Source organism: Bicyclus anynana (assembly GCF_947172395.1).
Source record: "Bicyclus anynana chromosome 26 unlocalized genomic scaffold, ilBicAnyn1.1 SUPER_26_unloc_1, whole genome shotgun sequence".
In the NCBI taxonomy this organism is placed as follows: Eukaryota; Metazoa; Arthropoda; class Insecta; order Lepidoptera; family Nymphalidae; genus Bicyclus; species Bicyclus anynana.
The window spans coordinates 1-70,335 of NW_026441250.1; the positions used below are offsets into that span (position 1 = coordinate 1).

The 70,335-nt window shown below is 36.9% G+C and overlaps 5 protein-coding genes across 6 annotated transcripts; 4 read left to right on the forward strand and 1 right to left on the reverse strand.

The window, feature by feature from the left end:
- Positions 1 to 10,657: 10,657 nt before the first annotated feature.
- Positions 10,658 to 24,261, forward strand: LOC128199766 (homeobox protein GBX-1-like). The gene is made up of 4 exons (XM_052890933.1): positions 10,658 to 11,293; positions 20,014 to 20,089; positions 22,187 to 22,328; positions 24,000 to 24,261. The coding sequence occupies exons 1-4, from the start codon at positions 10,888 to 10,890 to the stop codon at positions 24,111 to 24,113; spliced, it is 738 nt and encodes a 245-aa protein (XP_052746893.1). The 5' UTR covers positions 10,658 to 10,887; the 3' UTR covers positions 24,114 to 24,261.
- An 8,070-nt stretch (positions 24,262 to 32,331) lies between these two features.
- On the forward strand, positions 32,332 to 40,586 carry LOC128199769 (uncharacterized). Its single transcript, XM_052890937.1, has 3 exons — positions 32,332 to 32,469; positions 38,611 to 38,713; positions 40,262 to 40,586. The coding sequence occupies exons 1-3, from the start codon at positions 32,457 to 32,459 to the stop codon at positions 40,569 to 40,571; spliced, it is 426 nt and encodes a 141-aa protein (XP_052746897.1). The 5' UTR covers positions 32,332 to 32,456; the 3' UTR covers positions 40,572 to 40,586.
- Positions 40,587 to 42,249: 1,663 nt separating this feature from the next.
- Positions 42,250 to 45,438, forward strand: LOC128199768 (serine hydrolase-like protein). Its single transcript, XM_052890935.1, has 6 exons — positions 42,250 to 42,389; positions 43,195 to 43,326; positions 43,656 to 43,793; positions 44,599 to 44,752; positions 44,883 to 45,020; positions 45,114 to 45,438. The coding sequence occupies exons 1-6, from the start codon at positions 42,332 to 42,334 to the stop codon at positions 45,418 to 45,420; spliced, it is 927 nt and encodes a 308-aa protein (XP_052746895.1). The 5' UTR covers positions 42,250 to 42,331; the 3' UTR covers positions 45,421 to 45,438.
- A 421-nt stretch (positions 45,439 to 45,859) lies between these two features.
- On the forward strand, positions 45,860 to 51,872 carry LOC128199770 (serine hydrolase-like protein). 2 transcript variants are annotated; one of them, XM_052890939.1, is made up of 5 exons: positions 45,860 to 46,184; positions 46,669 to 46,846; positions 47,575 to 47,682; positions 48,737 to 49,010; positions 51,349 to 51,872. In XM_052890939.1, the coding sequence occupies exons 2-5, from the start codon at positions 46,675 to 46,677 to the stop codon at positions 51,650 to 51,652; spliced, it is 858 nt and encodes a 285-aa protein (XP_052746899.1). In that variant the 5' UTR covers positions 45,860 to 46,184; positions 46,669 to 46,674; the 3' UTR covers positions 51,653 to 51,872. The 2 variants fall into 2 exon arrangements, with proteins under 2 accessions (XP_052746899.1, XP_052746898.1); XM_052890938.1 differs by having other exon boundaries at positions 45,861 to 46,184; positions 46,685 to 46,846.
- A 4,121-nt stretch (positions 51,873 to 55,993) lies between these two features.
- LOC128199767 (serine hydrolase-like protein) lies at positions 55,994 to 69,066 on the reverse strand. Its single transcript, XM_052890934.1, has 5 exons — positions 68,988 to 69,066; positions 66,692 to 66,961; positions 58,483 to 58,679; positions 57,667 to 57,764; positions 55,994 to 56,305 (listed from the first exon to the last, which is right to left on the reverse strand). The coding sequence occupies exons 1-5, from the start codon at positions 69,046 to 69,048 to the stop codon at positions 56,005 to 56,007; spliced, it is 927 nt and encodes a 308-aa protein (XP_052746894.1). The 5' UTR covers positions 69,049 to 69,066; the 3' UTR covers positions 55,994 to 56,004.
- Between the last annotated feature and the right edge of the window lie 1,269 nt (positions 69,067 to 70,335).

Here is a 70,335-nt window from a genome sequence, read left to right on the forward strand (position 1 = left end):
TGAGAAGATACCGGCAAGAAACTCAACAGTTGCTCTTTTTAAAAATTCATACAGTATTATAATTTACAATTGATTATACATTACAATTTCTTATAGTTTTACTTTTTGTGTGAAGGTGGAAGCTGATCCAACGGCCTCCAAGAATCTTATCATTAAGGAACTCATCAATGTTGTAGTACCCTCGACTAAATGTTTTTTAATACATTGCTTAAAGCTATGCATTGGCATTGATTGCTCCTGGGGATCTTGTTATAGAAGAGTACACCCAAACCTACAAACGATATTTTTACTCTTTGATATGCAGAAATAACTAACTTATGCCTGTGTCTAGTAAGGACGTGGGTTTTAAATCTCCTTTTTGTTTGTACAAATTAATATTTTGTTTGTTGTTGTTGTTTTCCTCCGATCATTGCCTCTTAATACAAACCGGATGAATAGAAATTAAAAAAAAAAACACCAATCCGCATTGATCACCCCTCGTTCCAAATTCAAATGAATGTCACTCGCGCCATAGATAAAAGATAAATATTTAATTGTTTTCCGCGGCGCGTGGCGGCACTCGAGGAACAACATGTTTTGAGACTCGCGACTGACAAAATGGCGGACACAATAGATGACAAATTGGCCGTTCACAAAGGATTCAGGTTTATTGGCAACGTTATGAGGGTACCAGCGAGATTGTCGGATAGAGACGGGCGTGGAGTGGACGCTAACTATAATTTTTATATTTCAAGTCATAGACACAGAGAAACCAGAGAGAGTCTTTAACAAACAGCGCGCTGATTGCCGGTGCAATCCACAAAAAAAAACAAAAGTCACGCGTCTCCTTGACATCTGTATATAATTTTTTTTTTATAATTTGTATTTCAAAAACTCTAACAACAATTACGTATATTAATATAATAATCACCAAAAAAAACCCTATCTTATCTTTAGTTTTTGAGGACAGTTTTAAAATGTCTAAAAACTTATGACGCCATTTTTCTTGATTTTTATTAAATATTACTGATGCGGTTGATGCGACGGTCGTATCGTACTGACAAGAGAACGTATTCGTTTTTGAATTTCGTATCCGTGACGGGGTACGATATGCCAAATATTCTTTTTAAAAAAATCAGATTTTTTCAGGAAAATTTAAGAAAAACGAAGGTGCGGGCGACCACTAGTACTAATTACTGGTAGTATTGTAGAGCGCTGTTACGCTTATTAACTCTATATATCTATATTGTAATGTTTAGTTAAGCGAGCGGTCTCCACGACCGGCTGTGTTACTAGTGAGCTATGAGTACGGATGGTAATATTGCCGAGCGCTGTTACGCTTATTATCTCTATATATCTATATTGTAATGTTTAGTTACGCGAGCGGTCTCCACGACCGGCTGTGTTACTAGTGAGCTATGAGTACGGGCTGGTAATATTGCCGAGCGCTGTTACGCTTATTATCTCTATATATCTATATTGTAATGTTTAGATAAGCGAGCGGTCTCCACGACCGGCTGTGTTACTAGTGAGCTATGAGTACGGCTGGTAATATTGCCGAGCGCTGTTACGCTTATTATCTCTATATATCTATATTGTAATGTTTAGATAAGCGAGCGGTCTCCACGACCGGCTGTGTTACTAGTGAGCTATGAGTACGGGCTGGTAATATTGCCGAGCGCTGTTACGCTTATTATCTCTATATATCTATATATAATGTTTAGTTAAGCGAGCGCTCTCTACGACCGGCTGTGTTACTAGTAAGAGTTGGAGCTGGTTATATTGTCAATCGTTATTACGCTTATTATCTCTATATATCTATATTGTAATGTTTAGTTAAGCGAGCGGTCTCCACGACCGGCTGTGTTACTAGTGAGCTATGAATACGGACTGGTAATATTGCCGAGCGCTGTTACGCTTATTATCTCTCATTATCTCTCATATTATACACCGCACACCATTACTTAAGTAGGTATTATCTCTCATTACATAACTGCCTCTTTAGTTTTGTGGTGAGCTAGTTTAATGTCCATGGTTCGAATCCAAAATTTTCATTTTGAGAATGAAGAATTCAGGCCAAAAAAATATAATATGTAGACAGTATTTTTGTAAGTAATCTCTCATTTAATTATTTGTCCTTTGTAAAATTTTAACAATGTTAATAAAATACAAATTATAGTACAAAACACTATTAAAAATTTATAATAAAGTAAAAGCTCCTTATTCACGCTTCCTTTATTCACGTTTTCACTATTCGCGGATTAATAATCTCTGAATAGAATAATAATGCAATAGAAGCTTTTAAAAAATGTCAAGCAAAAAATTCTTCAAACCATTGTCTAAGACTGAAGATAAAATTAATCAATAACTTCAAGTACCTAATTGATTTTTTGACGTGACAACGTCTTATAAATTGGTTTGCCGGGAGACACTTCAAGAAACTGCGTTACGCTCCGCTCACGTTATGCGCTCACAATGAGAGCGAGTGAGAGGCACGCGTCCCTTTCACTCGAGCACAGTTAGCCCGCCTAAGAGCGAGAGAGACAGACATAAAAAGTGAAAGGCACGCGGCCCTTCCACTCGAGCACAGTTAGCCCGCCTAAGAGCGAGAGAGACAGAGCGAGAGAGAGAGAGTGAGAGAGATAGGCATACACACCGGTTCAAATTATGAATATTCACATTAAAATTATTTTACCACTCAAAGTCGTTGTCACGTAAAACTTTCGCCCGTATACCGACTTTACAGGCAACCAATTTTGTTTTTTATATATTTGTTTTTTATTTTCTCACTATATAAATATGTATCAGCTGCGCTGCGCTTTCTTGTGGGGGCGTGTATAAAATAAAAAAAAATAAAAAAAAATACTTAAATATGCCAAATTTCCAATACAAGTCCATAGAGTCCTCAGCGAAATTCGGCATTTGTGTATTGCATACTGTCGTCAAAAATGATGTTTTTTCCAATTTTCATCAAGAATTTGTATCTTGTACCGTCGGCACCGTGTAACATGGGGTCAGGGGACACAAACTGTAACTCGGGGGGCCGCAAACCCGTGATGCGCTTTTTGACTCAAGCACCGGCGCACCCTCCGACAGGGCTGGCAAACTGTTGGTATATACTTTCTACGAGTTAGCTATTGACTACAATCTCACCTGATGGTAAGTGATGATGCAATCTAAGATGGAAGGATATTAGGAGTAGGATTAAAGCTATGCTAGAGCTAAGAGCTACTTGCCTCTTCTATAACCAGTGTTTAAATTGAATTATGGAAGTATTATAAGCTATATTTTATTTTGCCCCGTCAATAATAACCAGTAAAAAAATTAATATAAATGAAAAAATATCTACGTAAAATTTTGCCGCCGAAACACAACAATTAGCAAGTGACGTCATTCATAGAGATAACAGCGTGATTGGCGTTTTCAGTAATGTGATATATCACGTCACCGCAAGCGCCAATCACAAACCGATGCCTTGTAGCGAATGACGTCTCAGTTTATGATTGGCGTTTGCGGTGACGTGATAAAAATACAATTTTGTTTTATAAAAATATTACAATTACGAGATTATTTTCACATAAATGTGATTAGAGTTTCTAGGCATCTAAACTGTTTTTAAGCAAAAAATCTTCTTTGTTTTGTACAGCAGGCGAGTAGCCTATTGAAGCTTTTATGTCGAGTGACAACCCTACATCGTCCCGTAGGTTAGGGTCGTCTGTGCGTAGTGATTAAAATTCCTCGATTTAATATCGGCTCATATATTAAGTGGGTAATCGGTGCAGTGCGATTTGTTCTGCCTGTTACAGTCATTTTATTGTTCCTCCCCTTCGCTTTATTAAAAGCTCCAGCTTATGTTTTCTTGTACTTTGAATGATAGTGCAATAATCTGTAACTACAAGAGAAGGGCAAGAAACGGCCTAGTAAGAAGGTATAAATAAAATATAATATCTAGGTGTAATATAATACCTAGATATTGGTACCTAGCTACCTACCTTGGTATATATATGTCGCCGAGTGAGTTATTTGATCGGTTAGCAAAATCTACTTTAATTATTGTGATAATATTAGAATCAGGTTTTCATGGGTTTTAGTTATTTACTGTTTAAATAAATAAGACTGTGAAAGATTTATCACGTGTCTCTCGTCCAATTTTCAGTGTAATCAAGTTCTTGGAATGGATACTCGTCTTCCATTTGTTAAATAGTAATGGTGCAGTGTTAAAATAGTGATAGTTTTTCCGAACTCCAGTGGGTGAGTTAATAGAAGTAAGGCCATTACATTGTTAATTAATTAGCTGAGAGCCAACACCAGCTGAGAATGGGGAGTGTTGGTTAACTGTAGAAGACGTCTTTAAAGGTGGGTACAGATTGGTGCAATGCAACATGCAATGCAAGAATTTGACGTCCACATTGCTGCAATGTATCACAAATGCTCGTGGTTTGGACGCCTCGCGCGCACGAACTGCGCCTGGGTCGCGCACGCTCCGTGCGTTACAACTCGTGCGCGGTTCGATCCGAGATTTGTCTGTTTTTGGTACGAACACAAAGTTACGCGCAGTGTGCGCAGGACTGAGCCGACTGATTCGTAGTCAATGCGCGTACCGCGCGCGCCACACGTCCAAGGCAGCAGGGAACATGCAATGTAAGGCAGAATATTACATTACATGTTGCATTGCACCAATCTGTACCCACCTTAACCCAACTGGATCAGTTACAAGTCTGACATCAGCTGGTGGGCGACTCCTAACCATACGATAGTTTAATCTTGGTTTACATGTGATGGTATCAGCGCTGTACTTGATCAAGTGTAACTAGAGGGTAGACCTGTAGTTGTAAATTAAGTGATCGATTCGGTGATGATTGATAGTGTTACTTTGTGTATCTGCCATCCTTGACATGTAAAGCTTAGAACCTGCTCTGAGGCTACGGCTCTGCCGATATCAGAAGTGGAATATAGTCGATACCCCGATATATATATAATATAATACCTATATATTGGTACCTAGATATTAGGTATCTAGGTACCTAGATAGTAGGTAGGTTCACCTATATCTAGGTACCTATATCTAGGTACCTATATCTAGGTACCTATACCTAGATATAGGTGGATATGACCTCTGCCTCCGATTCCGGAGGGTGTGGGTTCGAATCCGGTCCGGGGCATGCACGTCCAACTTTTCAGTTGTGTACATTTTAAGAAATTAAATATCACGTGTCTCAAACGGTGAAGGAAAAACATCGTGAGGAAACCTGCACACCAGAGAATTTTCTTAATTCTCTGCGTGTGTAAAGTCAGCCAATCCGCATTGGGCCAGCGTGGTGGACTATTGGCCTAACCCCTCTCATTCTGAGAGGAGACTCCAGCTCAGCAGTGAGCCGAATATGGGTTGATAATGATGAGGTACTTACATAAAATGTACACTACTTCAAAAAAAAATATCTTTGGTTATGGCAATCTAAAGCTACGAAAACAAAAACAGACAAACAAACTCACTTTTGGCTTTAATATGGGTATAATAGACAAAGACACGTGTCCTGCCAAGTGTTACACCCCGTCCCGTGTCACCCCATGGGGTCGATCCCTCGCCCTTCTAATGCCGCGACAATATTGTATGAATATTAAAAAAGTTTATTTTGTTTGTTTTTAAATTAAAATCTAAGTGCGGGTGTTATTTTTTATTGAATGAGATGGTTTTCGACTGCGGTCTCATTTCGGTATATACGCAGTTGCGTGCATAAGATTGTCGATCAGGGTGTGCTCTAGTAATATAATTAAGCAAACTGGAAAAATCTGTATTTAATATGCACTAAGAAGACAACTCTTAGGGTATCGTCGTCATCAACCCATATTCGGCTCACTGCTGAGCTCGAGTCTCCTCTCAGAATGAGAGGGATTAGGCCAATAGTCCACCACGCTGGCCCAATGCGGATTAGCAGACTTCACACACGCAGAGAATTAAGATAATTCTCTGGTGTGCAGGTTTCCTCACGATGTTTTCCTTCACCGTTTGAGACACGTGATATTTAATTTCTTAAAATGCACACAACTGAAAAGTTGGAGGTGCATACCCCGGACTGGATTCGAACTCACACCCTGCGGAATCGGAGGCAGAGGTCATATCCACTGGGCTATCTCGTTTGTTGCCATAATTCAAGGATTTTATTAAAAATTTTACTCTTTGAAATTGTCACTAGAGTACTAAAATTGACACTTACTATAAAAGTGTCGCTTACAATTTTAATTTTTATGTCGAACTAGCGGACGCCCGCGTCTTCGTCCGCCCTTAGACCTCTTTAATCCAACCCTTACAGTAGTATCGCTGTAAAAATGGACTGCTCTGCTCCTATTGATCGTAGCGTGATGAAAAGTATACCATAACCTGCCCAGGAGTATGAAGAATAATTGTACAAAGTTTCGTTAAATTCCGCCGAGTAGTTTTTGTTTCTATAACGAACATACAGACAGACAGACAAACAAAAATTTTACTGATTGCATTTTTGGCATCAGTATCGATCACTAATCACCCCCTGATAGTTATTTTGGAAATATATTTCATGTACAGAATTGACCTCTCTACAGATTTATTATAAGTATAGATTGTATATCCCGTCGGATGCTGTTGCTAGCGCTCTTGGAAGAAATAGACTTATCAGACAATTTGGCTATGTTTCTCTTGATCTATCTATACAGTTTTTTTCCTGTTGAGTAAATGCCGATGAAAGCCCACTGAAAGGGGGGGGGGGGGAAGGACTCTCTAAGGGCGTCTCCTATGAGACTCAGACCTCGGCTTAGAGGGCCATTCGGGAGGGTGTAACCGTGACCTGAGTGAATCAGTCCGGACGTCCCCGAGATCGTGAGTTAGAAAACCCACGTTCGGATGACGTTAGATATCGGGGACCTCGTCGTCGCCGGCGAAGACGCTGTGTAGCTTGTGTTTGTGTTGCCCGGGAAGCATTGTCGGTCGTCATGTCATCGTCTGGATCGTAAAGGACGTTTTTGGGACGCCTCTGCTTAAAGTTACCGTTAAGATTGGGTGTGTAGTTGCAAGCCTCAACCACTAGTTGGTTGGGATGGATGGCAGCTCTGACAAAATAGTTTTGAGTGAGCTGTTTCATGTCTTTAGTCTCCAGGCTCCATTTACTTAGTCGAGGTTACTACAACATAGATGAGTTCCTTAAAGATAAAAGCGCTTAGAGGCCATTGGATCAGCTTCCACCTTCACACAGGAAATAAAACTATAAGAAATTGTAATTGTTATCAATTGTAAATTATAATACTGTATGACTTTTTCAAAAGAGCAACTGTTGAGTTTCTTGCCGGTATCTTCTCAGCAGAACCTGCCTTCCGAACCGGTGGTAGAATCTTTACAAATAGTCAACTGACGTGTAAACTGAGCCTACTTGAAATAAATGATTTTTGATTGATTGATTGATTGATTGATTGATTGAGGCTTGAACTCCATAAAGTAGCACAGAGAAAACGTAACATCGCTCTCTCTTACTCTCTCTCGCTACTCTCATCCACAGGGATATTTTTAAATTGCGGTCTCTACAATAGGTAAACCTAACGGCGGTCCGCAACCGACGGCAAGTCCTCTAATGTCGTGATCCCATATACGGCTCACTGCTGAGCTTAAGTCTCCTCTCAGAATGAGGTAGGTTAAGCCAATAGTCCACCACGCTGGCCCAATGCGGTTTGGCAGACTTCACACACGCAGAGAATTAAGAAATTCTCTGGCGTGCAGGTTTCCTCACGATGTTTTTCACCGTTTGAGACACGTGATATTTAATTTCTTAAAACGCACACAACTGAAAAGTTGGAGGATGCCCCGGACCGGATTCGAACCCACACTCTCCGAAATCAAAAGTATCAGTGGTGGATTTACCAGTAGGCTAAGTAGGCTGTAGCCTAGGGCGGCAAATTAGAGCCAAAATCTTTCTCTTCTACAGAAATAAAAGAAAATGTAACGATAATTTCAATAGTTCTGTACGTCCTATTTGACGGCCTCCGTGGCGCAGTGGTATGCGCGGTGGATTTATAAGACCTTGTCCTGGGTTCGATCCCCGGCTGGGCCGATTGAAATTTTCTTAATTTGTCCAGGTCTGGCTGGTGGGAGGCTTCGGCCGTGGCTAGTTACCACCCTACCGGCAAAGACGTACCGCCAAGCGATTTAGCGTTCCGGTACGATGCCGTGTAGAAACCGAAAAGGGTGTGGATTTTCATCCTCCTCCTAACAAGTTAGCCCGCTTCCATCTTAGACTGCATCATCACTTACCAACAGGTGAGATTGTAGTCAAGGGCTAACTTGTAAAGAATAATAATAAAAAAATAAAAAACCAAGCAGTGAAACCGCGCGGCGTCAGCTAGTCCGACTAATATTATAAACGCGAAAGTTTGTATGGATGTATGTTTGGATGTTTGTTACTCTTTAACGCCGCAACTAATTTGGAATGGAAATAGATTTTACTCTGGATTAACATACACTTTTTATGCCGAAAAAATCTATGGTTTCCCAAGATTTGTAGAAACTGATGATTTTGATGATATGAATGTTTGTTACTCTTTCACGCCTCGACTACTAAACCGAATTAGCTGATGAATTTGGTATTGAGATATATTATAGCCTGGATTAACACATAGGCTAGTTTTTATCCCGAAAAAATCCATGGTTTCCCGTGATTTGTGAAAACTGATGATTTTGATGACATAAATGTTTGTTACTCTTCGCCTCGACTAGGTACTGAACCGAATTAGCTGAAATTTGGTATTGAGATATATTATACCCTGGATTAACACATAGATTACTTTTATTCCGGAAAAATCCATGGTTCCCGAGGGATTTGTAAAAAACTAAATTCCACGCGGACGAAGACGCGGGCGTCCGCTAGTGGTCAATAAAAAGGGAAAGAAAGTATACTGGTATCCCTACACCGATTTGCTGACGTACGAAGTCGCGGGTCTACTATAGTAATCTAAATATACCTACACCTAACCTACAGTAACTGGAACATCCCAACCGGAACCAATGCAGACTCACAATATTAATATCTCCACAAAGTCAATAATTACCCCGAGCAGCGCGCGGGGGTGCACGATTATGATATTAAATTGTTTCACCCTGCGCTCAGGGACGGACTCGGAGCAATGTTTTAAAAAAAACATTTACTTACTTGAATTTTTTTTTATTCTTTACAAGTTAGCCGTTGACTACAATCTCACATGATGCAGTCTAAGATGGAAGCGGGCTAACTTGTTAGGAGGTTGAAAATCCACCCCCCTTTCGGTTTCTACATGGCATCGTACCGGAAAGCTAAATCGCTTGGCGGTACGTCTTTGTAGGGTGGTAACTAGCCACGGCCAAAGCCTCCCACCAGCCAGACCTGGACAAATTAAGAAAATCTCAGTCTGTCCAGCCGGGGATCGAACCCAGGACCTCCGTCTTGTAAATCCACCGCGCATACCACTGCGCCAAAGAGGTCGTCAAAAAAACTTACTTACTTGAAATGATTGATGAGCCGTGACAGCCTAGTGGATATTGATGAGTTCCTTAAAGATAAAAGCGCTTGGAGTCCATTGGTTTAGCTTCCACCTTCACACAGGAAATAAAAGTATAAGAAATTGTAATTGTTATCAATTGTAAATTATTATATTGCATGACTTTTTCAAAAGAGCAACTGTTGATTTTCTTGCCGGTTTCTTCTCAGCAGAACCTGCCTTCCAAACCGGTGGTAGAATCTTTACAAATAGTCAACTGACGTGTCAAAAGTGCTTGTAAACTGAGCCTACTTGAAATAAATGATTTTTGATTTTGTTATGTTTAATTTCCTAAAAAGCACACAACTGAAAAGTTGGGACCGGACCGGACCGGATTCGAACCCACACCCTCCGGAATCAGAGCCAGCTGTCATATCCACTGGGCTATCACGGGTCCGAAATATATCGATATTAATTCATTAAAGTTAAGAATTTCTGGTATAACTTAATTTAAAAATCGTGTAAGTATTTTTTTAAAGGAGATGGCCCATTTCAGGGCCAGGGTCTTGTACCCCGTATCATTAAAATTTTAAAAATACAAGGTATTTGTTAAAATCTAACTAAATAAAAAAAAATAACATTAAACCCAAGTTATTGAGTTATGATGAAGGCACCCTTATAGCAACTATGACATGACAATTGACATCAAACGTCAAATCGATTACTGCATTGAAAACGTCATCAATCCGCCATTATTACCCTTATTAGTGTTGCATTTCTTGGGAGATAATGAATATTATTTCGAAAGAATTAAAGTAAATTCGTACATTTATATAATCAAAAGTATTTATTTAAAAAAAAATATATTTTTCCTGGGCTCCATACAATTTTGGACCATCTTCTTTCAGCCATCATTAGTATAATAACGTTGTTCAATACGTCCCTGTCTCAATCAAAGGCTTTTGCGACCGCAAATCAGAGTGCGACCACACCCACTAAATCTGGCCCCGCCCCCTACCGCGCATGCGTCCCTCCTCCGCCAATGGGAGGGCGCCCTCTCACCCCCGGGGGCAAACTACCCATCATCTACCCTCAATTGACCGCTTTATGCGATGTCATTTTTTTCCCACCAAACCGATCGTTTGACGTCTGGCCCCGCCCCGGTTCCAATTTTAAAATCGACTTTTTAATCATAAACCGCACCGCAATCGCGCGACATCCGCCATTTAGTGCACAGGTCTAAATATACCCCAATTAACCCCCACCGCTAATACACTGCTCAATTAAATAGTTAACTAAACTAATTTAAATAAACTTAAACAATCTGTGGTGACAAAAGTGTTCGATGTGCGAAAATGTCAAAGTGCGAATCCATGGCGTATAAAGTAAATTAAAAAAAAAAACAAATTATCTGTTGTTTTGTTTTTTTTAACAATGATGGAGCAAAGGCCGAACGCCGTGTATCCTAATTTATCGGACTTGATTTACCAACAAAACATCGATCGTCTGAGCATAGACGACGAGAAATTCGGTGACAATTTCTCTGAGAACATAGACACGTCGACGTCGCCCGTTTCTTTGGAAGAAGAGGACAGTTCCTCAGTTTTTGGTGTGGACTTGTCCGGGAAAGGGACCAATTTGGGCGGGAAATCATTCACTATAGCGGCCATCTTGGGTTTGTCGAATTCGGAGGAAGATGTGATGAACCTAAGCGTGCAAGAGCGGTTGCATCAGAACCAAAGACAATTGCAGAGCTACCTATACGCGGGCCATGACATGCAGAGGTTGAACGATGGGTTCTGTAGGACTATGGTCGGTGTGCCGCCGGCGTTAAGACAAGGTACGTTTTTAGGGTTTCTCTCTGTCTAACAAGATATTATTGATAGAGAGAAATAGAGACGAATCCGAAACTCACATTGTATGTTGCACTATTGTCGAACTTATTCCCAACAAAAGCTTTTAATGCAAATCTATACTTATAATAAATCTGTAGAGAGGTCAATTCTGTACATTCTGTACATGAAATATATTTCCAAAATAACTATCAGGGGGTGATTAGTGATCGATACTGATGCCAAAAATGCAATCTGTAAAATTTTTGTCTGTCTGTCTGTCTGTCTGTATGTTCTTTATAGAAACAAAAACTACTGGACAGATTTTAACGAAACTTGGTATAATTATTCTACATACTCCTGGGCAGGTTATAGTATACTTTTCATTACGCTACGATCAATAGGAGCAGAGCAGTGAAGAGAAATGTTGAGAAAACGGGAGAAGTTACTCCATTTTTTAAGCTTCCGTCGCGTGTACAGCCTAAATGGTTAAAGTTACATAGAAATCATGTATGACGGAAATGTTCTCCTTAAAATTATTTAAAAAAACACAACAGCATATATATGTCTATCTTTTATGGTTGACTCACAATAACACGTGTAACTCCCGATAGCTTAGCAGTTCGGAGCTTTCTAATTATATTTGTCTACTCTTATGTTTATAATACTCATCACTCATCCCTATTAAAAAAGTTAACATTATTACCTATTCAATAAAAAAAGAATCATAAAAATCGGTAAAGAAACACCAAAGTTATACATGAAATACGCTAAGCCATACGCGCGTGAATACTAATTCATGCTTTAAGGATTATTTTTGTGTAACGGTTGCCGCGCTCGACGCGACTCGCGGTGGGAGGAAAAAATAGGCGTATAAATAAAGAAGTGCAGCCTTAATGAGTAGGGTAGGGGTAGGGTAGGGTAGGGTTGGGATAGGGTAGGGTAGGGTAGAGGTAGGTTAGGATAGGGGTAGTTGAAAGTTTACAACAACTTTCACGCGGACGAAGTCGCGGGCGTCCGCTAGTCAATAATAAAATTTTAATTACAAATCAGCTGGTATCAGTAGTGACTGCGATATTTAGATTGTCGGCATTTCGTTAGACAATCCGCCAAAGACATTCTCATCGTAGTAAATTTAGAACTATTTGTTCAAATTAATTAGTGTAAAAGACGAAGTTTAGGTACTTTGCATACCAAAAGCGTTTTTTAAAGAAACGAATCCCACATTTTCACAAAGAACCCTTATAGTTTCGCCATGTCCGTCTATCCGTCTGACTATTACAACTAGAAAGCTGAAATTTAGCATGAGTATAGATATTAAGAGCCGCGATAGCCCAGATATGGCCTCTGCCTCCGATTCCGGAGGGTGTGGGTTCGAATCCGGTCCGGGGCATGCACCTCCAACTTTTCAGTTGTGTGCATTTTAAGAAATTAAATATCACGTGTCTCAAACGGTGAAGGAAAACATCGTGAGGAAACCTGCATACCAGAGAATTATCTTAATTCTCTGCGTGTGTGAAGTCTGCCAATTCGCATTGGGCCAGCGTGGTGGACTATTGGCCTGACCCCTCTCATTGTAAGAGGAGACTCGAGACCGAATATGGGTTGATGATTATTATTTATTTTATTTTATGGACATTAAAAACTTAAACAAAACCGTAAAATGAAATCTTGAAAAATATTTTGTTTAGGGTACCTTCCCTGTAAAGTGGGGATGAGTTTTTTTACTTGTTTATCTTATAGTGTGGCGTATTGTTGGATGGTTAAATACCTATATTTAAAATATATGCGAGGTCGTGTACCACTATATTTTGATTTGAAATCCGTTTGTAAAATATTAAGTACCTACATTTATTATATGAATATTATAATATCAACTATCTTAGCACCCATAACACAAGCTACTCTGTATGCTTACTTTGGGGCTAGATAGTGATGTGTATTGTTTAAGTATATTTTTGTTAGGGTCCACAGACTCTCAGGTAAACGCAATGATATTAAATACCTATTGTTAGATGTGTTACTAGGTCATGAAAAATGAGGCGTTCAAAAGAGGAAATTTTAACATCTCGATGTTAGTTGTGCTCAACAACGAACGTTATATAAACAAATAAGACCTAAATTGTCTACAATGTCTAGTTGTATGTTCAGGAGGTGTAAATACATAAATAAATAATGGAATTAAAGTCAAAATTGTGCATGTGCGCTAAGTTTTGTAGCCTATAGTTCGGATCACTTTTTGGGTATAAAATTATCATTGGCATAGGCGTATATAGCGGGTAGGCCGGGTGGGCCGGGCCCACCCTAGAATAGTCCAGTGCCCACCCTAGGATACTGGGCTACCGATTTGAAATTCTATGATGGACGACGTAATACTAATAATTTTATACAAAATGTTAGAAAATGAAATAAGAAGGCATTTGTATCAACGGATATGCTACATTATACGTTACAAACAACCTGGTTATAACTGTAGTGTTGTCAATATACGGGTACCATGACGTATAATGACGAGTAATTCTTTGTTCTTAAAACTAAACTAAAATATACGAAACTAAACTAAAGTAAATAAATAGATTTAAAAACGTATATTGACATAATTCATAAATGAAGTTATGTCAATTTACGTGATAAAAGATTGATGTTTGACTATATTTTGTTCTTGTTTATTTCCGTTGAAAAGGTATAAAAAACGTGGCTTCATGGATGAGGCGGGTTCAGTTTTGTGATATTATTCGAAGAGTTGTGTTATTAAAGTGGTGTGTTTGTGGACCTCGAGTTTCTTTTCTCGCCATCCTTAACAAAAATAACAATTACAACTTATAATAAAGAAAAACCTATCTATACTAATATTATAAAGCTGAAGAGTTTGTTTGTTTGTTTGTTTGTTTGTTTGTTTGTTTGTTTATTTGTTTGTTTGTTTGTTTGTTTGTTTGATTGATTGAACGCGCTAATCTCAGGTACTACTGGTCCGATTTGAAAAATTCTTTCAGTGTTAGATAGCCCATTAATCGAGGAAGGCTATAGGCTATATATTATCCCGGTATTCCTACGGGAACGGGAACCACGCGGGTGAAACCGCGCGGCGTCAGCTAGTAAGTAATAAAGATTTTGAAAAATATATTAAGACCTTTTCTGATATATTAAGATCTGCGTATCTATGGTAGATACGTTTCAGAGGTCTGCGTCCACAAATATTGCTAACGAAATTGATATAATTGCACAATGATCATTGGGTAAACGGTTATCTATGGATACGTGGAAAAATTCACGGAAGTAAAATATTTATAATGAAATTACCTACGTATTATAACAGCTAAGTAGCAACTGGTAGGTACGAGTATATGAAGAGTTATTCGAATCAATAGATCATATTTCCTCGACCTCCTCAGAAACAACTCTTTTTATGTTTGTTTTTTGATATCAGAAACCTTTTGGAGGGGGCACATAATTATTTATATTAGGTATTTAAACAATAAATATGCTATTTATATAATTAATGATTAAATCATAAAACACTATCGACTTCAAAAACACAAACTTATGCAGGAAACTAATAAGCAATGAAAACATTATAATATTCTCTATCTACTGATTACTTTGAAGCCGGTGCGAATGATACAATTATTAATGAGTAGACAATCAGTCGTAGCCTGTTTTCCTACCTTTAGGATTGGAATTGTTTCCCTTTTTTATTTGGGAACTACTTCAAACAATACCCTTTACAAAAAATAAAGTATTATCGAAATCGGACAACTCTGTTACAAGTTACGCACAGTTTTATAATACAACTAGCAGACGCCGCGCGGTTTCACCCGCGTGGTTCCCGTTCCCGTAAGAATACCGGGATAAAATATAGCCTATAGCCTTCCTCGATAAATGGACCTATCTAACCCTGAAAGATTTTTTCAAATCGGATCAGTAGTTCCTGAGATTAGCGCGTTCAATCAAACAAACAAACTCTTCAGCTTTATAATATTAGTATAGATTAATGGGAAAACAATCAGTCATCTTCTGTTTTCCTACCCTTACAGTTGTAATTGTTTTTTAAAATGTATATTGGACCATTTTCAGAATAATATACTCTTTCTATTAAAAACAGAATTATCAAAATCAGACTACCTATTAAAAAGTTATGCTTGTTTTAACACTAAAATTAACAATCAATCTTCCCTTGTTTTCATACTCTTTGAGTTGAAATTGTTTTTTAAATGTAAGTATATGGGACCATTTACGGGATATACCCTTTTCATTAAAAAAGGAATTATTAAAATCGGACAGTTCAATAAAAAAAATATGCTTTGTTTTACATTACGAAAACAGGGGATGGTTGATTGTTTACCGTTACCGATTAATTTTAGTGTAAAACCAAGTATTTTTTTTATTGAGTGGTCCGATTTTAATAATTCTTTTTTTATTATAAAGGGTACATTCCGAAGATTTTTCATATAAACATGAAATGAATTCGAAACCTAAAGCTAGGATAACGGTAGACAATTGATTGTCGACCCATTTATTGGACCATTGGCACCGCCTTCAAAGTGATCTATAGTTAGAAAATTTTATAATATTTTCTTTCGTTTATTATTTTTCTGCATACGTTTGTGTTTTTGAAGTCCGTATTATATTTTAATTATTTATTATACTCTATGATATAATATACCTATCTCAATACCAAATTTTAGCTAATTCGGTTCAGTAGTCGAGGCGTGAAAGAGTAACAAACATTCATATCATTAAAATAATCAATTTTCGCAAATCTCGGGAAACCATACATTTTCTCGGGATAAAAAGTAGCCTATGTGTTAACAGAGTAAAATCTATTTCCATTCCAAATTTCAGCCAAATCGCTTCAGTAGTACCGGCGTTAAAGAGTAACAAACATCCAAACAAACTTTCGCGTTTATAATATTAGTAAGATTATTAGGAAGTAGAAAGCCAACACAGCGATGCAATGGCTTTAGTTAATGCATCACTGTGTTGGCTCCGCCTTCAGAGTGATCAGAAGGTAGCACATACGATGTTATTTTTCAGTTATGAGTTTATTTTTGTGATTTTGAAGTCGGCTCAATTTTTTTGTTAAAAAGGTTTTATTTTTCTGATGTGTCCTGGCATATTAAACGAAAACGCCACAGTATGGGCCATTTCGTTAATTTCATTTTAACACAAAAATACTGAACCGATTTTCATGAAAATTAAATGGGAACAATCTGGAAATATACTCTTTTAAACAATAAAAGATTTTCGAAATTGGTTAAGAAATGACGAATTTATAAGGTAAAGCAAAGTAAATTTAAGCGAGTTGGCAGATATTGTAAGATATTTTGTAGAAAACCCACAGATTAATCAATAATAAACAGATGTAGCGTACGGAACATGACGGTGTCGTACTCGGTACGGATACGAAATTAAAAAACGAATACGTTCTCTTGTCAGTACGATACGAACCGTCGCATCAGTAATTTTCAATATTATTCAAGAAAAATGGCTTCATACGTTTCTAAATATTTTAAAAACTGTTCACAAAAACTAAATTAATAAGGTATTTTTTAATGGTTATTATAGATTATTATATTGATTTACGTAATTGTCGTTAGTGTATTATTATTTTTTTTTTTATTGAGAAAGAATACAATATGGAACTTAAGCTAACTTATCCTAATAACTATACAAATCATGCCCACGTGGAATGGTGGCATGAATACTGGCTGCATTTCCGCGCTGTACAGCCAGGCTGATCCTTTGCGCAAAAAATGAGCCAGCCCTTCTGTCACCAGTCGAGGCAACTAGCCGCGGTGAAATTATTCGATAAAATTTTTTGGCACTGCGACTCCATGGCCCAAGGGTCTCCACGGCAAAAGGTACAAATATGTAACTCTCAGTCAGAGAGGCATACTTGAGCCACTTACCAGTTTCAGCTTTTTCTGCTGCGGTCTTGATTCTGTCTCCCTGATATGACACGGTGCTAATGTGTCGACGCATGTAGCGTCCCACATTAAGGCCCGCCCCATTTCCCAAGGAACCAGCGTCAATCCATCAGGTCTCTTGCCATCATCCCGACTGATTCCTAACGGCTCGATTAGCGCAGGAATATTTATGGTGGCAAGAGCCCTTTTTATTATGTCATTAAGAGAGCCATGCTGAAATAGCCTACCGCCACTCATTTGGCATGAAAGCCCGTGGATTCCAAATGTACTCACCTCTTTCCCACATGGACATTTGTGCTCTAAACACAATGGTGTACCCAATCTGAGTCCTAGAGCCACACGAAAACTTTCATTGTCTAACAAAGTGCCAAGATTTTTCGATGGCAATGCATGGAGCTAATATCCAGATTCCTTTTCGGATAGCCTGTTAGTGTTAAATTTTGAAATACAAATTATGAAAAAAGTTTGTTTATGCGGATGTCAAAGAGACGCGTGGCTTATGTTTTTTTTTTCATGGATTGCACCGGCTTCCGCACGCAGTTTGTAAAGACTCTCTGGTTACTCTGTGAGAAAAACTTGAAATGTGCACACTTTAATTTTTTTTTCTTCTTGTATTGAAAATTTAGCACCAGTTCGATATAATCATAAATATCTTTATTTTGCCAGAATATGGTAGGCACATGTAGATAAATTTTATACATAGGTCTTGTAAATTGTATTTAACACTAATTCAGCCCTAGTTGGCGTGAAAAATATAAATCTGTTTTTATAAATTACAATAATTCTAAAATAAAAATAAAGTCCGAATACCTACAATTAATATTATTATAATATTGTCAATATAATGTATGGCTAACTCTGCCCAATTTTAATTTTTTTACGTAAGCAATCATTGAAACTGTAATAAATATAACTTTTCCATTAGCAAATAATGTCTTCCTACTCAGAGCTATTTTTTTTTACGTTGTCAGGTGGTTGTATATATATAGTTACCGCCATACAATATACATTTTTACTGGTAACTTAGTGCTCTGCTACTTATATTGTATTTGTGATAATAATTAATTTATAATTACACACATTGGATATGAAATTCCTTTTACTTCATTTCCAGTTCGTATTCGGAATAATACTTCAGACTTTTGTTAATCAATCTAATGTCTGTTAGATATAATTGCTATGCTATATCTATCTAATGTCTGTTATATATTAATGCTATATCTAGTTGCACGCACACATTAATGGCGAATTTATTTTAAACATATTTTTACTTATAATTTGCATGCCTAATTGGCAAGATACATTTACCATCTACATCTACCACCTGTATAAATAATGCATGTATCTGCAAAGAAATAAATTGATTGATTGATTGTGCCTGGTTTTGTGCCTTTTATAGGAGATGGTCAATTTCAGGTCCACACTTGTATCTCGTATCATTAAAATTTAAAAAATACAAGGATTTTATTAAAATTTATTAAAGTGAATAAATCTAACTAAATAAAAAGAAATAAATAAAAAAAATCGGTTAATAAAAAGTTTTTGAGTTATAATATCAAGATGGCGCCCATAGAGCAACTATGACATGACAATTGACAGCAAAAGTCAAATCGATTACTGCAATGAACACGTCATCTATCCGCCATTACAATCCATAATATTGTTGCATTTCTTGGGAGGTAATGAATATTATTTCGAAAGAATTAACGTAAATTCGTAGATTTGTATAATAAAAAAAATACCTGTCATTTATTTCCGCTAGGGTACAATGACTGATCCTGGGCTGCATACAATTTTGGACCATCTCCTTTCTCTTCTGTCATCCTCCAATCTGTCATCCTTCATGTCATTTACCTTCTGATGATATCCACCAATGAGGTTTGTTACATATAGAAACTCAATTTAGTATGACTCTTCTACTTTTTACGCCACGACATGTATTCTTGTTGGTAAGCTGACATGTATTCTTGTTGGTAAGCTGACATGTATTCTTGTTGGTCAGCTGACATGTATTCTTGTTAGTGAGCTGACATGTATTCTTGTTGGTAAGCTGACATGTATTCTTGTTGGTAAGCTGACATGTATTCTTGTTGGTCAGCTGACATGTATTCTTGTTAGTGAGCTGACATGTATTCTTGTTGGTGAGCTGACATGTATTCTTGTTAGTGAGCTGACATGTATTCTTGTTGGTGAGCTGACATGTATTCTTGTTGGTAAGCTGACATATATTCTTGCATACTTGTTGGTCAGCTGACATGTATTCTTGTTAGTGAGCTGACATGTATTCTTGTTGGTGAGCTGACATGTATTCTTGTTAGTGAGCTGACATGTATTCTTGTTGGTAAGCTGACATATATTCTTGCATACTTGTTGGTCAGCTGACATGTATTCTTGTTAGTGAGCTGACATGTATTCTTGTTGGTGAGCTGACATGTATTCTTGTTAGTGAGCTGACATGTATTCTTGTTGGTAAGCTGACATATATTCTTGCATACTTGTTGGTAAGCTGACATGTATTCTTGTTGGTAAGCTGACATGTATTCTTGTTGGTCAGCTGACATGTATTCTTGTTAGTGAGCTGACATGTATTCTTGTTGGTGAGCTGACATGTATTCTTGTTAGTGAGCTGACATGTATTCTTGTTGGTGAGCTGACATGTATTCTTGTTGGTAAGCTGACATATATTCTTGCATACTTGTTGGTAAGCTGACATGTATTCTTGTTGGTGAGCTGACATGTATTCTTGTTAGTGAGCTGACATGTATTCTTGTTGGTAAACTGATATTGTATTCTTGTTGCAGACAGTCCCAGACCAGACCTGCGGCCGCAGGCGACACAGCTGAAGTCCAGAACACACCCTGTCACTTGTTCCAATGGGTAAATAGTAGACTGTCACTGTATACAAGGGGCTATATTGGTCCATCATATATTACAGTTATAGGTACCAACGTATTTTTATTCTGATTGTGTAAGTTGCGTAGGCTTCTCAGTGGGACCTCAGAGCGTCACCGGGGCGTTTAAGCGAGGACCATCGCCTGATAGTGCCCGAAGGCAGACATGGAATAGATGGGCGGAACGACTATATAAGGTCGTCTCTACTGAGACTCGGACCTCGGCTTAGAGGGCCGTTTTGGAACTTTGAACGATATCGAACGCGATATTATTTCGTCTACAAATTATTAGTGCCTGCAGACAAAAGTCTTCGAATAATGCGTGTTGCCAGTGATGAACTATGGTTTTGAGACTTTAAATAAATAAATAAAATCTTTATTGACCAAAAATAGATAGAAAAAACGAATAACATTGCCTGTGGTCTCCACACTAGATTGATCTGTATCGTGGAGACCAAGTAGGATTTTCTAATGCTTTCCGTTGGACTAGGACTAATTACAAAAATTACAATGAATAGGACTACATTACAAAAAAGAAAAGTAAAGTAAAACAGTAAGCAGAAACGTTATTTTTTTTTTTTTTTTTTTTATTCTTTACAAGTTAGCCCTTGACTACAATCTCACCGGATGGTAAGTGATGATGCAGTCTAAGATGGAAGCGGGCTAACTCGTTAGGAGGAGGATGAAAATCCACACACCTTTCGGTTTCTACACGGCATCGTACCGGAACGCTAAATCGCTTGGCGGTACGTCTTTGCCGGTAGGGTGGTAACTAGCCACGGCCGAAGCCTCCCACCAGCCAGACCTGGACAAATTAAAGAAAATTTCAATCTGCCCAGCCAGGGATCGAACCCAGGACCTCCGTCTTGTAAATCCACCGCGCATACCACTGCGCCACGGAGGCCGTCAAAAATTAGATTATATAGGTGTAAACAAATATTTTAGCTTATTTCATATTTGCATTGAGTAATTCTTCGGTGTCTGCAATAAGTTAAACTTTTTAACCAATTTGTTATTGTTTGAATCATCATCATTCATCATTATCAGCCGATGGACGTCCAATGTTGGACATAGGCCTCTTGCATGGACTTCCAAACATTCTCGAGCCGCCAGCATCCAGCGGCTCCCCGCTTGATGTCTTCGGTCCACCTAGTGGGGGATCGACCAACAGTACGCTTTCCGGTGCGGGGTCATCATTCCAGCAGCTTGGGACCCCAACGTCCATCGGCTCTTCGAACTATGTGGCCTGCCCATTGTCACTTCAGCTTCGCGACTCGCTGAGCTATGCTCAGACCAATTATTGTATAGGACCTGCCTCGCTAGACGTTACTTTTCTGTCAAAGTATATGATCAACGATCTAATGCGATTATAAAAACTGTCTCTATAGAATCGATGTTAAATAGCTGTAATCGTGTTAGTCGGTTAAAGAGCTCCGTAAAAATACCTTTTTGTGTAATTGAATTGTGTAAAAAAACGGGCAAAAACTTCTAGTTTAGTATAAGATATATACCAAATCTAAGCTCGTTTTGCTCAGAAAATGACAGACAATTTTGTTCTGGACTATGAGTGCGATACAGGTCCTTCTATAATTGGTCTGAGGAGCTATGTCAGTGACTTTGGTTCGTCTGCGGATCTCCTCATTTCTGATTCGATCACCCAGAGAAACTCCAAGCATAGCTCGCTCCATCGCCCGCTGAGTGACTTTGAGCCTTCTAATAAACCTTTTTTTTTATTCTCTACAGGTTAGCCCTTGACTACAATCTCACCTGATGGTAAGTGATGATGCAATCTAAGATGGAAGCGGGCTAACTTGTTAGGAGTAGGATAAAATCCACACCCCTTTCGGTTTCTACACGACATCGTACCGGGACGCTAAATCGCTTGGCGGTACGTCTTTGTCGGTAGGGTGGTAACTAGCCACTCCCACCAGCCAGACCTGAACAAATTAAGAAAATCTCAATCGGTCCAGCCGGGGATCGAACCCACGACCTCTTGTAAATCCACCGCGCATACCACTGCGCCACAGGCCTTTGAATACGCAATAGAAAAAAATGTTAAATACCCAATGTGAAATGTGGGCAGGTCTGGCAGAAGCAAGCGCATCCGCACGATCTTCACGCCGGAGCAGCTGGAGCGGCTGGAGGCGGAGTTCGAGCGCCAGCAGTACATGGTGGGCCCCGAGCGACTCTACCTCGCGCACGCGCTGCAGCTCACCGAGGCGCAGGTGACTTCTTGTAGTTGCCATTGCCATTGCCATTGCCATTGCCATTGCCATTGCCATTGCCATTGCCATTGCCATTGCCATTGCCAGTGTGGGCGGCAGGTCTGGCAGAAGCAAGCAGATTTTCACGCCGGAGCAGCTGGAGTAATAGTATACGTATAGTATAGTACGAATAGTATCTTCAAATTAGATAGTTTTAGTATTAACATATGTTTGGTGAACCAGTAACCTAATAGCATTGGCACAGCGTGGTGGGTCTAAGCTCCATTTCCCCTGTCCTGTAAAGAAGAAGGCCTAGGCCATTAAAATAAGGTTTAATAAAAATAGGCTAATTATTAATTATATATAATAAAAAATAAATAGGCTAAAGATTATTCCTTCATTCATCATAGAAGTACCAGGCTGTCATAAATTGGAAAGATATAAGCTAAGAAAATGATAATGAATGGTCTCCTCGGCAGGTGAAGGTGTGGTTACAGAACAGTTAATAAAGGGCTAATAATATAACGCTGATATTAAGTGTTTGTTTGTTTGTTTGAACGCGCTAATCTCAGAAACTACTGATCCGAAAAATCATTTCAGATAGCATTTATGAAGATTGTTCTACGTTCATCATAAATTCAAAAAGTACCAGGCTGTCATAAAATCGAAAGAGATATGCTAACAAAATTATAATGATGATGTGTCCTCGGCGGGTGAAGGTGCGTGTGGGTGGGTTACAGAACAGTTAAAATAGGCTTCATAATGATGAAGATTGTTCTTCATATATTATAAAAGTACCAGATTGTCATAAAATGTGAAGAGATCAAAATGATAATGTGATTGATGATCTCTTCGTCAGGTGAAGGTAGGTAGATAGATGTACGTACGGTTAAAAAAGGGTTGGTAATGATGGATTTTTCTTCATTTAGAGTACCAGGCTATCATAAAGTGGTTACATGATGTCATGTGTTTACAGAACGGTTAAAAAGAGAAAAGTTGTATAGACCAATAATATAACGCTGATATGAAGAGTTTGTTTGTTTGAACGCGCTAATCTTAGAAACTACTGGTCCGATTTGAAAAATTATTTCAGTGTTAGATAGCACATTTATCGAGGAAGGCTATAATGGAGAATATTACTAGGTATGCTAAATCACTTGAAATTTTGTTACAATAGAGTTTTTTTAAATACAGATACACTAGTTTTTGTTTTATTCAAAAATACCAAATATTTATGATTTTACATGCATTCAAAGATCGCTTAAATATCGACTCCCGCTAACAGTCGCGATATTGTACGTGACGTCATTGTATTGCGTATCGTAGTATGAACGATTTTTGGGCGATAAATCTAAAAATTGTTCGTACTCTACTGAAATACTAAAGTAGTCCGAAATAGGCATAACGGTTAGCCATTACTTCGTCAGTAGGTAGGCATGTGTTGTACGATGACGTCACGCACATTAAACGCTTATATCTTGAGAAACAATTAACATATCGAAATAATTCTTTCACGAGTATTTTTTATTTTCAACGGAAAATACAGAAAGCTAACATTTGAAAATAGTGAATATATACGGGAACGGGAACCACGCGGGTGAAACCGCCCGGCGTCGGCACGTTCCTCATAAAAGTACCAGGCTGTCATAAAATGTTAAGAGTATCATTATAATGTGATGATCTTCTCGGTAGGTGAAGGTGTGGTTCCAGAACCGGCGGATCAAGTGGCGCAAGCACCACCTGGAGGTGACGCAGCAGCGCCTGGCCGTACTACACCGGCACCGCCCCGACGACGGCGACGTGTAGGCCTGCAGGCGCGACCGAACACTCCCAACTTACACTAGCACTAGCGGATGCACGCGACTTCGTCTGTGACCTTAATAACGTTATTTTTCGTATTAATCTATACTAAAGCCATACTCGAGGAATAGTGTTTACCAACAAACGAATTAAAAATTAGGGTATAAATCGCTAGTCATTTCACACCTAATAATAATTGTAATTAACTTGTTCTTAAATAAATGAAAATAAATTCGATTAATAAGTTTAAAACAATTAGATATAGTTAATATATATTTTGAATAATATTTTATAAAAAAACAATACATAATTTTAAAGAAAAAGTTATGAAATGACATCCGTTTTCTACTCTCATTTCTAATTTGTTTGTTAGTAAACAGTACTCCTCGAGCATGACTTTAGTGTAGAGTATTTTTTTTTATTCATTACAAGTTAGCCCTTGACTACAATCTCACTTGATGGTAAGTGATGATGCAAAGATGGAAGCGGACTAACTTGTTAGGAGGAGGATGAAAATCCACACCCCTTTCGGTTTCATAGTATTTTTTTAGTAACAGTTTTACTATAGATTATCATTTCAATACCCATATCTTATTCTACTCCCTCCCTACACCTAACCTACCCCTATCCTACTCTAACTGTGCCCTGCCCCTAGCCTAACCCTGTGCTTCCCCGTATTCAACCCTTAGTCTACCTCTATCCTACCCTTACCTTTTTGTACACCTTGGGTTACATTATTGAAGTTTCAGGAAGGAACCCTAATTTTTTGAAAATCCAATATCCAGCCTAAAGCCTTTATAAATGGGCTATCTAACATTGAAAGAATATTTCAAATCGGACCAGTAGTTCCTGAGATTAGCGCGTTCAATCAAACAAACAAACTCTTCAGCTTTATAATATTAGTATAGATTCATTTAAAATTTTAATAAAAAAAATTCAACCGACTTCCAACTCAAAAATTAACCTAAACTAACTAAAGCCAGTGATGTTTTAATTCAAGCCGTTTAAGTTACAAAATTTCTGTGGTTCTTTCAGAAACGGCTTTAATTAAAACATGACACTGAATTGGCACCGCCTTCAAATTGATCAGAAGGTAGCACATAGGTAAGATGTTATTTTTTGCTTTTTAGTTTAGGTTAATTTTTGAGTTGGAAGTCGGTTGAATTTTTTTTATTAAAATTTTTATTTTTTTATTTTTAGTGTTAGCATACCCACTGCGTGTGTACAGTCACAACCTATCTCCGTCGAGGAGTTCTCTTCACTGTCCCTCGTCTTCATCACCAGACCCTTATGTATTAAGGGTCTGGTGATGAAGACCACAAACAAGATTGAAGGTCACAATCCTTCTAGGTGGAAAGTTCTCATCAATACAAATTTATCAAGTCCAAACACAAGGTAGCTACTGTGAACCGTCGAGGAGTTCTCTTCATTGTCCCTCGTCTTCATCACCAGACCTTTAATACAGTCGCAATCCATCTAGGTGGAAAGTTCTCATCAATACAAATTTATCAAGTCCAAACACAAGGTAGCTACTGTGAACCGTCGAGGAGTTCTCTTCACTGTCTCTCGTCTTCATCATCAGACCCTTAATACAGTCACAATCCATCTAGGTCGTAAGTTCTCATCAATTCAAATTTATCAAGTCCAAACACAAGGTAGCTACTGTGAACCGTCGAGGAGTTCTCTTCACTGTCCCTCGTCTTCATCACCAGACCCTTAATACAGTCACAACCCATATAGGTGGAAAGTACTCATCAATACAAATTAATCAAGCCCAAACAAAAGGTGACTGCTGTAAATCCTTGACGAGTTCCATCGTCTGTGTTTCGGCTCCATCATCAGACCAACTCCAAGCCTTCATAAAGATGTAGTGGTTTAAAATACCTTATGGAAACACTAACAAACGTACTAGCCGTCTCTACAACTTTCGAAAGTTCCCCTCAATTTCTCCAGGATGCCATCATCAGATCCTGACATGAAAAACATGGGACCACCCTGGAAGTAAACCCTACAAAACAAAAAAAGAATTTTCAAAATCGGTCCATAATTGACGGAATTATCGCTGGACATACATAAAAAAAAAAAAAAAAAAAAAAAAAAAAAAAAACATACATACAGCCGAACGTAGAACCTCCTCCTTTTTGGAAGTCGGTTAAAAACTAGCGAACATATTATGGCCCTTCAATCCAAAATTGCATCGCTATTAAGGAAAATTGCATCCAATTTTTATTTAATATTTGCATTTGTGTCTATAAAGCCCAACGATATTTTATAATATAGATATGTTACGTCCCTAAAAAATCATCGCAAAAAGTGATCCGAATTTAGCTACTCCACTGAGCGCACACATATTATAAACGCGAAAGTTTGTATGGATGTTTGGATGTTTGTTACTCCTTAACGCCGCTACTACTGAAGCGATTTGGCTGAAATTTGGTATTAAGATATATTATAGCATGGATGAACACATAGGCTACATTTTATCCCGGAAAAATCCATGGTTCCCGAGGGATTTGTGAACAACTAAATTCCACGCGGACGAAGTCGCGGGCGTCCACTAGTATACACATATAGTTTTGACACTTCTTTTTCGTTTTACGATCGCAAACGCTTGGAACTTTTTGAACTAGAAAAATGTATGGGAATGACATTTGCTATCGACAGGCCAGTGATCAAGATCAAATTAACTTTTGTTGTTTATTATGCATCTAAATGAAATTAAGACAATGGGGATGATGACTAGGTTTGAATATATTAATTTTTATGATACATTCGGGTAAATAAGGTCAAAGTTAACTAATTTACACATAAAAAGCAAAGATTGACTGGATATTTGCAAAATAAATAAGATTATAAAATATCAAAATCTACTAATAATATTTTATCGTAATTTGATGAAAATTCATACAGTTTTAGTTTTATTTTTTAATATGTGAACTATAAACATAAACGCAGAAATAACAAAGATATTAGTAATTTTGTTTAAACGCCCATACAAATCTAACGATCATTAATTGCCTACGACGTCATAAGTTCGTACCATTTTGTATGGGGCGTTTTTCAAGGATCCGCGGCAGCACCGCAAATCTGACCAAATCCCTGTAGCTCCGAAAGTAATGATCGCAGATACCCTGTTACTTTTACAAAATTACTTTACTATTAGCATACTCTTAATTTATATACAATTTAAAAAACTGTCATCATTCCTATTATGCACATTCTTCCGTCTCAGTTTTGATGCGCTAGTGCCCTATCTCTAGTGTAAAATATCGTTGTCTAAAACCAATAACATTAAAACCAATTAAAATTATAATATTTATGTAATATTACCTAAATCCTAATAAATATAGTGATAAGTATTTATTAAACAAATAATTATAGTTTACTGTAAATATTTATATTAGTAACCGATAAACATTTTCCGATGTAAAATTTGTTTGAATTGTACTAATTATTTCTTAGAGTAAAACTTCTTTACGTAAATGCGTTACGGTGAACATTACGAAAAGCGTAATCGGTTTTTACTTTGACTATTTAGACTATGGACCTGTTTCGCACCCAAGTTCACTAACAAAAAAGTGTGTTGTTTTTTGAGGGGTTTTTTAAGATGAATGCTGCCATCTACAGGCATGGTGAAACTGTGTTTGTAATCTTGAACTGCCAGGAGATGGCGTTGTTAAAGAACATAGAAACAATCCCTTTTTGTACACTTCACCTGTTGCGATGCAGTTATGTCAGTGGCTTATAGATGGCGTTTTGTATTTTATTTTTGAAAAATGTTATTTGTTCTGTCGTGTGTACACTTGTTCTTTATAATACTTTTTGTTAAATGGGTAGATCACAGGTATTGGGTTTGAGTCTTGGGAAATACTTGACTATTCCTTTATTGTAAGAAAGGAGATGGTCCAAAATTGTATGGAGCCCAGGTCCAGTCATTGTACCCTAGCGGAAATAAAAGAAATTTTTTTTAACTATTTTTGATTATACAAATCTACGAATTTACTTTAATTCTTTCGAAATAATATTTATTGTCTCCCAAGAAATGCAACACTAATACGGGTAATAATGGCGGATTGATGACGTTTTCAATACAGTAATCGATTTGACGTTTGCTGTCAATTGTCATGTCATAGTTGCTATATGGGCGCCATCTTGATTGAACTCAAAAAATAGGGTTTTAATTTTATTTATTTCTTTTTATTTAGTTACATTTACTCACTTTAATCAATTTTAATAAGATCCTTGTATTTTTTTAATTTTAATGATACTGGGTACAAGAGTGGATCTGAAATGGACCATCTCCCTTTAATATAAATACTCAGCCTTTCTCACTGAGTCGGAGACGGGTACCTAATTATTATTAAAAAATAAAATATAATTTTTACTATATCCTGTAGCCGTCTCCTGGTTATGAGCTACCTCTTCACCAATGTTCAGCCAAATCGGTCTAGCCGTTCTTCAGTTATAAATAGTATAACTAACACATGTTTTATATGTATACAAATTGTGAGTTATTTTCCGTTTCACAAAGTTTTTTTTTAAATGATTTTGTTTAACAAAAATGTCTAGCATAGGCAACTGCATATGCATATAATCCGGCATCTAGCAATTAGCTTAATTTAGAATGATAAATAGGTATAAAAATAACTTGTATAATATTATTTTAGTACTATGCGCTGTAATGTACATTGTCTGGTTGTTATGAATAAATTTTTTATTAAATAAAAATATAATTTTCATTTTTTCCCCAATTTTATCACAAAAGGCAAAAGTCGATAACGATTTTTTTCAAGTCAGCCCTTGACTACAATCTCACTTGATGGTAAGTGATGATGCAATCTAAAATGGAAGCGGGATAACTATTTACACGTAGGATAAAAATCTACACCCATTTCGGTTTCTACACGACCTCGCACCAGAATACTATATCGCTTAGCGGTACGGTGGTATCTAGCCACGGTCGAAGCCTCCCATACCTGGACCAATTATGAAAACCTCAATCGGCTCAATCGGGGATCGAACCAAGAACCTCCGTCATGTAAATCCACCGCGCATACCACTGCGCCACCGAGGCCGACAAAGTAAGTTAAATAGATTGTAATTTTATTGAGTACATGGTGTTATCGCCGCGTTGTAACGACTTGCGGTACGGACGGCTTCAGTGTGCTCGTGGCGTTCGAGCCGTCCACATCTCTTGTTGTGTAATTCTTTATGGGTCACTTGGGATAGACGGGGAGAGTGACTTGAGTGGAAAAGGGCAGTGTTAGTCGACTATCAAAGGATCCTTTAACCCTACACACATCGTTTACAAGTACGTAACTTCACTCAAGGTCATTCTCTGCCGTTCTAGGGTCTTATTTTGGTTACAGTTTGATTTGTTAATTAAGTTGTCCTAACAAATGTTGTGAATAACCTAAACATAACCTTTGTTCGACATTAGTTTTCTTATTTTTGTAATCACTTTTGAGTCCTATTACCTAATGAATACTTCAATAACAGGAAAAAACTCATGCGAAGCCAGCGCAGGTCGTTAGTAGCAATTAAAATTCTTCCTTCGTGCCTCGGACGGAGACTAGCACGAAGTATTGTGGAATTAGAGCCTGCAGTACCCCGATATGCCTCATTTTGTGTAGGCCGTAAGTGTCCCAGCGTATGGTCTTACCATAACTAAGTACGGTAGCTAATTATTATAGATTGGATAGAAGCAGGCGTTACTTTGCGGAAGTTCATCATGATTATATAATGATTTATTTATTTTGCTATCATCCGCGAAACACCGACTCTACAACAGGAGATGTTGACTCTACAACAACGTTGTAAAGTCAACATCTCCTGAGGATGCTCCGGTTTCGGGGTGAAACGTACGTAGAGTATTTTGTCGGACCTGGGTGACGTTGTCGCATGGGTTCGTCGGCTTTTCGCGGATGATAGCAAAATAAATAAATCATTATATAATAATTATTATGGAATTTAAACCGTGGTTGCTTTGGCAGATAGCAAGTTTCCGGATAAAATCCGAAATGAAGTGATTCGCCAAATGACGAAAGTATATAAGATACCAACATAATAATTATGATATCTACGATCGCTAACGCGTCGAAAACTAGTGTTATCGCCGTTTAGTGTTGGAAATAGTAGTCTGTGACGGATATGACGTCACTTGATCTCGTGTTGGCTTCAGTGTGTTCGTGGCGTTCGAGCCGTCCACATCTCTTGTTGTGTAATTCTTTATGTGTTACTTGGGATAGGCGGGGAGAGTGACTTGAGTGGAAAAGGGGAGTGTTTGTTAACAGTCAAAGGTACCTTTAACCCTACACACAACGTTCACAAGTACGTGACTCCACTCAAGGTCCACTCAAGGTCACTCAATCTGCCATTCTAGGGTCTTATTTTGGTTACAGTTTGATTTGTTAATTAAGTTGTCGTTGTTTTATTCCCGTATGCATTTATATTTCAAACCGCGGCCTTTAGGAGATGTGGTATGTGTGACTGCTGCAGGCCCTCGTCATATTAGCAATTACAATAATTATTGCGAAGGTCACAGTTGCACCGACACTGAGCAACTTGCCTACATTATAAAACGATAGTAAAAGTCGGATCACGTAACTGGTTTGTAAATCACTGTAATGTAGTAATTAGTGATGGGAACAGTCGATAATAATTATTGAATACTAGTCGACACCTCGTGGTTTCACCCGCGAAGTTCCTTTCCCGTTGTAATACAATATGGCTTATGATACTCACAAATGATGTGGCTTTCTATTGGTAAATGAATTTTCAAATTAGACTATAGAAGAGAAATACTAGCTGACGTCATGCGGTTTCACCCGCGTGGTTTTTGTTCCTGTAGGAATACGGGATAATATATTATAGTCTATAGCCTTCCTCAATGAATGGGTTATCTAACGCCGAAAGAATTTTTCTAATCGGACTAGTAGTTCCTGAGATTAGCGTGTTCAATCAAACAAACTCTTTCGCTTTATAATATTAGTATAGATAGATAATATCACCGATTTTTTTACATCTAAAATATGAGTAAGTAAGTACTCGATATATGAAAATAAATAAACTTACATATATGCACAAAATAAACAGGCATAAATACATATTATATGGACCGAGCGGAGGATTCACCCAGGGAGACCAAACGGCCGGGGGTCAGGGCGACATAGCCGAGTCCAGCAAGACCGCTTTTTGCCTCTTGCCTGCGAGCGAACTGCCACGGAACCCCAGCTGCCTTAGATGATAAGCGAGGCTGACTGAGATCAAACCATTGGCAGATATGACGATTGGGATGATTTCAGTGGACTCCACATGCCACATGGCGGTAACATCGTGAGATAGATCAAGATACTTGCGTTTTTTCTCCGTCTTAGCTCTCACAAGGTTCTCGTCATATGGAATAGTGATGTCCACCAAAAACATCCTCGACTGTGCCCAGTCCAGCACCACGATGTCAGGCTTATTCGTATAAATAGTGCTCCGTGATGATGGACCGGTCTCAATAGAGCCGGACTCTGAGACCGGAGAATAGCTGAGTCACCAGGAAATAAAAAAATCTGAGCGTCGGACTGAAATAATGTACCACGCAATTCGTAGTATATTGTGGCTATTAAATTGTATAACTATTAATTAAGCAACATTAATTATTCCTGCGCTAATCGAGCCGTTAGGAATCAGTCGGGATGATGGCAAGAGACCTGATGGATTGACGCTGGTTCCCTGGGAAATGGGGCGGGCCCTAATGTGGGACGCTACATACGTCGACACATTAGCATCGTGTCATATCAGGGAGACAGAATCAAGACCGGGAGCCGCAGCAGAAAAAGCTGAAACTGGTAAGTGACTCAAGTATGCCTCTCTGACAGAGAGTTCGTTGTACCTTTTGCTATGGAGACCCTTGGGCAGCAGTGCCAAAAAATTTTACCGTGTCATTTCACCGCGGCTAGTTGCCTCGACTGGTGACAGAAGGGCTGGCTCATTTTTTGCGCAAAGGATCAGCCTGGCTGTCCAGCGCGGAAATGCAGCCAGTATTCTTGCCACCTTTCCACGTGGGCATGATTTGTATAGTTATTAGGATAAGTTAGCTTAAGTTCCTTATTGTATTCTTTCTCAATAGAAAAAAAAAGAAGCAATATAAAAGCAACAGTAAATAAAAGTCATTATTATTATGAAATTAAGCTGATAATCACAATGCGTGTTATCGATACGAATATATCGACATTTGTGCAGGCGCATCACTAGACGGTTTGTTTACAAGCGAGCGAGAGTTGTTATCATTATAGAGTTGTGTTTATTGTTTACGCACGCGTGTTGTGTTTGTGTGTGTTTTTAATAAATAGTGCAATTATGGATGTTGCAGGTTTGTGTTTAATTAATTTTATTATTTACTCTGAAGTGACTATTCATATAGAAACGTACGAATAAATTTATTTTATTCAGACGGTCACTGCGTAAATTGTTTATTAATCTTATTACTTAGAACGACTATAATACAGATGAATCTCATATTCATAATTCATAATTATTCATCCGGTTACTAGAGTTAAAGAAAAATCTCATAATTCATAATTCTTCATCCGGTTACTAGAGTTAAATATCTTCATTTTCATATCAGTCGATGGAGTCCACTGCAGGACATAGGCCTTTTGTAGGGACTTCCAAACATCACGATACTGGGCCACCTGCATCCAGCGAATCCCTGCGACTCGCTTGATGTCGTCAGTCCACCTGGTGGGAGGTCAACACTGCGCTTTTTAATGCGGGGTCGCCATTCCTTGGGACCCCAACTCCATCGGCTCATAGAACTATGAGCACCGCCCATTGCCACTTCAGCTTCGCAACTCGTTGAGCTATGTCGGTGACTTTGGTTCGTCTGCGGATCTCCTCATTTCTGATTCGATCACGCAGAGACACTCCAAGCATAGCTCGTTCCATCGCCCGCTGTGTGACTCTGAGCCTTCTTATGAGGCCCATAGTTAGCGACCAAGTCTCGGAACCATAGGTCATCACTGGCAACAGCGTCAAGCGTCAGCTCTGAGGAATTTCAGTGAAGTTTCTCGAATGCTGTCCAGCTGAGTATGATACCACGGTTCACCTCTTTCTCTAAATCAGACCTATAGCTGGATCATAAGTCCTAGGTATATGTATTCGTCTACAATTTCGAGTGTCTCTACTAGCTGACGCCTCGCGGTCTCACACGCGTGGTTCCCGTTCCCGTAGGAATACGGGGATAAATTATAGCCTGTAGCCTTCCTCGTTAAATGGGCTATCTAATACTGAATTTTTTTTTTAAATCGGACAAGTAGTTCCTGAGATTAGCGCGTTCAATCAAACAAACAAACTCTTCAGCTTTATAATATTAGTATAGATGAAGATTCTATTCATTCATCATCATTCATCATTATCAGCCCATATTCGGCTCACTGCTGAGCTCGAATATCCTGTCAGAATGAGAAGGGTTAGGCCAATAGTCCACCACGCTGGCCCAATGCGGATTGGCAGACTTCACACACGCAGAGAATTAAGAAAATTCTCTGGTATGCAGGTTTCCTCACAATGTTTTTCCTTCACCGTTTGAGACACGTGATATTTAATTTCTTAAATTCACACAACTTTTCAGTTGTGTTGTCATTGTAAGATTATTTCACCGAATCATTTAACCGCGGCTAGTTGTGACAGAAGGGCTGGCTCATTTTTCGCAAAGGATCAGCCAGATAAGTTAGCATAAGTCCCTATTGTATTCTCTGCAATAAAAAAAAATATATATCAGAATAAAATTAAAAACCAACTAGAGTTTTTGACGGCCTCCGTGGCGCGGTGGATTTACAAGACGGAGGTGCTGGATTCGATCCACGGCTGGGTCGATTGAGGTTTTCTTAACTGGTCCAGGTCTGGCTGGTGGGAGCCTTCGGTCGTGGCTAGTTACCACCCTACCGGCAAAGACGTGCCATCGCCAATTTAGCGTTCCGGTACGATGCCGTGTAGAAATCGAAAGGGGTGTGAATTTTCATCCTCCTAACAAGTTAGCCCGCTTCCATCTTAGATTGCATCATGACTTACGATCAGGTGAGATTGTAGTCAAGGGCTAATTTGTAAATAATAATAAAAAAAAAGTTAAAAGCCTTTGTTTACAAATGTTTAAGTGCAAATGCACTGGGGCTTTAGTCTTTTGTTTTTATTTACAAAATACAAAAACAACTTTATCTGTCAGTTGGTACAAAGGTGAATGTCCTCGTGATAAGGTTACTTGTGTTAATGTATGCATTATCTATAATGTTCGAACGCCGTGGGTGCAGTGGTTAACTTTTTTTTTTATTCTTTACAAGTTAGCCCTTGACTACAATCTCACCTGATGGTAAGTGATGATGCAGTCTAAGATGGAAGCGGGGTAACTTGTTCGAAGGATGAAAATCCACACGCCTTTCGTTTTCTACACGGCATCGTACCGGAACGCTAAATCGCTTGCCGGTATGCTTTCCGGTGAGGGGTCGCATTCCAGCATCTTAAGGTCCATCGGTTCTATGAACTGCCTCTTCAGCTTCGCGACTCGCTGAGCTATGTCAGTGACTTTGGTTATACGTATGCACTTCATAGATGTGAAAATTCTCTGTCTATCCTAAGGATAATAGGATTTTGGCTGGTGGGAGGCTTCGGCCGTGGCTAGCTACCACCCAACCGACAAAGTACCGCCAAGCGATTTAGCGTCTCGGTACGATGACGTGTAGAAACCGAAAGGGGTTTGGATTTCATCCTCCTAACAAGTTAGCCTAATTCCATCTTAGATTGCATCATCACTTACCATCAGGTGAGATTGTAGTCAAGGGCTAACTTGTAATACTAGCCACAAACGGTCAATTATTCTCACGTTTCTGTAGCACCCACGACTATAATTGATCGTGCGTTGGTCACTGCGTGCATGACTTGTATAGTATGCAGCGTTGGTACTGGCGTTTGCTTTTCAGAAACCTGAGAATAATTGACCGTCAATGGGGACCTTAAGAAAATAAATAAATTAATTGAACAAATAAAAAAACCCGACTGCATAAAGTATAAAAAAACTGAAAAGAAAAAAAACAAGCTCAATCCAGAAGTGTATAAAGCAATTAGAAAACAGTCGGGACCTATTAAATAACTTAGAAGAAAATCATTCTATCCAACATCTAAGGTTCCGACTGTTTTCTAATTGCTTTCTACACTTCTGGACTGAGCTTGTTTTCTTTCTTTTCAGTTTTTTTTTATGCTTTATGCAGTCGGCTCTTTTTATTTGTTTAATTAATTAATTTATTTCACACTTTTTAGTTACAATAGATGGTTAATTTCGGATTTATTTATTACGTTTATTACAAAGTACGATAATTTATACGTCCAACCGCGGTTAAGAAAATATTCAAAAATTCTACGGAACGCTCGGTGGCCGAATCCGATTTGCACTTAGCCGATTTTTATAATCAATATATTTAATTTAGTCTATTTTATAACTTCACTTCACAAACCTGCTTGCACCTATAGTCATCCGCCTCCCGTATTTTGTACGTAACTAATAAATAACGTTTTTCTAATTGTAGTTTTTTTTAAACATGGCCATGATATACCATTTTAGAATCCTCACAAAAAGTTCTTGAATTTGATACCCATACTGCAATATTAGAAAAAAAAAAAATTTTCACCTCGAGTCTATAGCGTCTCACAGTCGTATTGTTATTTTTTTAGTTTCACCTATCTAAGAACACTTGGGTTATTGAGACAAATCTAACGATATCCTAATTACGTAAATCGGTTCAGTGGTTTCGAAGATATGAGGTAATAAAGAATATTAAATACATACAAAATACGCGCGAAAAACATAAACCCTTCTTGCAGTCGGGTAAAAAAAAAATGCATTTCATAGCCTTTGTCAACGTTTCTCGTCGTCAGTGGTGACGTCAGAAGGTCCTAAAGGTCAGTACCTACAAATTTGACGTAGGACAATTTACATTCACTTGTCATTCATTTAAATTATGTACCTATACGAGCACACCTTGTACGTAAAGTTGATTATGCATGAGTTCATTGACCTCAACAGTGAAGTATACTACGTTTTTATCTATCTTTTAATATTATTTATTACTAGCTGACGTCGCACGGTTTTACCCGCGTGGTTCCCGTTCCCGTTGGAATACGGGTATAATATAGCCTATAGCCTTCCTCGATAAATGTGCTATGACTGAAAGATTTTTTCTGGAGGAGACTAGAGCTCAGCAGTGAGCCGAATATGGGTTGATAATGTTTGTTTGTTTGATTGAACGCGCTAATCTCAGGAACTACTGGTCCGATTTGAAAAATTCTTTCAGTGTTAGATAGCCCATTTATCGAGGAAGGCTATAGGCTATATATTATCCCCGTATTCCTACGGGTACGAGAACCACGCGAGTGAAACCACGTCAGCTAGTGAATAGATATTATTATTATCTACGTTTGCTATTATTATAAGGAGAGCCGTGATAGCCCAGTGGATAAGACCTCTGCCTCCAATTCCGGAGGGTGTGGGTTCGAATCCGGTCCGGGGCATGCACCTCCAACTTTTCAGTTGTGTGCATTTTAAGAAATTAAATATCACGTGTCTCAAACGGTGAAGGAAATCATCGTGAGGAAACCTGCACACCAGAGAATTTCTTAATTCTCTGTGTGTGTGAAGTCTGCCAATCCGCATTGGGCCGTGGTGGACTATTGGCCTAACCCCTCTCATTCTGAGAGGAGACTCGAGCTCAGCAGTGAGCTGTATATGGGTTGATAACGACGAACGGAAGCGTATCTATGACGCAACGATTACCTCAGCGCTATAAAACTGTAGATTGTTTTATATATATAAGGAAATATCTACTTTCTACTAAGTTACAGCAACCTGACCGATTGTGATGCAACTAATGCTCGGCCGACGTTTCGTAACGTACGTACCTATACGTTGCGTGTGCTGTTGCATGTTCAAGTTTACATGTTGAAATTAATTAATAATTTATTATCTAATTTTTTACTTATCTTATCTTAACTCACAGAATAAAGAATATCTAGAATGAGTGTTTTCAAGCAGCGTGGCTAAGCCGGTGAAACCCAATAAAACAAACTTCACGCGTCTCCTTGACATCTGCATTTACACATTTTTATTTATAATTTTTTAATTCAAAATTTAACATTATCAACAAATACGTAAATAAATACAATAACCAATAAAAAAAACTCCATCTTATTGCTTTAGTTATTGTGCACAGTTTTTAAAATATTAAATACATAAGACGCCATTTTTCTTTCTTAAATAATATACAAAATTTATCGTTTAAATATATTAATTGACTCGGGAATGTATTTTAATTTTTAACCGACTTCAAAAAGGAGGAGGTTCTCAAAGACGCGTGGACCGATTTCAAAAATTCTTTTTTTGTGTTGTCTTAATTTAAGCCATTTCTGACAGGACCACATGAAACAACACTGTCTGCAAAATTTAAATCTATAACATGGCTTGAATTAATACATCACCGGCTTAGCACCGCCTTCATACTGATCAGCAGGTAGAACATATTATGATGTTATTTTTCGCTTTTTAGTTTAGTGGGTACGTTTTTAGGTTTTGAAGTCGGTTGTATTTTTTTATTAAAATTTTTATTATTTTTTTAATTTTGTATTTAGAACTCAGGGGCCGATTTTAGCGCTCCGGGCAAATTATAAATTTTGCCGCCCCTTACACCAAAAATTTTTAATATATTTTTTTTTATTAGTTTATTGTTAGTATAGTATATATAGTATAGTTTTTGGCGCCTATGGAAATAAAATATGTCTGCTGGACAACAAGTAAATTTTGTCGCACTTAACTTTTGCCGCCCCTTTATTTTTGCCGTACTTAATGCCTTGCGGCAAGAATACTGGCTGCATTTACGCGCTGGACAGCCGGGCTGATCCTTTGCGCTAAATGAACCCTTCTGACACCAGTCGAGGCAACTAGCCGCGGTGAAATGATTCGGAGAATTTTTTTTGGCACTGCGATTCCATGGCCCAAGGGTCTCCACGGCAAAAGGAACAAAATATCTATGCTAAACCCGACTCATGATCGCCAATCTGCATTGGAGCTGCGCTCAGACCAACTATTGTATAGGACCTGCCTCTCTAGGTGTAACTTTTCTGTCAAAGTATATGATCAATGATCTAATGCGATTATAAAAGCTGTCTCTATAGAATCGACGTTAAATAGTTGTAATCGTGTTCGTCGATTAAAGAGCTCCGTAAACACACCTTTTTGTGTAGTTGAATGGTGTAAAAAACGGATTAAAACTCCTATTTTAGTATAAGATATATACCAAATCTAAGCTCGTTTTCCTCAGAAAATGACAGACAATTTTATTTGTGACTATGAATGCGATACAGGTCCTTCTATAATTGGTCTGAGGAGCTGCGTGATGTGTCAAAGTTCCACAGATAACCTTCTGATGGCCCGTTTGTACTGGAACTTACATGGATTTTGTTTTTTTTACAGACGTAAATACTATGGAACTCAGAGCTCTGTGCGGTTGGGAAGAGATCTACACAGACTTCGACAGTTGGGTCTGTACACTTGGAAGACATATACACAGAAAAAGGTAAGGAAATCTTAATGTTAAGCCGGCAAACGGAGGTCCTGGATTCGATCCCCGGCTTCGTCGATTGAGATCTTGCTAATTGGTCCAGGTCTGGCTGGTGGGATGCTTCGGCCGTGGCTAGTTACCACCCTACCGACAAAAACGTACCGCCTAGATTTAGCTTTCCGGTACGATGTCGTGTAGAAACGGAAAAGCGGTGTGGATTTTCATCCTCCTCCTAACAAGTTAGCCGGCTTCCTTCTTAGACTGCATCATCATTTACCATCAGGTGAGATTGTAGTCACGGGCTTACTTGTAAAGAATAAAAAAAAGCATAGACGTATATCGGCGGCGGGGGCGGGGGGCTATCCTAGAATGATCCAGTGTCTACCCTAGAATTCTGAAATTCTAGGATGGACGCGAAACTTCAAAATATACAAAGAAAAATCAATAAAATCAGCCGACCCGTTTCAGACTCAGACCAATTATTGTATAAGACCTGCCTCGCTAGACGTTACTTTTCTGTCAAAGTATATGATCAACGATCTAATGCGATTATAAAAACTGTCTCTATAGAATCGATGTTGAATAGTTGTAATCGTGTTCGTCGGTTAAAGAGCTCCGTAAAAATACCTTTTTGTGAAATTGAATTGTGTAAAAAACGGGCAAAAACTTCTAGTTTAGTATAAGATATATACAAAATCTAAGCTCGTTTTCTTCAGAAAATGACAGACAATTTTGTTCGTGACTATGAGTGCGATACAGGTCCTTCTATAATTAGTCTGAGGTTTCAGAGGTATCGATTCTGCTCAGCAGCAAATCAGGGACCGCCCCTAGGAAATAATCCTAGATACGCCATTGATCCACTAAGGAGCCTTTTTTTATTCTTTACAAGTTAGCCCTTGACTACAATCTCATCTGATGGTTAGTGATGATGCAATGTATGGCCGGCTTTATTTAAACAGACTGAAAGAGCGTAAGGAACGCATTTCAATCATTTTAAAAGCAAGAAATCTATACATTAATATTTTAGACAGGTAAAAGTGGTATTATAGGGTAATCTCTGGATTTACTGAACCGATTTTGAAAATTCTTTTACCAATAGAAAGTCACATTATTTGTGAGTCACAGACTATTTTTATCCCCGTATACACACGGGATCGTGACTACTCAGGCGAAACCGTTAGGCGTCTGCTATCTATACTTATAATAAATCTGTAGAGAGGTCAATTCTGTACATATTTCCAAAATAACTGTCTGTCTGTCTATATGTTCGTTACAGAGACAAAAACTACTCGACGGATTTAAACGAAACTTGGTACAATTATTCTTCATACTCCTAGGCAGGTTATAGTATACTTTTCATCACGCTACGATCAATAGGAGCAGAGCAGTGAAGGGAAATGTTGGGAAAACGGGAGAAGTTACTCCATTTTTACAACGATATTACTGTAAGGGCTGAATTAAAGAACTAAGAGTCTAAGGGCGGACGAAGTCGCGGGTGCCCGCTAGTCCTCAATAAAACAAACAATAAAACTAAAATTTTAAATTATCTCATTCCTTTTACAGATCCGCCCCTGTTATACAATCTGTAAAAATAAATAAAGAAGATTACCAATCTGCAAGAATTAATGAAGAAACAGAGAAGAAAGGAACTAATGAAGAAACAGAGAAGAAAGTTGAATTTCTCACATTACACCATCTTTTAGTGAAGGGATTAGATATAAAAAGTGACAATCAAGACATTATCAAGGACCTCCGTAATTTTTTAAACGTTTTCCAATATGGCGACAGTTGCGTGAATTACGATTATGTTTTGATGAAACTTTTGAATGGGAGCAAGAAATATTTTTACCAATACACGAGATCAAAGCTGTGATTTGTTTTTCTTTCCTTTATCATACCTACATTATTAAAATGCGTTACCAACTGCATTGTTAGGCCCACAGAGTAACCAGAGAGAGTCATTACAAACTGCTGAAGCCAGTGCAACCCATAAAAAAAAAAAACAAAAGTCACGCGTCTCCTGACATCCGCATAAACAAACTTTTTTCAAAATTTAACACTAACAACCAACAATTACGTAAATTAATATAATAATCAATATTAACCAATAAAAAAATACTTATTTCCTTAGTTTTTGTGAACAGTTTATAAAATATTTGAAAACGTATGACGCCATTTTTCTTGATGATTATTAGTTATTACCTCAGAATACAGAAAAACATTTTGTTTTTCTGTATTCTGAGGTTATTACATTAATGGTCTAAGGTTATTACTGATGCGACTCTTCGTGTCGTAGGTACTGATTCAAGAATGTATTCATTTTTGAATTTTGTATTTGGAGCGGCTACTACACTGTCGTGTTCCGTGCGCTCTATCTGCCTATTAGTCTTTAATCTGTGCGTTTAGTAGATCAAATAACAATGCAACGCTGCGCTTTCCGGGCGGGGTGGCCATTCCAGCATCTTGGGACCCCAACGTCCATCGGCTCTTCGAACTATGTGCCCCGCCCATTGTCACTTCAGCTTCGCAACTCGCTGAGCTATGTCGGTGACTTTGGTTCTTCCTGGTGCGGATCTCCTCATTTCTGATTCGATCACGCAGAAAAACTCCAAGCATAGCTCGCTAATTGCTTTACTGAACCCTAAATACTTTATGTGCAATCGTGAGAATAGACGTAATAATAATAAAAAAATCGACCTTTGTACTACATAGCTAGTCATAGAGCAACGCAAAACAGTAACGCCTTTTCTGGCGAATCGTTATCAATACAGACAAAGTAAAGTAATCTTTACTGATATTATAAAGAGAGGAGTGTTGGAAGAGGCTCCGAAACAACTCAACCGATTTGAAAAAAAAACTTTCACTGTTGGGAAGCTATACTCCGAGTGCTATAAGCTATATTAATCATCCCCGAATTCTTACGGGAACGAGAACTACGCTGGTGAAATCGCGTAGCGTATGCTAAAACTAATAAAATAATTATTATAGGCAGGTATAAAAAAAAAACGCTTTTATTTTTTTGTGACAACAGTTATAATTACAAAAAAAGTAAATGGACCAAACATAGGCGGTAATGTACTTGTAAGATTTCTTCGTAGGTAAGTAAATATATAAATATACTGCGAACCTGACAGACATTGTCCGACCTACAATTTAAATTTAATGGTATCTATCTACACAAAGAAAACTAACAAGAGGTCGTCAACAAAGCCGTTCAATACAAAATAAACAATGAATATTTTTTCTTCTTCTTTTAGCAGACACGACTTAAATAATTACAATCATTATGATTTTGTTTTTATCCAAATTATTATTCGGAGACGTAATTCTAGGTTTTCATTTTAAAGTTTATATGTTTTACAAACTCATATTGTTTAAGATAATCTGAACAGTATCGTTAACAATAGCAATACTTATACAAAAACACATTAATTAAGTCTTTGACGCTTGTAATACTTGATCCATTGGTCGTGTATTCTGGCAGAAGGGAACGATAACAATGGCGACTCTCGCTCAAGGAAAAATGCGCTCATAAATACATACTTATCAATATTTTATACAGTAGACACGGTTTGAAACGTTTATTATAGTACTTATATATTACTATCTAGACTAATAAATAATACTATGTAAATGATGGTAAAGGAGTCTAAAGAATGGCTTGTAAAAGCGCCGTGGGGCAACATTGCATGTAAGTTTTTATACATTGTATATTCTATTCGAAGGAATAGGTATTTATAGAATCTGAGATAAGGTTCACAATTGTCACAATCGCATTCGATTAATAATAATTTTCATTTACTATCGTACAAAAATAATCTTTTAAAATGCTTCTATAAGATTTGCATCGATTTCATTTTTTCTAGAATCGTAAAAAATTAATAACTTTATTTTGTTTTAAATTCAACTACGCTTCGGCTCTGGATTCTAACCTTTTTGAGTAAAGACATCATTAATGTAGTGATGTTCGATAAAAATCTTTACTAAAATGAGTACAAATAGTCGACTTTTGATTCGATTAAATCGAAGGTGCTGCTTCGAGTTAGTTGTTATTTTGAAAGTGATATTTGAAAGTTTTATTTAGTTAATAACTTTACTTTTATTTTTCGTACAAACCTCATACTTATCCAACAAATTGTTGTACTTTGATGGCGCGAATGCTTTTGCAAATATAATTTAAGATATGATAGATAAGTTTGTCTGATTTTTATAATAGAAACTAGCTGACGCCGCGCGGTTTCACCCGCGTGGTACCTGTTCCCGTAGAAATATATAATATATAGCCTATAGCCTTCCTCGATAAATGGGCTATCTAACACTGAAACAATTTTTCAAATCGGACCAGTAGTTCCTGAGATTAGCGCATTCAATCAAACAAACAAACAAACAAACTCTTCAGCTTTATAATATTAGTATAGATAAGTTGATTAGGCCTAAATCGTCGTATGGTATTTTAACCTTATTACCATAATATGTTATTTTTATTTTGCTTATAGGTGTATCATGGGGCGACCCACAAAAACCGCCAATGCTAATGGTGCATGGTTACATGGACAGTGCTGCTACTTTTATACCCATTGTCAATCTTTTACCTGATGACTACTTCTATCTGGCATTTGATTTACCCGGTATGATAGTTACTTCTTAAGTGTGGAATATTTTATTATTGCTTAATTATGATTGTTACAATAAAGCTTCAAAATAAATCTTCAAAGTAAATTATTTAAAAATGATATAAAACTAAAAATCGTTCAAAATAATAACTGTATTTTAATTTTTAACTCAGCTTTCAAACTCAACTTTAAAATATTAGGTAGTTTACAGACCTAGTAAACTTCATAGATAGTCTGGCTATACTATCTAGCTTATATGTTTATCTAAATGTAAATTCTATCTATCAATTATATTTATAAGCGTATGCCATGTGCCAAATTGTAAATCAGTTTATTGTTTTCAGGGCACGGTAAGTCGGATCCATTCCCTGGCGGTATTTTAGTATCACAAACTCACCAAGTGGAAGCAGTAAGACGTGTTGTAGATTATTTTGAGTGGGACACATTTCTTTATATGACACATTCTGTTGGGTTTATTATAGGTAATATATATTATAATCTGTTAAATTCTTAAGTCGATAATAAGTAAGTTTTACTATTTTGTATTGTTATTATTATTATGTTTGTTTTACACTGGGTTTTTACCTTTAAATAAACTATTATTATTATTATAAGTATAGGAGCAACCGCAGACCTACAATTGTAAGTTAGGCGGCTAAGCAGAGTAAACTCATAGGTATATTTAAGAGTATATGTGAAACCCTGCACATCTTTTCCAACAATAAATTGAACACCAGATCGTACCAGAATCCCAATTCCCTTTCATTTACGCACAATTAAAAAGTCGTCCAACTAAATTGTAAGAGCACGCAATTAAGTCTTTGCTGGTAGAAGGCTTCGGTGGCTAGTTACCACCCTACTGACAAAGACATATCGATTTAGCATTCCGGTATAATGTCGTAAAAAATAAAAAAATATGTAAATCAAATTAACTGCGTTTTTTCAAGTGATTGTAGTTATTTACACGATGATAAAACACATTAAAATTTTCCTCTGTCTGTCTGTCTTGTTCCAGCTAATCTCTGGGACGGCTGAACCGATTTAAACAAGACACTGGTAGATAGAGAAGCTTATTGAGCGACATATAGGCTACTTTCTATCCCGGAAAAATAGATGGTGCCCAGTTATGTATGAAAAACTGAATTACTAACGAAGTTGCACGCATCTGCGCTAGTTTAGTAGTACATAATATAATGTACCTTAAACTTAAGTGGTTGGATGGTTGTTTTGATTATTAGATTAGTGTTCTAAAAATTTAAGCAAAGTAATGATTGTACCTTTTTTCAGGGGTTATTTACAATTGCGTTTGGCCTTTTAAGATATCTAAAATGATAAATATAGATCCTGGGCCACCTCTATCGACATATTGCTTCCATGAGAACAACCCTATGTTGTGGTACCAATACCAATATGAGCATTTTTATGAAACTACTTATTCAAGGTAATATAATATATTCATCATAAAATAACTAAAAACTATAGATTGATTTGTTTAATCATAAATTGATTGATTTATCCTTAGAACTAAATAAATCTTAATTACGTACCACTCAAGAAAAGTATTTTTGCAGATTGGAAATTTATCGAAACAAAACATATACATATGACCAAGCAATCGAACTGTTGGTAAAAAGTAGGAAATTGACTAAAGAACAGTCTGCAGTGGTACTCTCTAGAACACTCATACCACAAGGAGATGGTATGTACAGGTACGTGTTTAAAATATTTCATCATAATCAGGAAACATTTACTATTTATAATAATTCTGTCAGATTTTCTTTTTATTATTTTTTTATTTTCAGATTGTCATGGGAACCGACTATGAAAAAACTCCCCAGTGTTTATGTAACTGAAGATATGCTAATCAGTATTGTCACCACAAATGCGCCACCTATGTTAAATATCGTGGCTTCGATAGACGATACAATAAAACCTTTTAAGAAAATTGGCGCTCGGCTTATTGAAAGATTCAAGAAATCAATACCAAACTTTTTCTTATATAACGTTATCGGTCACCATGATATCCATATCACTAACCCGGATACTTTTGTCGATAAAATAATTGATTTCTTGAACACTGATTTTAAAAACAATAAAGCAAAATTATAATAATTGTATGATATTGACTGATCTTGTATTATTTCTGAATGCCTCAATCAGGTGGCCTCTCCAAACTGAAGTTTAAGATAAAAAATAATATTATAATAAAATTATATTTAATTATAATAAAAATTAAAAAAATAGTAATGATCGATTCAATATCTGTTCGATTCAGTGTCTGTGTGTATTTATACATTATATAAGTATTTATATGTAGTATATAAATGTATATGAATATTATAATATCAACTATCTTAGTACCCATAACACAAGCTACTCTGTATGCTTACTTTGGGGCTAGATAGTAATGTGTATTGTTTAAGTATATTTATTTATTTATGTAATTTATGTAATATCGATTATATTTTACATTTGATTCACTGTGATGTGTACAACACTAAATTTTGTATGACAACTGACAATGACAATTTGACATTGACAATTATTAATAATTGGGTCGGCTTTTCTTCAATATTCAAATCAAATTCATAATTTCAAAATTTCGGATTTTGAATGTCATTGAAACTAACTGATAATAATGATAATAAATTATTAGATAAACAATTCAATAAGTATTTAATGTAAACAAAGCAAAACTATGAAATAACAAAATCCTTTCATATCTAAATAAAATTGGTTCCAAAGTGCACTTTATAGGTAAATTGGTTTACAAACGTAAACAAATTTAACACAGTATTAAAAGTTTGTGATAACTAGTGAAATGAAAGTATTAAAAGAATGGTTTATAAATGCCAAATGGGGAAAAATAGCATGTAAGTATTTTTATGCTATTTATTTTGTTTTAAAATAGTGACCATCATTAATAGCCGATGGACGTCCACTGCAGGACATAAGCATCTTCCCTGTATTTTTTCCATTTAATTTTACTTACCTAACTATCATTGAACCGAATGAGGAGGACCAGAACAAATTTTGCAAACCAAACCTATTTCACTGACATCGTGTCACGAAGCTGAAGTGGCAATGGGTGAGGCACATAGTTCTAAGAGCCAATGGCCATTGGGGTCCCAAGGTGCTGAAATGGCTTCCCTGCACCGGAAAGCACAGTGTTGGTCGACGCCCCACCAGGTGGACTGACAACATCAAGCGAGTCGCATGGATTCACTGGATGCAGGCGACTCAGTATTGTGATGTTTGGAAGTCCCTACAAAAGGCCTATGTCCTACAGTGGACGTGCACCGGCTGACATGATGATGATAATGAAGGGGGAACAAAGTTGCAAATCTAAAATCACAGTGATCCATGGTTACAGTGATATCATGGGGTAACCCGGACGGCGAACCGGTGTTATTGGTGCATGGCCGCCAGGATAGTGCAGCAACCTTCCTGCCACTCCTGGAGCTGATGCCTGCTGACTGCCACTATGTGGGGCTCGACCTGCCTGGGCATGGCATGTCTGATGCATTTCCCATAGGTAAGTTTTTCCATATGTTCGGAGTACTTGGATTCTTTTTAAAGAAATTGCAAAACATTTAATCGACGCCTCCCGTGACCATAAGGCTGGTCTTTATTTAGGTCAGAGAATCAGTATTGCCATATAACGTGGCAATACTGCCAGCCTGCTGGGCACTTTACCAATGAACATCGATTCGAATGAATTCTACGACGCTTACGTCGTCCAGTCCATAACACTTTGCTCTCCAAGCTTTGCGTGTAAAAAAAATAACATTTTATCTGCTATACATACGTCTACCTCTACCCAATACATAAATTTAAGTATTATTTTATCTTTTTGTGTTGTGGGTATTTTCAAAATCTTTAATTTTGCTTCATCACAGATGTACAGATGTGAGAAATAAATAAATTATTTCTCACATCTGTACATCTGTGATAGACCAGTGGATACAACCTTTACTTTTCATTCTGAGTGTGTAGGCTTATTCGCTACATATATTGTTTGAATCAAGTCCGGGGTCTGCACCTCCAACTTTTCAGTTATATGCATTTTCAAAAATTAAAGATCACGTGTCTCAAACAGTGAAGGACACTGCACACCTGTGAATTTTCTTAATTCTCTGTGTATATGAAGACTGCCAATCTGCATTTGGCCAGCGTTTTGGACTTAGGGCTAACCCCTCTTATTCTGACAGGAGACTCGTGCTTAACAGCGATTTCTCACATGAGTAATTTGCATGTCTGCAGGTGTGGCAGTGACACGCTTCATCAACGTAGCAGCGTTGGACGCAGTGATCCAACACTTAGGGTGGGCCGACTTCACTTACATTGCCCACTCTATGGGCGCTGAGATAGGTAAAATTAAAGTTAAAGCTAATAGGTAAAAATAAAGCTAATAGTAAAATTAAAGCTATGAGGTAAGATTATAGCTAAAAGGTAAAATCAAAGCTAAAAGGTAAAATTAAAGCTAAGAGTTAAAATGGAAGCTAATCAACACTTATAGGTAATATTAAATCTATTAGGTAAAGGTAAAGCCAAGAGGTAATATTAAAACAAAAGCCATTAAATTAAAGAAGAAGAAGAAGAAGAGGTAATATTAAAGCTAATATGTAAAATTAAAGCTAAGAGATAAAATAAAAGCTAATCTATACTTATAGCTAATATTAAAGCTAAGAGGTATAATTAAAACTAATTGTAAAATTAAAGCTAAGAGGTAATATTAAAGCTAATATGTAAAATTAAAGCTAAGAGATAAAATAAAAGCTAATCTATACTTATATTAAAGCTAAGAGGTATAATTAAAACTAATTGTAAAATTAAAGCTAAGAGGTAATATTAAAGCTAATAGGTAAAATTAAAGATAAAATGACATCTAATCTAAACTTATAGGCAATACTAGCAAATGCCCGCGACTTTGTCCGTGTGGAAATCTATGTAAACCTACCCCTATTTCACTACTTTAGGGGTTGAATTTTAAACATTCTTGAAGCACATTATATTTAGTATATTTTCATGATTTATAAACAACTTTTTAAAACTGACTCTAAATGAAGGACTTTCCATACAAAATTTGAAGCCCTATTTCACCCCTTCTATTTTTATTTTAGGGTCTAAAAGTACCCTATGTTTTGGTCCAAGATCTCATTTACCATTATACCAAAATTCATCTTGATCAGTTCATCCGTTTAGCCGTAAGTAACGTAGATAACAGACAGACAGACTTAATTTCGCATTTATAATATTAGTATAGGTTAAAGCTTTAGTTATAACTAATAGGTAAATATAAAGCTAAGAGGTAAAACTAAAGCTAAGAGATAAATTAAAGCAAAGAGGTAAAATTAAAGCTAATGGGTAAAATTAAATCTAAGAAGTAAAACTAAAGCTAAAAGGTAAAATCTCTTGTTCACAGGTCTCTTCTACCATGCCATATATCCGAATCAAATAAAAAAATTCATACTTCTGGACCCAGAACCGGCTCTGCAACGCATAATGATAGACAACTACTCCACCTTCTACTCCTACTACAACAATTACTACGAGAAGTATGGGGAGTACAACAGTGGCCGTGTTTACAGCAAGGCCGCAGCCCTGGAGGCCGTGATGAAGGCCCGGGGCATGAACGAAGGGCAGGCCGAGGTGATATTGTCGAGGAACTTGAAGAGGATCGGAGATGATTTATACAGGTTGGTGTATAATCTGTACATTGAAGTAATATACAATAACTAGCGGATGCCCGAGACTTCGTCCGCGTGGAATTTAGTGTTTCACAAATCCTTCGGAGACCATGAATTTTTCCGGGATGTGTTAATCTATGCTATAATATATCTTAATCCCAAATTTCAGCTAATTCGGTTCAGTAGTCGAGGCGTGAAAGAGTAACAAACATTCATATCATCAAAATCATCAGTTTTCGCAAATCTCGGGAAACCATGGATTTTTTCGGGATAAAAAGTAGCCTATGTGTTTATCCAGAGTTAAATATATTTCCATTCCAAATTTCAGCCAAATCGCTTCAGTAGTAGCGGCGTTAAAGAGTAACAAACATCCAAACAAACATCTATCCAATAATATTAGTAGGATGCCCTCCAACAAAAATTTTCGTTCCACGATAGGGTAGTTGACTCTAAATTTAATTTAAACAATATTAATTTCGTGTAGTACATGGAACAAGGGTCCGAATTATATCGATATCAATTAATAAAATTTAAGGATTTCTTTTAAAACTGAATTACTAATCTTAAGTACTAAACGTCGAATTAATTGTAAACAAATATTTTTGAGCCGTGATAGCCCAGTGGATATGATTTCTGCCTCCGATTCCGGAGGGTGTGGGTTCGGATCCGGTCCGGGGCATGCACCTCCAACTTTTCTGTTGTGTGCATTTTAAGAAATTAAATATCACGTGTCTCAATCGGTGAAGGAAAACATCGTGAGGAAACCGGCATACCAGAGAATTATCTTAATTCTCTGCGTGTGTGAAGTCTGCCAATCCGCATTGGGCCAGCGTGGTGAACTATTGGCCTAACCCCTCTCATTCTGAGAGGAGACTCGAGCTCAGCAGTGAGCCGAATATGGGTTGATGACGAAATATTTTTGTCAAACGCTCCATTTATTGTAGTGACGTCATGAAACAGTTGAAATATAGACTGTCATGACCGACAGACGTTTTGTCTCATATTACCAAAAACATATTTATTAACTAACTAGCGGACCCGCTCAAGCTTCGCTTTGACTTATGATGCACTTCTTTCCTATCCCTACCCTACCCTGCTTCTACCCTACTCCTACCCTAATCATAGCCTACTTTTACCCTACCCCTAGGATTTAGGGGTTTGAAAAATAGATGTTGGCCTATTCTCATAGATACCGGATAAGCACAAAAAATTTCATCAAAATCGGTCAAGCCGTTTCGGAGGAGTATGGCAACGAAAACTGTGACACGAGAATTTTATATATTAGATATTTTCATGTAAGCACATCACATAGAACGATAATGAGCTTTTTAAGACCATTAAAAAAAAGTGTCAACTAGCCTATTGTGAAAATCTTACCCACGGCTGTGGATCCATAAAGCAGGGATAGTAGAATAAATTTATTTTTATTTTTCTAGACGATTTCAGTCTCTTCTTTCAGTAGCCTATTTGGTGTATGTATAATAAAGAATAGTGTGTATGATTTAAAAAAAATTAACATCGATCTCCTATTAAAAAGTGGATGCACAATCAGTGACCAAAAAACGTCCCCACTCAATGAGTGCCAAACTCAACTTCTTGGCACTCAATTCAAGTAGTCGCATTTGCAAATTCAACCTTAAACTCAATCCCTAAGGTTGAATTTGCTCTGAATTTGGGATTTTTATTGAATATTGGACTATATTTAAAGGTCTTTTTCTTTACCAATAATAGGGATGATGACAGTTTTTTAAATTGTATATAAATTAAGAGTATGCTAATAGTAAAGCAATTTTGTAAAAGTAACAGGGTATCTGCGATCATTACTTTCGGAGCTAAAGGGATTTAAAGGGTCAGATTTGCGGCGCTGCCGCGGATCCCTGAAAAACGCCCCATACATAATGGTACGAACTTATGACGTCGTAGGCAATTAATGACCGTTAGATTTGTGTGGGCGTTGAAACAAAATTACTAATATCTTTGTTATTTGTTCGTTTATGTTTATAGTTCATATATTAAAAAATGTCTAGTCACATTTTATGTAAGAAAGCTAAAACTGTATGAATTTTCATCTAATTACGATAAAAGATTTTTAATAGATTTTGAAATTTTATAATCTTATTTATTTTGCAAATATCCAGTCAATCTTTGCTTTTTATGTATAAATTAGTTAACATTGACCTTATTTACCCGAATGTATCATAAAAATCAATATATTCAAACCTAGTCATCATCCCCATTCTAAAACTGTCAAAGCAAAAATGGCCAGTTTTAAATGGAATTTTCTACATGATTGTACATCCTTTTATTATAAGAGGTCAATGAAAATTAAAAAAAATATATTTTTCAGTTTGTCCTGGGATAAAAGATTAAGACTGATGCCACCAACAAACTACCCTCTAGATTATTATTATCAAATATTTTCCAAAAACACTCCCCCCACATTGAGTATCCACGCTAAAGACACACACGACTTCTATCCAGCGGGAAAGGAAAATGCAAGGAAACTGTTCGCAGATTTGGAGAAAAAATGGAAAAATTTCACAATTTTGAGGGTAGACGGAAATCATGATGTACACTTTTTGCATCCAGAGAGAATTAGCGGTTTTGTGTGTACGTTCATGAAGAAAGAATTCGCTCGATCAAAATTATAGGTAACATTTTTTTTAATTAATAGTATTAAATTATTGTTTTACGAAAAAATATAAACTACAGGTAAAGTTGGTAATTCTGATACATTTAAATATTTTTTTTTTAAATGTCAGGTATTATAAATACAAGGGATTTTCTTTACAATTTAATTGGTTTATGGATGTTATTGTAAATAAATTATGATTTTCTATATATTTTTTCTGTATTAAAATATTTTCTAAATTGTTGTTTTTTTTTTTAATATAAAAATACCTTTAATTAAAATTAATATACAACGTGTGAGGTAAATAGTATAACATCCCGACACGTACTCATATATTCTGATCTTCTAAACACAATTCTGTAAATAAAATTATTAATTTAACAAAAAAAATATTTCATACTAAAATATATTTTTAAAAATGTGTTGCATAACCCTATTTTCTATCAAAATTATTTTATTTCAAAGCATTGAATAGGGATGATGACAGTTTTTTAAATTGTATATAAATTAAGAGTACGCTAATAGTAAAGCAATTTTGTAAAAGTAACAGGCTATCTGCGATCATTACTTTCGGAGCTACAGGAATTTAAAGGGTCAGATTTGCGGCGCTGCCGCGGATCCCTGAAAAACGCTCCATACAAAATGGCACGAACTTATGACGTTGTAGGCAATTAATGATCGTTAGATTTGTATGGGCGTTTAAACAAAATTACTAATATCTTTGTTATTTCTGCGTTTATGTTTATAGTTCATATATTAAAAAACGTCACATTTAATGTAAGGAAGCTAAAACTGTAAGAATTTTCATCTAATTACGATAAAATATTTTTAGTAGATTTGAAATTTTATAATCTTACTAGCGGACGCCCGCGACTTCGTCCGCGTAAATTTCGATGTCAACTTTACTACTACCCCTACCCTACCCTACCCCTACCCTACCACTACCCCAACCCTACCCAACCCCTACATCTACCCTACCCCTACCCTACCCTACCCTACCTCTACCACTCTACCTACCTACACCCTACCACTACCCCCATCCTACCCCTACCCTCCCCGTGCCCTATTTCTTTCCTACCCCTATCCCAGCCGTACCCCTATCTCACGCCTATCCTACCCCTACCCTACCACTTCCCTATCCTATCCGTACCTCTAGCTTACCACTACCCTACCTCTACCCCTACCCTACCACTACCCTAAACCTACCCTACCCCTACATTACCCCTACGCTTCCCTACCCGTACCCTACCCTACCCTGTAACTTCTCTATCTTATTCCTACCCTTAGCAAAATCGGTCTAGTCCTTCGAGAGTGGTGGTATGACCAAGAGAAATAAAGACTTCTATGCTAATAATATAAAGAGGTTCGTGTGGTTGTAGGAGGTAATCTCTGGATCTACTGGACCGATTTGGAAAATTGTTTTACCAATAGAAAGCTACGTTATTTGCAAGTGTCATAGGCTATGTTTGATCCCCATATTCACACGGGAACGGGAACTACGTAAATGAAAGCGCTGGGCGTCATATAGCGGAATTTCTGCGTCTTTTAGAAATTTTGTATTATCTCCGAAACTATTTAAGTAATTAACATACTGTAAAGGGCAAATCTTATCTCCATAATATCCTTGTGATTATTAAATAATTTATTTTAATAAGGATTAAAGTTCAGTTGTATAAATAATGACGTAAACCTAAGTATATAAAATTAATAATTTTTAAAACACAAAAGGTACTATATCTGCTAATATATAGAAGATAGATATATGGTGTCGCGGACTTTTTTGTAGAACTTTTAAAGATACATAAAGTCCCCATACATTAATTTCAATTTTACGCAATAGTTAAGGCAGCGCATGCGAATAAGTCTGTTTAAGAGGATTTTCAGTCCGACCTGTATGACAAAAACTGTGATAACTCGGCTAATATATATGATACCAATATAAAATATAGCCTATAGCACTCCCCGATAATGTAGCATTCTACTGGTGAAAGAATTTTTAAAATCGGACCAGTAGTTCCGAAGATTACCCCATTTAAAAAATGTGACAAACTTACAAACTTTACCTCTTTATAATAATAGTATAGATTTATTTTGCAAATATCCAGTCAATCTTTGCTTTTTATATATAAATTAGTTAACATTGACCTTATTTACCCGGATGTATCATAAAAATCAATATATTCAAACCTAGTCATCATCCCCATTGATTTGTTACCTTTGAACCCCGCTCAGCATGAGGCTTTCTTCAACATATCAAATAACACAGTTTCAACACAATGCCCAGTCACATTAAACTATGAATAATTTTCAATGTTGAATGAACTTATCTTTCGTCGTAAATCCTACGAGCTTCTGTTAATATGCCATTGCTAGCACCAACACACACATACATAATCATGTCATATCATATTTACTGTTAGAATATTATTATTATTATTATTCAACAAACAACACATTGAAATTAAGCCTAACCATAGTGCAACACAAACCACAGTTGGTTTTACTGTGCACTGGTTATTATTGCATAATACAATATTTAGGAACAAACAGAACATTATTAACAAACAGAAGAGGATAAATAAACATATTAACAAACAGAAGAGGATAAATACCAAGAATAATCATTATAGGGTAGTTAAATAAAAGTGTGAGTGAACCGGTGCTGCGACGCTACACAGGCTGTCCCAAAAAATAATTCTTTAGTTTCCGCTTATGTACGTTCGTGAGTATATTGGTATCTTTTAGAAGATTCTTTACCGCATCCGGAAAATATAAATAATAATTCATATTTAAAATAATCACTTAACGAAATATTATAAAACTTTACGGCGCTACGGACTAAAATGGTACATATCTAAATGTTATGAAAACTGTTTGACGGCTTGTGTCAGATTCTTTTTTCATTTCACCATTTAAATGAACCTTTTTGATCATCTAAAATTCCCTACGTAGGATTGTCATTATCAATGTCAGAATGAAAGATGTCCATTGTGTTGAGAATTGAGAAATTTTCATTGTTATTTGTTTTCATTTAATTTAATTTGCGTACAGGTCCAAATTCAACCGAGGTGGATTTGATCTGATCTGATTTTCTCATGGCATCCAGAGTAACGTGCACTGTGTCCAGTGTCCGTGTATCTTGTTAGGTACCTACTGTACGAATTCGTAAGTTTTGCCAATAATAATGTAAGAGTCCAATGTCAAAAGTTTACCTAGGGTTGACACCTCGAGGTTTTAAGCAAATTCTTGAAGTCCTCATATCTTCCTCACGATTCTGACTAGGAAGCTCGTATTGTTTTATAGGCATGTATTACTTCTCCATAACGCCTGGTTGACGGCTTTATAGGTTCCTTACCAGACACCTTGTATATAATATAAATAATCATAAAACGAACGTTTTAATGACCGAAGGAAAGACTTCATGAAGAAACCTGCACATCAGAGTTTTCTCAATTCTCTGCGTGTGTGAAGTCTGCCAATCCGCATTGGGCCAGCGTGGTAGACTATTGATCTTACCCCTCTCAGTTTGAGAGGAGTACTAATATGGGTTGATAATGATGAAAATAATGACATGACATTCTAATATCCACTGACGTGCACAACAATTTTAACTACAGGATTTGTCATATGTCAAATGAGACGAATATCTCAGCATTCCATGGATTCACCGTGCGGGTGCCGGGTCCATCGCGTGGTAGGGAGAAAAACTCTGAGCAGAGTCCTGAACTTGTGACTACTGGATGTAGGGTTAAGAAATTCCTTGACAATCGATCAACACTCCCCGTTCTCTGCTCGTGTTGTTCTCCCTGCCGCCCAATTTGGTAAGATCCTATTAGAGCAGCTTTGGATACTCGTTCTAGTATAACTAGCTGCACTTCTAGAGAGGCCAAGGTCTTTAAGCAAGTTATAGAGATATTTTGCTGGTAATCCTCTCACACCTACTTCTACGGCGTACAGACTAACTACATAGCCATTTTTAGTTAGTTCATTTGTTAGGTCATAATACTTATTTACTTTTATACTGTGGTCCTTCGGAATGTTAGTCTCCCACGGAACAGTATTACAAGTACTATTCGCTTAGTTTGTTTGGACAAAAGGAAAAAGCGACACCCGATGGGATTTTATAATGCTCGCCATACGTATCCATTAATAAAGTCCAATCAGGTGGCAGAACCTAGGAATTGATTATAACAATAACAGCCAGTTTCTTCATATAAAGCTAAAGTAACAGTAAAAGTAGTAAGTAGTAAAGAAGACATTATTTTTCAGTGAATAAGACCGTCACTTTTGATTTATGACGTTACTTTGACTGTTACTTGCGATGAAGAAACTGGCCGAAGTCAATAAAAAATCGTAAATGTAAAACTAAAATCACAGTTTAGATTTATTCGAAGTACCCTCAAGTAAGAACTTTGCAACATCGTTTGCTATAGTGTCCGGATTGTTGACATGAACGTCATGGTTCCCTGGCACCACTTTGTAAGTGTAGTTCCCATTGGGCCACGCGGTCGCGTCCATCACAAATGGTACATGGTCATACACCCGGTGGGCTACCACGTCTTGAGCCAATAGAGCCAACGTGGGCACGTCTGTCTGTGTGTACATAGCTCGCAGATTGTCAGCCGTGTACGGCAACACGAATGTGCTCTTCATTCTTTGGTCGTATGTCAATCTGAAATAAATTTATTATTATCAACCTGAAATAAATGTACCTACCTATTTAGTTTTAATTTTGTTCTTAATAATTGTTTACATTATTAAAAGGTCGTTGGTTTACATAGGATGTTGAACTGTGTACGTGGCGGCACCTGAACTGGGTCCTAACTGAAAATCAGTGCTTCATACTTTTTTTGGATAGGAAGTATGTAGCAAAATGCTGAGTTAGGGCCTTTTTCTAGGTTATGCCACATATTGCAGGGCGTTCTTCTTTTTTTGCTCTAGCTATAAGCTATATATTTAAAATTTATTATTGTAATGTGTGACACTGTCTAAAAATAAAGATATTTCTTTCTTTCAAATCGCTGGATACTGGCGGCTCGAGATCGTTATACCAGGTATATACAAGAGGCTTATGTCCAGCTGTGGATGTCCGTCGGCTGATGATGATGATGATGATGATTATCAACCTACAAGGGCAGTTTATGATACTTAGTCGCTAACCTGGGCCTTAAAGCTCAAAGTCACTCAGTGGGACAGATCAGAAAGATGGAGAGAGCTATGCTTGGAGTTTCTCTGCACAATCGAATCAGATATGAGGTGATCCGCAGAAGAAGTCATTAATATAGCTCAGCGAGTCGCGAAGCTGAATGGGCAGGTCACATAGTTCGAAAAGCCGATGGACCCGACCCCGCACCGAAAATTGTTGGTCGACCTCCCAATAGGTGGACCGAGGATATCAAGCGGGTTGCAGGGAGCCGGTGAATGCTGGCAGCTCAACGTTGTGCTTGGAGGTCCATACAAGAGGCCTATGTCCAGCAGTGGACGTCCATCTACTGATAATGATGATGATGCATTAGGCGTAAGATGGCGTAAATGACTAAACGATGTATTTCGTCCAGAGAAATAGACAAATGTCAACCAATAGCAAGCTAAAATATCGCTATCTCTATCGTTGCGAAGGACGAAAGCGATTCGCTATCATAGGTTGACATTTTTTTTATTGAGAAAGAATACAATGAGGAATTAAGCTAATTTATCCTATTATCTGTACAAATCTTTTTTTTCGTTTTGTAACAAAATTATAATGTACAATTTTATTAACCTAGTTCTACACATTATCTACTATAAGTTCATATGTATCATTTACTTATGTGCGAAATAAAAGGCTTTTTATTTATTTTATTAACTACACAAATCATGTCCACGTGGAATGGTGGCAAGAATACTGGCTGTATTCTGGCATGATTCTTTGCGCCGTGGTGAATTAATTCGACAACATTTTTTGGCAATGCACCCATGGCCCAATGGGCCCAGAGTTATATATTTGTTCCTTTTGCCGTGGAGACCTCACGGCAAATGGAAATGTGTACTGACCTATACAATCCGTTTGCGACAGGTTCTAAAAGTCGCTCCAAGTTGCAATCTGCGGCCTCCTCCGTAAGGCCTTGGGCTTTCATGAACATTTCTTTGGCCTGAAATAAACAAACACTTAAATACTAAACCGACTTCAAAAAGGAGGTACTCAAGATGATCGGTAATTTTTTAGTATGTACACCGATTTTTTTTTATTCTACACAAGTTAGCCCTTGACTACAATCTCACCTGATGGTAAGTGATGATGCAATCTAAGATGGAGGCGGGCTAACTTGTTAGGAGGAGGATGAAAATCCACCACCACCATCCACCCCTTTCGGTTTCTACACGACATCGTTACCGGAACGCTAAATCGCTTGGCGGTAGGTACGTCTTTGTCGGTAGGGTGTTAACTAGCCACGGCCGAAGCCTCCCACCAGCAAAAAAACTACTCGAATTACTCGAAGACGCCTAAACCTATCTGGAAAATTCCTTTTTTGTTTAAAAGGGTGTACTCCCCATGTGGTCCCATAGTCATGATGTTAGGATCTGATGATGGAATCTTCGAGAAATCGACGGGAACTTTCGAAAATTATAACAGTGACTAGTGTTTGTTAACATTTTTAGTTTTAAATGATTATGAAACACGGCTCAAACTCACGTGATATTATGTCGGAGCATGCCCGACTAGTTTCGAACTCATATGGGACCCTTAGTCATGAGTTGGTTCAAGTATCACGTGAGTTTTGGCCGTGTTTCATAATCAATTAAATTATGTTTATGTACAAAAAAATAAAAATATCCCCACTAAAAAAATTTTCTTCCTGTATACATTACCTGTTGGTACGAGTACAGTGGCGCCCTCTCTTTCCCGCCGGTGTGTTTCCGGTACGCGTCGTCGGTGTAGTGCTCGCCGTACATGAGCGCGTACCACGACGCCATGTCGGAGTGTACCACGATGTGGTACGCCGGCACCGGGTCCAGGTCCACGATACGTGTCAGGCGACCCGGGTACACCATGTTGAAAATCTTGCCTAAAATATATTACAAAATTTCGATTAAAATTACAAAAGTATTTTTTTTTTATTCTTTACAAGTTAGCCCTTGGTTAGTGATGATGCTCACCTGATGGTAAGTGATGATGCAATCTAAGATGGAAGCGGGCTAACTTGTTAGGAGGAGTATGAAAATCCACACACCTTTCGGTTTCTACACGGCATCGTACCGGAACTCTAAATCGCTTGGCGGTACGTCTTTGTCGGTAGGGTGGTAACTAGCCACGGACGAAGCCTCCCACCAGCCAGACCTGGACAAATTAAGAAAATCTCAATCTGCCCAGCCGGGGATCGAACCCAGGACCTCCGTCTTGTAATTCCACCGCGCATACCACTGCGCCACGGAGGGCGTCATAGTATGTATAGATACCTACTATAATATTAAAACTATTTTAATTACCTACCTAAATACATTGTGCCTACTAAATTTAAAAAGGGTATTTGAAAACTTGAGCTCATTTGTTTGTTAGGCCTCGTGGACACCGTGACGCTGCCACTCGAGTTAGTGATTTTGTGCAATAATGTTTTGTTGTAATTGTTGATTACAACAAAACATTGTGTTGTAATGATCATAAATTGTATATGATCAAACGAACTTCTCAAGTGAAGTTCGATCGATATAATATGAGTGGTTTCGTTTGAAGATATAATAATAAGAAATAAGAATATAAATTGTTTAGTGTGGGCATGGAGAACATGAATTCGAATTTATGCATTTCAGAACATACTATGCTTCTTGGGCATTTTTAATAAGTTACATGCTGTATAGGTCAATTGACGTCTATGTGAGGTATCCTAATTACCCCTAAATATGTTTCGCGATTTTTATACATTCCGAGTTATGATTTTTTGAAGAATTTTGACATGATCATCTTAAAAAAAATAAAAAAAGACTTTAGAGTGACGCTAAAACTACTCGTATATACGAGTATATTCAGCATAATAAGCTTGATAAAAGTTATGAAATTTTTGGCAAAAAATGAAAATACGTAGATTTTTACCCACAGCAGCACCGAGGGAGTGGCCGACATAAGCGAATGTCAACCAAAATGCTCTTGAACCTTGACATGTATATTTCATTCCTAACTCTATGGACACAGAACGGTCTGCTGTAAGGCCGACCAATCAGGGGCAAGTTCGGACAGTTGACGTTTTAAGATTACAATGGGGATGATGACTAGGTTTGAATATATTGATTTTTATGATACATTCGGGTAAATAAGGTCAATGTTAACTAATTTATACATAAAAAGCAAAGATTGACTGGATATTTGCAAAATAAATAAGATTATAAAATTTTAAAATCTACTAAAAATATTTTATCGTCATTAGATGAAAATTCATACAGTTTTAGCTTCCTTACATTAAATGTGACATTTTTTAATAAATGAACTATAAACATAAACGCAGAAATAACAAAGATATTAGTAATTTTGTTTAAACGCCCATACAAATCTAACGATCACTAATTGCCTACGACGTCATAAGTGCGTACCATTTTGTATGGGGCGTTTTTCAGGGATCCGCGGCAGCGCCGCAAATCTGGCCCTTTAAATCCCTGTAGCTCCGAAAGTAATGATCGCAGATACCCTGTTACTTTTACAAAATTGATTTACTATTAGCGTACTCTTAATTTATATACAATTTAAAAAACTGTCATCATCCCTATTTAACGGTTTCACTTCGATAGATTATATTATATCGAAAAATAACACGTTAAAATTGTAACCAGTATGTTTAGTTCACAATATATCGACAGATTACAATATCGCGAGTGCGATTATAAACTAACGTATTTTACAATTTAACGGTAACATTGTGTAATCAGTTTCGTAACTTTGATGAAATATGTTAGCTATTTTAATATATTTTAAATACTACGTCATGATACGCCGGTACATGAATAGAATAGAATATATCTTTATTTGTCCACACACGAGTAATAAAATAAAATAAACAAACAGAACACACAAATATCTGGTCGTGGACAAAACAGGTATCCACCTCAGCACAATGCCACAGCGAGCTGTGGCGCTGGTTTTCAGGTGAAACCTTGTGAGTTCACGGACGTGTCTACGTGACGTGTTTTAACTTAAAACTTATACATTAATACAAAGTAAAATAAAATAATGAAACAAGAACGAACAGAGTAATAAAATAACAAAATTAACATTTATGGGAAACTAAAATTAACAAGGAAAATCAAACAATAATTAATACGAGTCAACCTGTAAAATGAACGTATCATATTGATCAGGTAATATACCTTGACAATTGTAAATAGTAAATTGAGATGTTGTCATGATACAAGGTATAAAAGCTATCAGTTGCTTATTTGCGAGTCAGTCGTTCGTTTGCCATCGCAGAGGTAACAAGTGCCAAGTGATTGCGGTGAAGTGTATTATGCTTCAGGTTTGTCCTCTAGATTACCACAAAGTATACACAGTAGTAAACACACGGTGCTGCCAGTCCACACTGTATTTGAGATGGATTTTTTTTTTTTTTTTTATACTGGTATCCCTGCTACCGGATCTGTAATCTTCATTACACATTCTGTGCTTCGCCGGGCTACACGTGCCTACGCGTCAGTTTTTTGTATAACGAAACAAACAGTTCAAAGATTACTTTCCTTTGTTAGTGTTAGAAAAGGGAAAACAAACTCCTTTATCTGAAGAATACGATAATATAGCAAGAAAAATTAAGAAATTGGGTAAGATACTGACGCGCGCACGACACAAAGAAAGGTCGTCCTAGTCTCCAAGAAGATTGTCCACCTCATCAACAGTGTCATCAGAATCGAAAAACTCTTCAAGTCATCGCCCGCTTCATTGTCCGCGTTGCAGGACACATTAAACATTGAAGGTAAAATAAGTTCATATACCCTCATAATCTTTTTATGTCAATAGACATCATTGTTAACCTACGGGGTTATCACTTGAAAAAACGGATGTTTGGAACATAACATCGCGGGTAATCTACGGGATTATCACATTATAAATGACATGAGAAAAAATATGAACGTAACATTCGATAATTGCGTCTTAATAATCATAGCATTGCGGGTAGTCTTAGGGACTTTGCCGTAATTAACGAAAATAATAATATTGACGCAATTAATAACCTGCGGGGTTATCACTTGAAAAAACGGATGTTTGCAATATAACATCGCGGATAATCTACGGGATTATCACTCTATAAACGACATGAGAAAAAATATCAATGTAACATTTGATAATTGCGTCTTATTAATCATAGCATTGCGGGTAGTCTTAGGGACTATCATTTTTACCGTAATTAACGCAAATAATAATTTTGAAATTATGATTCTTATTATGATTGATTCTAAGGGAATATCACACTACACGATATTAATCATTAGCATTAAGCATAGCGTGGCGGTCTCCGGGACTATCACCTTGTCTTAATTAACCCACGGCAATAAATTCTTGGCTGGTGGGAGGCTTTGGCTCTGGCACCCTACCGAAAAAGACGTACCGCCAAGCGATTTAGCGTTCCGGTACGATGTCGTCTAGAAACCGGAAGGGGTTTATCATCTCCTGGGATTTTCATCCTCCTCCTATCAAGTTAGCCCGCTGCCCTCTTAGATTGCATCGTCACTTACCATCAGGTGAAATTGTAATCAAGGGCTAACTTGTAAAGAATATTAAAAAAATAAAATAAAAATGAGATTGCAGATAATCTTAAGGGAATAGAATAGGTGAAAACATATTCTGTTTGGTATTTTCTTATCATAAAAGGTGCCAATGCTTAAGTTTTTCAACTAGAAAGTTGCTGATACCGCCAGTGAATTTCATTCGACTAATACGGTCGTCAATCCGGATACAGCAGCGCTGAAGTACCTACTCGTAGATTCGACTCGTAGAAGTCGACATTATCAGTACTTGACAATGAACTTCCTATGATTCTAGGAGAGAACCCTTCACAACCAAAGTGTTATAGCGATGTCATCCAGCTAGATCTGGCTATTCGCCTACAACACATAGCGGGGTGCCAAAATATACGAGCAAGGAGGTTATACACGAATATTAAAAACTGCACCTTGCAACCTGGCACCAATGCTTAATCCGGAAGTGGTAGGTGCGACCACAGAGGCCGCACTTAAGAGATAAAAACAAACCATACAATAGAGCTACCGCAATATCAGCTAAGGAGCTGGCTGACACTACACTAATGTCGTCAGAACCAAAAATTACTGTGCCTATACAAATACTGTTGGATACCCTTAAATTCAGGTGTTCTAGCCATGATTCTATGGTATGAAGGAATTTACTCCTTAATACGCTGAAGTAAGATATCAGAGATCAACATCGATAAACTTCTCTTTGGTTAAGTTTTGGCTGAAAAAAAAATAAAAATAAAAGATCTGGAGCGGAAATGAAACTCGCTCCTATGAAGCTGTCCTCCACAAAGGATAAGCCATAAGGGGAACATAGAAACTGGTCTATTTCTCCTCAGAATTACAGGTTAAAAGTTACTCGGAAGACAAAGGAGCCTGCCTACAAGAATCACCACGCCAACTCTGACGTGACGACAGTTTGAACTGTCGTCACATGGTCGTCACGTCCGTCGCGACATCGCGATCGAAAGTCGAAACCACCAACAGACAGGGTAAGATATGCCGGCAGGCTTTCAAACTTTTATGATTGGTGGTCAGTGATGCTATTATAATGTCATAGATAAAAGGGTACCTAAAAGATGCCTCTTTTGAGTCAACGACTTTTATTGTTCCTTCGGTACATTCGAGTTCACCAAAACAGAGAAACGTTCCTGTAAGGCGAATACTTCCATGTCAGAAAATATTGATATACGAACGTCCTATCCATGATCTTACATGTAATAGACGCTATTACGGAATGCAAACTTTGCTTAGATCAACTTTTAATTCCTTCATTTTTAATTAGAAAACATAATGGGAAATCAAGATTCATACTAAACTTCAAATAACTGAACAGATTTATTGACACTTCTTATGTTCAACTTAAGATTTATAAACAGCACTAAAGCTTGTTTTTAAAACTGTTTTATAAGTCCTCTAGACCTGAGGGATGCTTAATTTTTGATTAGCATTAATCATAATAATAAAAACATATACACATGTATATTCGTTTTAAATTTGGAGAAAAACTAATAATTTAATGTATTTTGGCCGTATTACTGCGTCCGTTGTCTGGATCAAAATAATGAAAGCAGTGACCAATTTACTGAGATCAAGTAGTCACAATATATTTTGATGATATTTTATTATATCTAATAATAGCTTATACTCCCAAAAGGCCTTGGGGATTATTATCAGTACCTACTGTTCATCTATGCTTATAATAAATCTGTTGAGAGGTCAACTTAATAATGTTCGTAAGTTCCTGGGTTTCATAATCAATTCTCAGAACAGAACTACAAATCACTTTACCTGAGGTAAAGGTTTTGAAAATTAAAAAGGAAGTCAATAAATTGCAAATATTAACTGTATTATAGCTGTAAGGTCATATCATTCGCTTGTTTATTGGGGTTACTTACCTTAGAATACCCGCCGTCCGATACGGATGGCTCTAAACAAACGAAAAAAAAAAAAAAAAAAAAAATGGAAATATGACAATATTTGAAAGATTACAAATAGAACAAATATTTGACCATCATCATTATTAACTAGTATTTAGTGGTTAATGATATTCATCAAACTGAGTTTTGTATAGAAATCTATAGCGATGCCTCAACTACGGGTTGGGGAGCGGCCTGTGGAGAGGAACGTGCTAGTGTTATGTGGTCGGACACAGTACGTGAACGACACATCTATTATTTAGTACAATAATTATTTTTATTGGCAGCATTCCGGACTCGACGGAAAATTTTTGCAAAGTTTTATCAAAATACTCAAATTATTCTTACGAATTCTCAGCTATTTCATACACAAACCGCATGGGAGGCGGTGAATTCCCAAACCTTACAACAAACAAGAAACTGTATACTGTAACTTGCATCTTACAAGTACATCAGTTCAGCAGACTATTATGTCGCAGATAAAGAACCACGTTGCGTCCATCCAAAAATTGAATGGGAACTATCATGATGCCAACCTTTTGGAAAACCAGAAACTGATTTATTCACAAGGAGGCTGACTAAAAAATGTGCAAGATACATTTCTTGGCATAGAGATCCTGACGCTTTTATTATAGATGCATTTACAATTTAATAGTTGAGTAAAATATTTGATAACAATGCAAAAAGGATCAATGATAGCCCCACTCTGGCTGACACAACCGTGGCACCCCTTATAAAAGAGTCTTTTTACTTTCAGAACCACTTATAATTAAACCACCATAAACGTTGTTTATCTCCCATTCCAGCAACCGAGATGTACATCAAGAGATTGCCCTGGTTACAGGAATGTTGTCTTCTCTTTCCGAGAACTCAGTAAGGCAATACAATACATACCTAAAGAAGTGGTGTATATATTTTGTAAATACAGTAATATTAATTTGTATCTTGGTACCGTACCAAATGTTATAAGTTTTTTAATATTATTTTATGAATCAGGTTTGCAATATGGAACAGCTGTAGATCAGCTCTTTGACTAATTCTGGGCGAAGAAGTGGTCAATGATAACCATATTAAAACTTTAATGAGGGAGTTTATAGACTACGTCCACCCTTGCCCAAATAATAAAACTATTATACCTGGGAAACATTTATTAATCGTTCGTTTAATCATTAGTTATGCTTACTTTTTATAGCAAATTGGTTCTCTAATGAATCATTGAGTTTCAAAAAACTGAATTAAAATATTTTCTATTTAATAATGATACCCGATTTAATCAAAAGCTCTCGTCCTGAAACATCTCAATTGATTCATCATCTGTATTGATTATTCCAAATTTTCCAGAAATATGTCCTGTTGGTACACTACATTTTTATTTTCATACAACACAAAGCTTGCGTAGTGAAAATAAACTTTTTATATGACCTAGAAAGTCACAAAAATCAGTTGTGCTCACAGTGTGCCACGACTTCCAAAGCTCATGGGCTGAATATAAATTTAAATCTGATTATAAAATATGCAGGGTGGAGCAGTAACTCCCTAACATTTGAAAAATTCTGTAATAGATATATAACTAAGTATAATTTTGATAGTTTCGTACTTTTCAATACTGTTTATATTAAAAATAATGTTCTAATGATTGATCACAAGACCGATAATAATAATTGATCAACAATTTTAATAATTGTATCTTTTTTCCTCGGGAATAAAATTATTCACTGTGATCTAAAAGTTGATATTTTCACTCTCAACATCTACTGTGTATACTTTGTGGTAATCTAGAGGACAAACCTGAAGCATAATTAATGATTAAACGAACTTACCTGTACGTGAAGTTCTATCATAATTATGCGAAGGTTTGTCCGAATAGATTACCACCCCGCCCACCCCATTGTGCAATTTCCCGAATAATATATAAAGTCTATATAATTTATATTTATTATATAATATGATTATACCTATAAGAATTACTACTTGTCTAACTTAACATTTGAATATCAACTTTAGTAATTGCATAAACTGCTCTGCTCTAAACTGAATGAAGATTACAGATCCGGTAGCAGGGATACCAGTATAAAAAAAAAAAAAAAAAAAATCCATCTCAAATACAGTGTGGACTGGCAGCACCGTGTGTTTACTACTGTGTATACTTTGTGGTAATCTATTCGGACAAACCTTTGCATAATTATGATAGAACTTCACGTACAGGTAAGTTCGTTTAATCATTAAATATATCTATATTGTATGTATTGTATTGATATTGGTTGATGTATAAGTGATAACAGTGAAGTGTAATATATACATACGTCGTATTGGTGAATTGGTGAATAATAAATAGTATTGAAGATCAACAGTGAATATTATTTCGAAACCCCTCTGAACTTTATAAATATGCAAATGAAAATGTTGGCAAAAAACAACAAAATGTAGATTTTTACCCACAGCAGCACCGAGCGAATGGCCGACGTATGCGAATCTGTTCCAACCAAAATGCTCTTGCACCTTGACCACCGTTGGTACGAAGTCATAAGTCGTGAAGCGAAGACCTTTGGGGAAATGATCAGAAAACCCGTTCCCGGGAAAATCCACGGCCACGTAAAAGAAATCCCGGGGGAGTCTCAACACCAGGGGACGGAAGGCTGAACAGGGCTCCATACGTCCTGGCGCTAAGAACACAGGCGATTTGGAAGGGTCCCCCCATGTCAAACCTGAAAAGAAAAACGAACGGATTTACGTAATTATTACTTGTCTTTACAAAATACGCGAGGCGGATGACTATTAGGTGCGAGTAGGTTTGTGAAGTGAAGTTATAAAATATACTAATTTAAATATATTGATTATCGGCTAAGTGCGAGTCGGATTCGCCCACCGAGCGTTCCGTAGATTTTTTTGAATATTTGCTTAACCTCGGTTGGACGTATAAATTATCGTACTTTATATAAACGTAATAAATAAATCCGAAATTAACCATCTGTCGTAACTAAAAAGTGTGAAATAAATAAATTAATTAAACAAATAAAAAAACCCGACTGCATAAAGTATAAAAAACTGAAAAGAAAAAAAACAAGCTCAGTCCAGAAGTGTAGAAAGCAATTAGTAAACAGTCGGGACCTTAGATATTGGATAGTGTTAAGAATTGTTAGACATAGTTGAGAACTATCAATTCTTGTTGACGATAATATTAGAAAGAAAGAAAGAAAGAAAGAAAAAAGCTTTATTAGTGAATTATGCCACACAACACAATTTGTTCTATAACAATATCCTGCGATGTGTGGCACAACCCAGTAAACGGATCCAACTCAGCATAATGCTACATACTCTTTAAATAAAAAGAGCATGCAGCGCTGGTTTTCAGTTGGAACCGTTGACCAGATGCCGCCACAAACACAGCACACAACAACCTTATTAACTAAAATAAACAATAATAATAACTTAAACTTAAAATAGTACATTACAATTAACTAAAATAAAAAGGGAAAGACAATAAAATACCATACTAAAAAATAACAACGTGAGAAGAAAAACATTAAAAATAAAATTATATCATATATACAAAGGTATTTACAAATTTATGCAATTCTTATACAGTTATTTACCTATAAGAAAGAAAACTCCGCCACATGATATTGTTAAATATATGATTACTTTCTTAGCATATATGCATAATATTAAGTAGGTATTAATTAGTTAGTGAATTCCTTCCTTACTTCCTAGTAAATATATATAGTTTAGCATATGTATATAGCTTATCATTATATTGTCTCATAGAGTAAGAATTACTTATAGCTATATTAAGATAATTAGTTACATTAAGCAATTATTAAGTATAAACAGCCCGATTAACCGAATGTTAATTATTAATATTACTCGTATATTATAAACCATCTTTAGTGTATTACATTGTTGTATTTCCATAATTTGTATTATTATCATGTTTCTGTATTTCTGTATCACTCTGATTGTAATATTGTCTCATTCTAATCTATATGCATTGTACTACTCACACACTATTGCTATCTCGCTTATCATATAAGGCTATCTCTTTCATGTCTATAACTCTGTCTCTTTTGTATATATTTTTACACCTGCAATAAAGATACGAGAATGCGAGCGCTTCTAATCCCATATAATTCCGAACCCCAATAATAATTCACACACTTCACTCCCGAAGCCTGAAGCGATCACATCTCTACATTTAATCAAGATATACGTGTTTTATTTATACGCGTCTCCCTGTGGTTTGGACTCTCCAAAATCCTCCACAGATAGAATGATTTTCTTCTACATTATTTAATAAGTCCCGAATTGTTTAATTAATTAATTCGAATCTCCTCTCAGAATGAGAGGGATTAGGCCAATCCACCCTAGCCCAGTGCGGATTGGCAGACTTCACACACGCAAAGAATTAAGAAAATTCTCTGTTAAGCAGGTTTCCTCACGACGTTTTCCTTCACCGTTTGAGACACGTGATATTTAATTTCTTAAAATGCACATAACTGAAAAGTTGGAGGTGCATGCCCCGGACCGGATTCGAACATATCTACTGGCTAGACTCGAGCTCAGCAGTGAGCCGAGTATGTTTGAGAATGATGATGATGAAGCGTTAGCGATCGTAGAAAGAGAATCGACGTGCTGCTTGGCTATATATTATCCTCGTATTACTACGGGAATGGGAACCACGCGGGTGAAACCGCGAGGCGTCAGCTAGTAATAAATAAATAGTAAATAAATTACCGGCAATGTTTCCCCATGGCGCCTTTATCGTGACTTCTTTTTCTGTATCCCGGAATGTCATTGTACTGTAAAAAATACCGTTAATTTAGTAAATCCTACTAATATTATAAACGCGAAAGTTTGTATGGATGTTTGGTTGTATGTTTGGACGTTTGTTACTCTATAACGCCGCTACTACTGAAGCGATTTGACTGAATTTGGAATGGAAATAGATTTTACTCTGGATTGACACATAGGCTACTTTTTATCCCGAAAAATCCATGGTTTCCCGAGATTTGCGAAAACTGATGATTTTGATGATATGAATGTTTGTTACTCTTTCACGCCTCGACTACTGAACCGAATTAGCTGAAATTTGGTACTAAGATATATTATAGCCTGGATTACCACATAGGCTACTTTTTATCCCGGAAAAATCAATGGTTCCTGATGGATTTGTGAAAAACTAAATTCCACGCGGACGAAGTCGCAGACGTCCGCTAGTAATAAGATAATTGTTGGAACTGCCAGAATAATAATCATCTATATCTATACTAATATTATAAAGAGGTAAAGTTTGTAAGTTTGTAAGTTTGTCACATTTTTTAAATGGGGTAATCTTCGGAACTACTGGTCCGATTTCAAAAATTCTTTCACCAGTAGAATGCTACATTATCGGGGAGTGCTATAGGCTATATTTTATATTGGTATCATATATATTAGCCGAGTTATCACAGTTTTTGTCATACAGGTCGGACTGAAAATCCTCTTAAACAGACTTATTCGCATGCGCTGCCTTAACTATTGTGTAAAATTTAAATTAATGTATGGAGACTTTATGTATCTTTAAAAGTTCTACAAAAAAGTCCGCGACACCATATATTTATCTTCTATATATTAGCAGATATAGTACCTTTTGTATTTTAAAAATTATTAATTTTATATACTTAGGTTTACGTCATTATTTATACAACTAAACTTTAATCCTTATTAAAATAAATTATTTAATAATCACAAGGATATTATGGAGATAAGATTTGCCCTCAACAGTATGTTAATTACTTAAATAGTTTCGGAGATAATACAAAATTTCTAAAAGACGCAGAAATTCCGCTATATGACGTCGGGCGCTTTCATTTACGTAGTTCCCGTTCCCGTATGAATATGGGGATCAAACATAGCCTATGACACTTGCAAATAACGTAGCTTTCTATTGGTAAAACAATTTTCCAAATCGGTCCAGTAGATCCAGAGATTACCTCCTACAACCACACGAACTTTACCTCTTTATATTATTAGCATAGAAGTCTCTATTTCTCTTGGTCATACCACCACTCTCGAAGGACTGGACCGATTTTGCTAAGGGTAG

Bases quoted from the DNA above. Each gene is read 5' to 3' on its own strand.
- LOC128199766 (XM_052890933.1), top strand. From the start codon at position 10,888: ATGATGGAGCAAAGGCCGAACGCCGTGTATCCTAATTTATCGGACTTG. The intron at 11,294-20,013 runs GTACGTTTTTAG...TTCTTGTTGCAG, and splicing joins GCCGCCGGCGTTAAGACAAG to ACAGTCCCAGACCAGACCTG. The intron at 20,090-22,186 runs GTAAATAGTAGA...AAATGTGGGCAG, and splicing joins CCTGTCACTTGTTCCAATGG to GTCTGGCAGAAGCAAGCGCA.
- LOC128199770 (XM_052890938.1), top strand. From the start codon at position 46,133: ATGAAAGTATTAAAAGAATGGTTTATAAATGCCAAATGGGGAAAAATA. The intron at 47,683-48,736 runs GTAAAATTAAAG...TCTTGTTCACAG, and splicing joins CTCTATGGGCGCTGAGATAG to GTCTCTTCTACCATGCCATA. The intron at 49,011-51,348 runs GTTGGTGTATAA...TATATTTTTCAG, and splicing joins ATCGGAGATGATTTATACAG to TTTGTCCTGGGATAAAAGAT.
- LOC128199767 (XM_052890934.1), bottom strand. From the start codon at position 69,048: ATGACATTCCGGGATACAGAAAAAGAAGTCACGATAAAGGCGCCATGG. The intron at 66,962-68,987 runs GTAATTTATTTA...TTTTCTTTTCAG, and splicing joins GCCATGGGGAAACATTGCCG to GTTTGACATGGGGGGACCCT. The intron at 56,306-57,666 runs GTCAGTACACAT...AATTTATTTCAG, and splicing joins GTCGCAAACGGATTGTATAG to ATTGACATACGACCAAAGAA.
- LOC128199769 (XM_052890937.1), top strand. The intron at 38,714-40,261 runs GTAAGGAAATCT...TTCCTTTTACAG, and splicing joins AGACATATACACAGAAAAAG to ATCCGCCCCTGTTATACAAT.
- LOC128199768 (XM_052890935.1), top strand. From the start codon at position 42,332: ATGATGGTAAAGGAGTCTAAAGAATGGCTTGTAAAAGCGCCGTGGGGC. The intron at 42,390-43,194 runs GTAAGTTTTTAT...TTTTGCTTATAG, and splicing joins GCCGTGGGGCAACATTGCAT to GTGTATCATGGGGCGACCCA. The intron at 43,327-43,655 runs GTATGATAGTTA...TATTGTTTTCAG, and splicing joins TCTGGCATTTGATTTACCCG to GGCACGGTAAGTCGGATCCA.